This window comes from Schistocerca americana, chromosome 7 (assembly GCF_021461395.2).
Source record: "Schistocerca americana isolate TAMUIC-IGC-003095 chromosome 7, iqSchAmer2.1, whole genome shotgun sequence".
NCBI lineage: Eukaryota > Metazoa > Arthropoda > Insecta > Orthoptera > Acrididae > Schistocerca > Schistocerca americana.
The window spans coordinates 289,093,431-289,165,519 of record NC_060125.1 but is presented as its reverse complement, the minus strand read 5'-3'; positions in this window follow the sequence as shown (position 1 = coordinate 289,165,519).

Sequence of the window (72,089 nt, the reverse complement as noted above, 5' to 3'; positions counted from 1 at the left end):
CACGTTTGGGGTCAGTGATTGGCACGCATAAGGGTAGTACCATGTGTAAGTGAGGGCTACGACATGATCCTAGCAGTAGGTTTCTTGCATAAACATCATGCATAAAGGTAGTACCATGTGTAAGTGAGGGCTACGACATGATCTTAGGAGTAGGTTTCTTGCACAAACATCATGCCGAAATTGACATTGGACAACCAACTGTGGAACTTAGTGCAATGTTATTTCAGCTAGAGGAAACTGTTGTCGATGCAGAGCTGTCGTGAGGGGAATTCAACGTAATGACCAAACTAACTGAACCTCGTACATTAGCATTACGGCTTCATTCGCATGATCGTGTGTCTAGTGGCACCGAAAAGTTGCTTTGGGTAAGTGTGGAGTCGAAGCTACCTGTCGGTACAGTATGTGTTACTGAACCATTGGAGAATAAATAAGTTTTGGGTCAATTAGGTTGTTTTGTAAAACGTAGTAATGTACGTGCACAGGAGGGGAACGACGGGTTAGTAGTTAACGTGAACGTGGATAATTTTAGCGCTGTAGACGCGAATTTGAGAAAAGGACTTTCAGTAGCAAATTTGGATGTTCCAGATGATGAAGACTGGTGTTCGAGAGGTATCAAAGTGATCAACCACTAACTGCCGATAGAACTGCATTGCGTGACAATGTCAAGCATTTGAAAGGAGATGAAAGAGAGCATGTGGAAGAATTACTGTGGGAATTTAAGGATTTATTTTTTCAGCAATGACCATTGCCAGCAACTCCAAAATGTTCAGATGTGTGTGAAATCTTATGGGACTTAACTGCTAAGGTCATCAATCCCTAAGCTTACACATTACTTAATCTAAATTATCCTAAGGACAAACAAACACACCCATGCCCGAGGGAGGACTTGAACCTCCGCCGGGACCAGCCGCACAGTCCACGATTGCAGCGCCCTGGACTGCTCGGCTAATCCCGCGCGGCCCAGCAATTCCATTAGTTCAGCATAGGATACCAACAGGGATTGAAGCACCTGTTTACCGTAAACAATATAGAATACCGAGGTATTTGCAGACGATTGTGGAGGATTTCATTGATCAGTAGCTTGCAGATGGTATTACAGAGCATAGTAATAGTTGCAGGGGAGCAGGCACTGTCATCGTGCCTAAAAAAGGCTGCGGATGGAACTAAGAAATACAGGTCCTGTTGTGACTACCGATACCTCAATAATAAGACAGTAACGGACGCATACCCCATTCCAAACATATCGGAGACTTTTGATCACTTAGGACAGTGCCAGTACTTTTCTATGATGTATCTGACAAGTGGTTATCATCAGTTGGAGGTGGCTCCAGAGGATCGCTCAAAAACTGCTTTCTCTACACCTACAGGCCATTACCAGTACATTAGAATGCTATTCGGTTTGAAAAACGCTCTGGCAACGTTTCAGAGGTTGCTAGACAGTGTCTTGACGGGTACGAAACCACAGGAGTGTCTTGTATATTTCGATGACATCACAGTGTTTTAAAGTAGTATGGCGCAACATAGACAGCTGTTAAGGGAAGTCTTTATGAGCTTAAGAGCAGCTCGTTAGACATTGAGCCTGGAGAAGTGTCATTCTGTATTAGAAGAAGTAAAATATCTGGGTCATATTATCAGTAAGGACGAAGTGCTAACAGATCCAAGGTTGGTACAGACTGTAAGGGATTTTCGGGAACCGAAAACAGTTAAGGAAGTGCAGTCATTCATCGGAATTTGCAATTTCTATCGGAAGTTCGTGAAGAGTTTTGCGGATTTAGTACAGCCGTTGACGCGATTGTTACGGAAGGGTGTGAAATTTGAGTGAACAGAAGAGTGTCAGAAGAGCGTTTGACAAACTGAAAGAAGTGTTACCATCAAGTGTGGTTCTTGTGTTTCCAGATTTTGAAAAGGAGTTTATACTAGCATGCAATGCATCAAATCAAGCATTAGGCAGTGTTCTTAGGAAATTGATGGGAAAGAATATCCTGTAGCCTATGCGTCTACATAGTTGAATGCAGCAGAGACGGTGATGCTTAGCATAGTCTATGAAATCACATATTTTAAATGTTATCTATATGGGAGAAGCTTTCGGGTAGTCACAGATCATGCTCCGTTGGTTGGTGGGGTTGAAGGATCCGTCCACTAGACTCGCTAGATGGGCTGTGAGGCTTACTGAATTCGACTACGAGGTGGTGCACAAGCCTGGGAAGATGCACGGTAGTGCAGATGCACTAAGTAGGAAGGTGGCAAAAGTGGAAGTCACAGGTTATGAGCTAGCGGTATGGCAAGAATTACAGGACGCTTACAACGATTGTAAATTGTATCAGACGCAGCAACAATTTTTTATGTACGACGGTCTTCTGGGCGGGGAAACGAAGTTAGGGCCAAGGGTAGTAGTGCCATCGACACTGAGAGATGATGTTTTGAAGGAAGCACGTGATCACGTTTTCCCTGGTCATGGAGGACGTAGAGCGACGAATAGGAGAGTGGCGGAGAGGTATTGGTGGAGAGGTAGGAAAGTGGATGTGGATCAGTATGTAAAGAATTGTTATCATGAGCGTAGAGAACAGGTTTGAGTCAGGAACAGATACCGCTACAATTGCCGGAAGCGACATGTCGATTATCTATGTTGGGGACTGATGTCTTAGGACCTTTCAGACGAACACCATCGGGGAACAGATTCATTCTGACAATAATAGACCAGTTTTCGAGGTATGTGGAGATGGTGGCTATGCCAAATCAACACGCAGCAATGGTCGTGCAAGTGTCAGTAAACAACTGGATTCTGAAGTTTGATGTAACTGAAACAATAATTACTGACCAAGGGACCAACATCATGTCGGAGTTAATGAAGGAACTGTGTAAATTGTTGAACGTAAAGATGTTGAGGACAAACACGTTGCATCCACAGGCCAATAGGACAGAACGGGTACACAAATCAATCGGGAAGACGCTAAGATTTTAGGTGGATTCTCATCACCGTCAGTGGACGAGTATTTGAAGCATATTTTATGTGCATGCAATGCAGAAGTCCATATCAATACCAGTTTGTCTCCGTATGAGGTAGTGAGCGGGAGAAAGATGCCTCACCGTTTGATTTAGTGAAGTTACAGAGAGAAAGGACCGGTGAATCTGTATGTCAGTTCGCGTGAACAATTCAGGATGTTTGGAAACAGGTACAAAAAGCTCTGGAAAGGCAGGAAAACACAGTGAAGCGGAAAAGAAGTTTACCGCAATATACAGTGGGGCAATGGGTAATGCTGTCCAGCCCCTTTCGCAAAAAGGGAAAATGAAGAAGTTGCTCACGAGGTATCAAGGGCCATACCAAGTTGTTGAAACCACATCTCCCGTTAATGTTAAGCTTCAGCTGCCAACTAGAACTACGATGTACACATTGGGTGGTTACGGCTATTTAAGGGTTGCCCGGACGTGATTCCACGCGGGTGAAGGGAAGGAAAGAGGAAGAAAGAGAGAGTGAATAGAGGTGCTAAGCACAGAGAAAATCAGGAAGATTGAGCACAGCAGGATGCACTGTATGCTTTGCAATCCAGAAAGTAGTGGAGTATTTGTAGCTTTTTGTTTTTTTTATGTGTCATTTGTTTTGCGTAGATTAATTAGGCATTGTATTGTCATATGTTGTATGTGTTTTCGAGTATTGTGAGGATAGTGGGGACAGCAGTCTTTTTGAAGAGGGAGGAAGGGTGATGGTGATCACATTCCTCAGATCACTGAAAAAGGGAGCGTTGAGCAAGTTTGTAGAAATAAAAACTGAGGAGGTATTGCTGTTCTCAGCAGTTAACAGCCAGTACGCCGAGATAACAAGGGAGGAACTATGGAGCTTGCCATAGAGGGAAGGTAATGGTATGTCCAGCGAGGGCGACAAGCACCAATCTGGACACGTGCGCGGGACAGTTATTTTTAGCTAGGGGGAAGGGAATACTGTCCAAGGGCCATCTTGGAGCCACAATTGAGTTTACAAAGGGTCAGGGTGCATTGGATCTTCTCCACCTACGAAAAATTAATAGTAGTAGCAGGTTGTTTTGAGCAGGGAGTATTTGCCGAAGCGAAACGTATAGAGCTCGAGGGGAGCAGAATTTTAATCAATGGAACTAAGTGTAACATAAGAGGACCAACCTGCCATCTGCCAGCGTCAATTTCAAAAGTCATACAATTGAATGTTACATAGCCACAGATGTACTGGCCGGAAGCCACTTTAGAGTTTTGCCAAGGCAGAACCTGACTTTGTTAAATCAAACTCTGGAGCCAGGTCTGTTGAGATCCATAAACCAGTTCATTTCAGAGCAAGAGGGGCGCATATCAGCCGAACAGTTTGTGCAAGATGTCGCTCAGTATAGGGAAAGGCACTTTGAGCACCTCTGTGCCAAGTGTCTTCGCAGCTTTAAATCTGTTATGTGTTGTTTTCATTCTGATCAGGCGGAGAACCAATTTCAAGAGGGAACCAAGGGTAGTTCAAGTCCCAGTGGATTGGATACCGAGGGCATGAGACGAGTAGGTAAGGGGTTGAATCAGAAGTGGTTGTCCATTAAGGAATTTTTACGTTTTGTTTCATGTCATGTGTTTTAAGGGGCACTAGACCACATTTAAGTTTTCTAAAAAAAGGAAATATGTCATAGGTGCCGACTGAAACAAGTTAAAGAGTTAGTTAAAGGTCGAACTGAGGACTGGGTCTTTAAAAAGGGGCGAATAATGTAGCGGCACTACCGTATGGGATAGGAACAGTCAGTTTTGGTGCAATATTTCTGAGTGCGCAAGTTAGAGCCAGGTGCGGGCCTGTTTACAGTGAGTTATGCTCACCAGTAGTTGCGAAGTAAAATAGAGGCCACAGGGGCATAGAACAACCGGCAAAGTACACACAGAGATTTGCATGGCGCAAGTCACAGGCTGAAGGGACCCACTGGCCAACCTAAGTGTTATGAGTACGTAACACAGAGCGGTGCATTCAGCAAAACAGAGGCACACAGCCACATGTAATTAGGTTCTGGTTCACTAACAAGGCATTCAAGTGCGGCAGCTCTCCTGGATAGCAGAGTGTGTCACACCACCAGCTACACACAGCAGCAGATGGGGCGCCAGCAATCCAGTCCAAGGCGGGTCACTGGATTCGACCCTCTCATGCTGATGAGAGGTCCATAGTCAGCCAGCGGCAGGCCACTCTATGGTTCACTACTGTGGGCAGTTGCCTTGGTTCCCACCATGCATCAGAGACATCCAGGGCGAGGGCCGCAGATTCAGCTGCCAGATCGCGGACACTTTTTTCGCCACGACCCAAGCCACGACGGCGAGTACGCACGGCGCAGGCCACCTTGCAGTTTTCAGCAGGTGGCACTAAGTCAGTGCAGGACAAAGGCTGGTGAGTCGGCTGCCAGCGCAGCCCTGACGTCATCATATCACCGCAGCCGTACAAGGCTGACACATTAGCTGAGTGCTTGATGGGGCACCAAGGTGGCGTCCTCATAATTGCTGGACCCGGTGACGCAGACCAATGGGAACACGGCACTGTAGTTGGATATAATAAATCAGTTAGAAAGCTCAGATGAGTCTTAATATGGTGCCTTCTACCTCTTCCCGCTACAACTTGTCTGTGATTAACCCTTCTTTAAACTGTGCAGATAAATTCCTCTCCAGTAAGACAGCGGTTACAAAGCTTTGTGAGATGTTCAAATAATACGTTCGGCCCGGCCTTCAACAACATATATACAGCCTCAGGTCCTATTACTTTGTCATTTTTGAATTGCTTAACCATATCCTATATTGCTGCTGTAGTTATCTCCTGGAGGTCTGTGTCACATTCGTTGTGTGCAAAGGAGCATATACGAGGGTGAGTCAAATGAAAATCTTAAATATTTTTTTAAATTTATTTATTGCGCAGAAGTGGTACAAAGCTGTATCAATTTTCAACATAATCTCCCCCATGCTCAATTCAAGTCCTCCAGCGACTAAAAAGTGGATAAATTCCATTAGAAAAAACTTCTTTTGGTAGTCCGCACAACCACTCATACACTGTGTGGCGTACCTCTTCATCAGAACGAAACTTCATTCCTCCCATTTGAGTGATCCAAACATATGAAAATCACTTGGGGCAAGGTCTGATGAGTTTGGTGTATGACAAAGACACTCAAAATGCAGGTCTGTGATTGTTGCAACCGTTGTACGGGCAGTGTGGGGCTTTGCATTGTCATGTTGCAAAAGGACACCTGCTGACGGCAAACCACGTCGCTTTGATTTGATTGCAGGCCGCAGATGATTTTTTAGTAAATCTGTGTATGATGCACTGGTGACAGTGCTCCCTCCAGGCATGTAATGCTCCAAAAGGACGCCTTTTTCGTCCCAAAAGAGTCAGCATAACCTTCCTTGCTGATGGTTCTGTGCGAAATTTCCTTGGTTTTGGTGGTGAGGAATGGCGCCATTCCTTGCTCGCTCTCTTCGTTTCCGGTTGGTGGAAGTGAGCCCAGGTTTCGTCCCTAGTGACGATTCTTGCAAGGAAACCATCACCTTCTCGTTCAAAGCGCCGAAGAAGTTCTTCACAAACATCAACACGTCGTCGTCGCATTTCAGGAGTCAGCTGCCATGGCACCCATCTTGTAGACACTTTGTGATACTGGAGCACATCATGCACAATGTAGTATGCTGACCCACGACTAATCCGTAAACATGCTGCAATGTAATTCAGTGTCACTCTGCGGTTTTCCTTCACTGTGGCTCCAACTGCTGCAGCGTTCTGTGGAGTCGCAACTCGTTGTGCCTGACCTGGACGAGGAGCATCTTCCACTGAAGTCCCACCATTTGCGAACTTCCTACTCCATTCGTAGACTTGCTGCTGTGACATACTTGCATCACCGTACTGAACCATCATTCGTCGATGAGTTTCAATAGGTTTCACACCTTCACTACGCAAAAACCGAATAACAGAACGCTGTTCTTCCCTGGTGCAAGTCGCAAGTGGGACGGCCATCTTTATACTGATACTGCGACGGCATGTATGCATCTGCATTATGCTGCCACCTACAGGCCATTCTGCACGCTGTTTGTAGCACGCTTACCAAATTACAGGACAACGGCCGAAATTTCGATTTGTTATTACAAATTTAAGGTTTTCATTTGACTCACCCTCGTATCCTGGTATTCAGATCGATCGTCTGTAAACAGTTCTCCATAGTTTGACGTCCATCTATCTACCTTATCATCTGCAAGCTTATACCACTTCTGTCATTTGTTCTTAACCGTTTTGTTACCGTCCATTCATCTTCAGGCTCTGAACTCCCTATGCAGTTATTAATTTCTTCACATTTAAAGTATCACATAGCATTTTTTCCTGTAATTACTGCTTTCTTAGCCTCTCCCCTCAGTCTTACATACCTAGTTGTATCATCAGTCTTATTGCTTATAAAAAGCCTCGGGTGACAAGACTTGGTGTCATCAGTACGAAACTACCACTAAATGACAAAGTGCACAATAGATCTCTGATGGTTTCCAAGACCAATGAAAGTCCAAATACATCAAGAGAGTTGGACACCACCACATAAACGTTCTATATGCTGTACGAAAGTGATGAGACGGAGGGACGGGGTGAGGGAGGGAGGGGCTATGTAAAATACCTGAAGAATTAAATCTTTTCTTTCTTTTTACTAATCCCGTCTCGAAACTTTTTGGATTGACGGGGTTAGAACTAGGAGTAATGTGAGAGTAATGAAGAACAGGAGAAATGATATTAGCGACAAATTTAACGTTGCGCCACGATTTTGTCTGGTGTAACTCTTGTAACCGACTTACTAAAACGTCATAAGGAGCCTATCGTAACCCACTTCAGAATCTAGGTTCCATGACACAAGAACACATATTCAGTTCGTAAGAACGTGAATTCAGTAAGCTGATACTGAAGAAGACGCCGCCCAGCACTGCTGAACGGAGAAGTTACGACAGATTACAGGAGTGAAAGGGCATCTAAATGCTCTCACATTATGGGGAAAACGGGAGCAAATGTCTTGATTGCCCAACGTTTAAGTACGGCACCTCAGACCTCCTACTAATTGGTGCGCAGGACCGCTGCCCCATTAGAAACACTAGCCGACCGAGCTTGTACATACATCACCTAATTTAGGCTTCCTCAGTCACACCGTCATCGCCAGTCACAAGTCGCAAGGAGAGGTCCACATCTGTCTGTCATCACATATGACGCACTGGCGCCTGTAGCTTGTCGGCCACAGTTGCAAATTACTGCCTATGCTAGTGACTTGGTGCCTTTCCGCTGGTACCTACACACTGGGTGACAACCATCTGCTTCTGGCCGCCTTTCTGGCCCTCTGGGGTTCTAACCTGTGTCATCTATCTGTCCACTTACACCACCTGAGCTGGCAAACATTGTCACTAATTGCTATCGCCGGTATGGGCACATGCTACCATCATTGTCCATGCTGATCCTGCCTGGCAGCACATGTCGTGCTGAGCAATGAGGTCAGGCCAACCGACTCACACCACGTGCTGTCCGTCCATTTTGAGCCACCTGGCGCCGTTCCTGAATCAGCATGGCTGGTGCCGTGCTGTTAGCAGCATCTTGTCAGATGCCACCATCACTGGAGGAAACATGCTGCTGTTGATACTGGAAGTTTGCAAGCGACTGCCAACAGCATCGATGTATTTGGGTAAATGCATGGTAAACATTGTCCTATCTTACAATATATTTATTCACAAGCAGATCACTCATCATGTTCAGACTGGTAATATATGACAGCTTCACATGTCATAAACGCTGTTTAACCAGAAAAGATGCCACAGCTGATTTGCAAACATCAGAAAAAGAACTTATACCGTATTATGGCATGAAGTTCTTTTTCTGATCCGTGCAAGTCATCTATGGCATCTTTCCTCGTTAAACAGCAAGTGTGACATGTGACGTCGTCATTTTTCAAAGGACACTGGGACCCTTTGATAGCTATGGTCGCTTACGTTACGGTTTCATTGGCGGCCTTTATAGCTCCGTCTTCGCTGCGGTAGTTGTTATAAAATGAAGGACCTAACTATCCAGTACTGTTTCCCTGAGAACTCGTCACCCAACACCTGCCACCACAGACCTGCGGAGCGCTCAGAGTGGTGAACTAAAGGCATCCTGACCTTTCACGGCCAAACGCACCACCTGCTGCAGCTGTCACTAATTACGTCCACTACAATTCGTAACAGAAGCTCTTGGCTGCTACAAATAGCTGGAACATGGACGTTATCACAAGCTCCAGCTGTCAGCTTCAGTGATTCAGTGTGGCGACTGCACACGCTATTTTTCTCCTCCTGTGTTATTGCCTGTGACACTGTAGTCTCTGTCATTCTCTGTTGTTGTTTCTTTTGTAATTTTGGTGGTTAAATGTGCCAAAATGTCATTCGGAGAAGCAGGGTGTTTCCCCACAAGAGGTGTTTGGAGTTTTGTTAGATCAAATAGATGTTTGGAGAGCAGACAACACGCATTTCACAATGAATTGGCTGAAATGAGGGAAGGAAGAGCTGTGCCCAGTGTAGCCACGCCTTTATTAGACTTAACTGCTGTCAGTCTGATTATTACTTTTCCAGGCAAGACAACGGAGAAAGTATTGGCATTAAGCAGCATCGACTAGGTCACTGGATAAATGAACGGCTGTTGTAAATGATAACACTCGCTGGAGAGGCGAACGGCTATTGTAGATGAAAAAAATGCGCTTAACAGATGAAGCGAAGGCTTAATTTATGTATCACGAGGCTTTGACGAACGCACATATCTTCTTGCAGCTTAAGTATGATCTCATGCAGCGCAATAGGAAACAGGATAGTAAGAGGCTCTTTCGTTAGCAGCTGGTTGAGGTGTCTCTCAGGTGGAATGAATCGGCTGAATATTTTATTGATAGGGTAAGGAAGATAAATACTCAGACCTGTGATATGACGGAAAATAACGTGACAGAGCAATTCTTCAGCGATCAGTACACAAAGCTCTGGATGCTTTCCTAAGGGGGGGGGGGGGCTGTCTCGGTATGTGAAGGAGGGTCCACACAGAGAACCCGAAAGACTTGCCCACTTCCATTAGGGTAGCCATAGATTTAGAAGAAACAGATACACCTACAGGACAAAAGGGGCGTCCTCTATGCAGATGTAAGGTGTAACATGCAGGTCACATCCAGAAGCATTCTCACAAACCACTAGGCCTTGCCTTTCTACCGTATGCAGGCAGTTTCACGTCAAAAATTGGGAACTGCTAAAATAACACAAGACTGACACGGTCTTCCCACCACTGTCCAAGATACGCGCCTTACTGGGGACGGTGAAAAACAGATTTGGCCTCAAGAAAACGGGCGTATTTAATATTCCAGGTGGTTGCGGCAAATGGGGGATGGAAATCAAGTGTCCAAATTGTCAAGATCCTACATAACAAGGAGGACATGATACACCTTTTAACAGAGGAAAATATGGAAGAGGGCTGTAATGGGTCAAAGATCGCATCCTTGAAAGGAAGAAGAAGATACAGCTGAACCTGACTGAACACATCTGAGATGTGACTGAATGTGCGTCAGAGCTAATAGCCCCCCTCCACAGAATTTACAGGTTTAAGTGACTTCTGTGTGATGACTTGGTGCCAACTCCCTCCAGTTACCTACCAAGGCCCCATTGATTCCATGTAATGATGTGTCGCCAGTGTTATCCGTGCCAAATGTGGACATACTGGCTGTTTGGTAGGTGGTCATAATGTTCTTGCTGATCAGTATGTATACTGTAAACTGAGCTTTTTTTAGACTTAGCAATCATTTGTAAGTGCCACAAATATGGACATGGACATGGCCATGTGCAGAAGGTGGGTTTTGATTGTAAAAATTTTGTTTCTGACAAAACTTTGCACAATGTGCTAGATTTTATCCACTAATATTGCAGCTTGGCATGAGGTTCCAACACACAACGAATACTTTTTTTAAAAAAAAAAGAATGTTTGAAGACCGGAAGCCTGTTGAAAACAGTTGTCGAAAATAAATATTTGTGCGATCTTGTCTTTAAAAGTTTCTTTATTAGGTCACCATCCCACAGATTGTTCAGTGAATGGAATCGGTCCTCCCTTAGCCTATGGATGCGATGTAATAATCTTTATCTTTTGGATACATAGCAAAAGACACAGCTGTTTCATTGTCTCTGAAATTAATGCAATGATTTGTGATTATCGTACCAAGGGTGCCGAAATACAACAACTTATTTATCACTGCAAATGTCACTGTGTTCATTAATTTGGAATGGCTGGTTTCGTAACATAACACGAAAAATTGTCAGTATTGGTCAGAACATTGCAGTTTCTTGCTGGCAGCTGGCTAAACGGACCTCAAATGTCCATTACAACCATCTCAAATTGCTTGGTTACCTCTGGTAACCTCTGAAGCGGTAGCTGACGATAATTGAAGTCTGCATGTTGTGTAAATGGAACAATTTCTCGCATACATAAAATCCTGTTGTGAACTGTGAACTGGAGCTATGCTTTGAATAGCTCATAGTGTTCATCAGCAGACGGTGCATGCTGCCACTCCACAACTCCACGGCCAAGCATTTATATTACACCCATCTTCCTCCTCAGGCTATCTGTGTTACGATGCTTTCTGTACAGTCGATGAATCATCTCAAAGTTGAATTCAGTTTATTTCAGCATCCACCAAGTCAGCCTGTTGGGAGGATCATTTAAACGCAACTGTTTTAACGTTGTGTGGCCTGTTACTACTTTTAATCTCTTGCTATATAAACAGCTGAAGTACGTGAAACTGCACATCAGACTTAATATTTCCATTTCTGTGCTTCCGAGAATTATTCAGTTACATTGTCACATACACTCCTGGAAATGGAAAAAAGAACACATTGACACCGGTGTGTCAGACCCACCATACTTACTCCGGACACTGCGAGAGGGCTGTACAAGCAATGATCACACGCACGGCACAGCGGACACACCAGGAACCGCGGTGCTGGCCGTCGAATGGCGCTAGCTGCGCAGCATTTGTGCACCGCCGCCGTCAGTGTCAGCCAGTTTGCCGTGGCATACGGAGCTCCATCGCAGTCTTTAACACTGGTAGCATGCCGCGACAGCGTGGACGTGAACCGTATGTGCAGTTGACGGACTTTGAGCGAGGGCGTATAGTGGGCATGCGGGAGGCCGGGTGGACGTACCACCGAATTGCTCAACACGTGGGGCGTGAGGTCTCCACAGTACATCGATGTTGTCGCCAGTGGTCGGCGGAAGGTGCACGTGCCCGTCGACCTGAGACCGGACCGCAGCGACGCACGGATGCACGCCAAGACCGTAGGATCCTACGCAGTGCCGTAGGGGACCGCACCGCCACTTCCCAGCAAATTAGGGACACTGTTGCTCCTGGGGTATCGGCGAGGACCATTCGCAACCGTCTCCATGAAGCTGGGCTACGGTCCCGCACACCGTTAGGCCGTCTTCCGCTCACGCCCCAATATCGTGCAGCCCGCCTCCAGTGGTGTCGCGACAGGCGTGAATGGAGGGACGAATGGAGACGTGTCGTCTTCAGCGATGAGAGTCGCTTCTGCCTTGGTGCCAATGATGGTCGTATGCGTGTTTGGCGCCGTGCAGGTGAGCGCCACAATCAGGACTGCATACGACCGAGGCACACAGGGCCAACACCCGGCATCATGGTGTGGGGAGCGATCTCCTACACTGGCCGTACACCACTGGTGATCGTCGAGGGGACACTGAATAGTGCACGGTACATCCAAACCGTCATCGAACCCATCGTTCTACCATTCCTAGACCGGCAAGGGAACTTGCTGTTCCAACAGGACAATGCACGTCCGCATGTATCCCGTGCCACCCAACGTGCTCTAGAAGGTGTAAGTCAACTACCCTGGCCAGCAAGATCTCCGGATCTGTCCCCCATTGAGCATGTTTGGGACTGGATGAAGCGTCGTCTCACGCGGTCTGCACGTCCAGCACGAACGCTGGTCCAACTGAGGCGCCAGGTGGAAATGGCATGGCAAGCCGTTCCACAGGACTACATCCAGCATCTCTACGATCGTCTCCATGGGAGAATAGCAGTCTGCATTGCTGCGAAAGGTGGATATACACTGTACTAGTGCCGACATTGTGCATGTTCTGTTGCCTGTGTCTATGTGCCTGTGGTTCTGTCAGTGTGATCATGTGATGTATCTGACCCCAGGAATGTGTCAATAAAGTTTCCCCTTCCTGGGACAATGAATTCACGGTGTTCTTATTTCAATTTCCAGGAGTGTAGGTTACTGGTGTGCTTAATACGATTTGCATCTTTCTTGTGCTTCTTTCTGTGTGCTTCTTAGGTTAGAGCACAACCGATCGCCTACTGGGAAGCATCATATCACAGAATAAACTCCTTTTCATGAGCTAGGAATGCTAACACAGAGCTAGTTGTTAGTGTCTGCTGGAGATTTTCAAATGCAGCTTGATATTCTGCCTTCCATTGAAAGTTCACACACTTCTTCAACAACTGCTTCAGTTACCTTGCAAATAATCACAGATACATCACAAATTTTCTGTAATAATTAATTGATCCTATAAATGACTGTAGCTCTTTACTTGTCTATGGAGCCAGGAAAGTATGTACTGTATGCATCAGTCTCAGATTGATATTCACACTGTTGTGGCTTATCATGTGTCATGGTATTTTATTTATGTGGAGCAAAATTGCGCCTTTCAATACTCAACATCGGGTGTGTGGAACACAACGTCTTAGAAACCTCTGTCAGTCATTGTGCATGTTGTTTCATATTCTTCGAAAATACAATAATGCCATTCAAGTGAACTCTGAATTGACGCTGCCTCAGATTTCTTAATACTCCTTATAGCAATGAATGGAAAGTTCTTAGTGTATTCTTTAAAGCAAAATGCATTGGTGATATTGGTAGTGGCCCCAAGAGACTTTAAACACAGTCTTTGGACAGTACTCTGACACTACATCCAATTGGTGGCAACTACGATTCATGTCCACTGAGGAAAAGTATTGGGAATTACCCAACTGACCAGGGTCCCTCTAATATTTGATATTGGATATGTATTCATAACAATTCTAATGTTCAAATAACAACAAGAACAATAGCAGAAGAACTTGCTTGTATTGTTATGATAATGACACTTTGAATATGATAATGACTTACTTTTCAGGGCTATTATTTTCTTCTACTATGCCATCATTCAGGTGTTAATTAATAAACTCTTCCATTATTGTCTGTAAATGATGGCAGACTCTGTATGATTTCCAATCTATAAGACATGTGTTTCCAGTTGGAATCCTGTGCCGCAAGCTACAGGCAATATTCCACTACGATTCAACAAATTCTCGAACGGTACTAATAGCGTCAACTGCTCAAATTTTGCGTGTAATGGAGACATATTGATGGTTAGCGTAAGAGTAAGGTCCACGGCCGACCTGTCTAAATCATTCTCATGCAGAATGTTCATTGTGGCAACTAATAACTTTTTCGCAAAATTTGTCTCATTGGCGACGGAATTATCCACGCTGGTAGGAGCCAAATGTTCGATAGCAACTTTTTGTATGTGGTCAGAGGCTTTCCCGTCGTGTGTGTTGTTTCCAGGGCCCTCGGGTGTCGAGCCGGATGCGCTCGTTGAAGTCCCACGATATTTCGGCGAATAACCTTTCCGTCATCATCATGTGGTTCTGATGGAATGGTCTGTCTGCTCAGTATCGGTGTAATTTGTGTCTGTCAGATGGGCTTCGATTCCTTGCACCGACGCTCCGATTGCAGCCACCGACAATCCGTATGCGGGCGCCGACCCAGGTCAATGCCGTCCCCGGCTTCGCGCCGGGTGGTGGAAAATGCAAAATACCGTGGAGTGTCCCCGTCGGCCGTCGTGGAAAGATGATGTGTTCTCTTGAGGCGTGACTCCTTGATGGAGCTAAGTAAGGGTTTCCTGGCATTGCCCAGCTGAAAACCTGTGTCTCGGATTATGAGATTGTCCGTTACGCGAACTTCAATGGCCTCCTTGAAGATGCTGTCCCAGCAGAAGCTTGTAGCGGCCAGAATCTTGGTCTCGTCATATTTCGCGTTGTGTCCAGTTTCCAAGCAGTGTTCCGCCAGAGCCAGTTTGTTGGGCTGGGCTAGGCGCGTGTGGCGTTGGTGTTCTTTGCAGCGGTCTTCAACTGTTCGGATAGTTTGATCGATGTAGGATTTGCCGCAACCACCTGGAATATTAAATACGCCCGTTTACACAGATTTTCTTATAGTCGTTTAACCTATCATTCAAGGCAAATATATACAGCACTTGATGAAAAAATATTCATTAATTATTCTGCTTTGTTTTGTACATTCTTGTACTGATTTTTAAAAACTCATTTTTGCTGCTTGAATTTGTCATTGGTCCTTTTTCCCATTACCCATGTCTACCAACCATTTATTACAGGGACTATAAAACTTGTTCTATAAAACTTAATTAAATCACCCTATGAACTTTATTCCTCAGTGTCCTTCATATCATTCCATATAGCAGTCCACACTTACTCACCTTATCTTTCTTCAACGTTTCTCTCATATGATATATCACAGTCCAGATACTTATAATTACTTGTCTGCTCCATCAATTTCCATCAACAACGATCTTACTTCTTATAAGACGTTTTCTCTTAATGCTATTACTTTGGACTTCCGTGTAGAGATCTTCAAATTATGTCTATTGGCAAGTTCATCTTCTGCGTTACCAATGATTACCTGGCCGTCCACAAAAAGAGCGTACTTAGGCTTTTGTCCAATCACAATTTAAAACTGTAATGCTCGTCCATCAAGCCTTATAGGATGTTATAAAATACTAAACAGTCAAGGCGACAGAGTGCAGCCCCAAGTGGGACCTTGTTGATTTTTATTGGTTTGCTCAGTTCTTCATTACTTTCTACTACCATCTTTACATGATTATACACAATTTTAATAACATTAGGTAGCTGCAAGGGATAATCACATTTATCCAGAATCCCCCAAAAATCTCTCCTTATCGTGTAGAAGAGCTTCTAAAACTAATTCTCTATGTCCCCTAATAATTTGATTCACTACGAAAGTCTTATCTTTAATAACTGCAAACCGCTATCTTTTCGAGTCTTAACGCTGAAGGGTACAACATTGTATGGTAGTGAAGTATGGACTGTGGGAAACCGGAATAGAAGAGAATCGAAGCATCTGAAATATGATGCTGTAGAAGAATGTTGAAAATCAGGTAGGCCGATAAGGCACAGATTGAGAGGATTCTCTGGACAATCTATGAAGAATGAAATATATAAGAAACATTGACAAGAAGGAGTGACTGGATGGTAGGACATCTGTTAAGACATAACAGAATGACTTCCATGGTATTAGAGGGAACTGTAGAGGGTAAAAACTGTAGAAGAAGATAGAGACTCAAAAAAACTGCCAAATAACTGACTATGTAGACTACAAGTAATATTACGTGATGAAGAGGTTGACACAGGGGAGCAATTCATAGTACGCTGCATCAAATAAGTCAGAAGACTGAGGACTCTAAAAATGCTGATGACTTGTGTGCTGAAGACGTGGCGCCCTTCCATTGATGGGTCACTCACAGAGCGACTATCATCTGCTTGCCGCTGGCCGCCTTTCTGGTGAAACGGAATTCGATCCTGGACCTTAGCCATCACAACTAGATTGGGCAAACACTTCCACTGTCTGCTACCATCCAGTGTGGGCACCCCCCATCCTCATCAGCGATGCTGTGGATCATGGTTTGATCCTGCCTGGCCCATTATATGTTGCACTGAACAATGGTGTCACGCCAGTTCCCTCGCACCAAGAGTTGTCTGTCGATTCTGCATGACATGAAGGCAGCACTTCCTGAACTACTGCCACTGCATGAGTTAAGACGCACTGTGCCTTCCTCCTAATGGGCTGCTGCTGAATCAGTGTGGTTCACTGGCCACGGCTAACTTCATCAAAATGCGTTGTCCGCCTTTCTTGCTCCATATTATTTGCTATTGATGTTATAAAGTAAAAGATTGTCCTGTAAGTATTATTTCCATGACGGCTAATCACCCAGAAAAGCAGCCACTCAATCCAGCCACTATATTTACGCCAAAAGTCGGGACCATGAAATTGGCAAAGCTAAGGAAATCTGCCAACCTGGAAGCAAAATAACACATGCCAGATGTAGCAAAGAGGAAATTAAAGGCACACAGACAAATTGAGTATTTCCATTAGCAACGCACATCATCCTTAACTTGGAACACAGTGCCATATGGCTGTGGATAACAGATTTTGAGAATAACTGAAAGAAATGAGAATCGAAGAGTTTGAAAGATGGTGCTACAGAAGACGTTGACAATCAGCTGTCCTGATGAGACAAAGAATGAGAAGGCTCTCCGCACAAACAGCGAAGTTGGGAAGCATGCAGAAAACACCATGGTATTAGAGGGAGCTGCAGAGGAAGATAGAAGATAGAATATATCCAATAAGTAACTGACAATGTAGGATGCAAGTGCTACTGTCAGATGAAGATGACACAAGATAGATAAGTTAAGCCTTTTCTGCATTTCGAAAATAGTCCATGAGCTTTCTTCCGTGGCTACCATGTCCCATGAAACATTATCGTTTTAAAGGAAATGTACTTAAATTTCCTCTTAGCTTGTCAACAGATTTCCTTTTGTGAGCTTCATCTCAAATATATCCCTGCATTACGCATTATACATCCCTGCATTATATATTTGCAACTACAGCTTTGAGCTCTCTGATCTCTTAACCATACCGAGAAAACTCCTGTAGTTTCGACGCTACTTGCTAAGTCGGACAAAACTTCAACTGTGTGGCGAAAAATCAAGGCATTATACTACCAATCAAAACTAGTTGTTGTGTCTGTCTCTTCTTTCTACGAGGGAGAATCCTACCGTTAAAACAGACACATGTCAAGTTTCTGGTCCATACACATATTCTTTATGTTCAGAACAGGGGTACAAGAGGTTCAGAAACATGCCTCAAATGAATGCACACACAATTGTAGAATGCATTCTGTGTTTCAGCCAGATATATGCAGATTAGAACTCGCGAATATGACTTCGACATTCACTTGCTGTTGCAACGTTTTTTTAAGAGAACTATCACTATAGTTACAAATCTACGAATTTTAGAAGGTCGACTAACCACGGTAAAAGCTTCCCCATCAACCGCACTAACCCCGCAAAATTCTTCATGAAAACTTTATCACCTACCTGTAGTCTATTAATGTGTCTCCCATTGTTACAGTGTTTAGTTTGCTGCCTATGGGCTCGCTAAATTGTTTCTGTGCATCTCTCCAGGAGATTTATTGGATAGAAATTCTTCAGTACACCATAAATTAGATAGCGGTAGATTTGGTTGAAAAGCGAACATAAACCCTGCTGGAGTGTATGTATGTGCCACATGTTTTTCTGTGTTTGCAGGAATACAGTTATCACTCCAGTGTCTCATCCCAGCTGATATGTTCTTGGCGGTGGTTCACGACTAGTGTAGCATGAAGGTTCCGATCTATCCTCACGATTAAGAAATGGTTTGGATAATAAGGAGAGGTAGTAGAGTATCTCGACCCTAACCATAAACTAAACCACTTGAACGCCCTGGAAGTGAAGGCAGTAACATAATTATACCAGTATCTGACATGGGCATAGGTATAAACAAGCACTGGTGGGGAACAGACAAGAAAAACTTGAAAAGCCATCCAAGGAAACAAATGTGTAGACGTTTCCCTAACATGAGTGAGGAAACTACACCACAAAATCTAAACTGTTTCTGCCCTGTAGTATGGTGTTGTCTCACCAAAGGCTGGGAGAAATCTCGAGTAAGAATTACGCAGTGCTGTGTCCACCACACATGTAAACAGCCCAGGTATATGAAAGAAACGTAAAATATTCTCCTCGATAAATGAAGATAAAGGATGGTTCTTCAATAAGTGGAATAAAGAGGGTGCCACTCCTTCAGTAAATTAGAGTTCGAGAATAACCAAGTAAATAAATAAGTTTCGTGATACTTGAAGGTATTGCACACGTTTCAGTGAACACGTTTTAAAGTCTTAAGAGTTTTGTGTTAAAAACAATGAATTAAATTTCTGTAATCACACGATCATTAATGAACAGTGTGTTGAAGTCCTAACAACTTTAGATTAAAACATAAATATACGTTAGTTGACTCCCAAGATTCGGTGAAGAAGAAATGGAAATGAGCGTAAGGCATCGTTGGCCGGGAGGCCCCATCTGGGGACATTCGGCCACCTAGTCTTATTTCAACTGCTCATCTGTTTGTGAAATCTTATGGGACTTAACTGCTAAGGTCATCAGTCCCTAAGCTTACACACTACTTAACCTAAATTATCCTAAGGACAAACACGCATGCCCGAGGGAGGACTCGAACCTCCGCCGGGACCAGCCGCACAGTCCATGACTTCGCTAATCCCGCCTCGCAGTCTTATTTCAGTCAACGCCACATTGGGCGACTTGCGCCTGTGATGCGGATGAAATGATGATGAGGACAACACAACACCTAGTCTCCGAGCGGAGAAAATCACACACCCGGCCGGTAATCGAACCCAGGCCCAGAATGAGATATTCCCTCTGCAGCGGAGTGTGCGCTGATATGAAACTTCCTGGCAGATTAAAACTGTGTTGCGGACCGAGACTCGAACTAGGGACCTTTGCCTTTCGCGGGCAAGTGCTCTACCAACTGAGCTACCCACGCACGACTCACGCCCCGTCCACACAGCTTTACTTATGCCAGTATCTTGTCTCCTATATTCCAAACTTTACAGAAGCTTTCCTGTGAACCCTGCAGAACTAGCACTCCTGAAAGAAAGGATATTGCGGAGACATGGCTTAGCCACAGACTGGGGGATGTTTCCAGAGTGAGATATTCACTCTGCAGCGGAGTGTGCGCTGGTATGAAACTTCCTGGCAGATTAAAACTGTGCGTCGGACTCCCGAGTTCGAGTCTCGGTCCGGCACACAGTTTTAATCTGCCAGGAAGTTTCGAACCCAGGCCCGCTTGCATGGGAGGAGCACTGCACCACCCAGTTAACCAGGCCGACAGTCAAGAATAACAAATGCTTAACCACTCTTATGGTGCACCTCACTAAATAAGTATTGCGAGCCCACTGCAATGAAACTCCGACAAGTGTAGAAACTTCCCGTCTGACACTATCTTTTCGGGTAGAAGAACAAAGGAACAATTATACGAAATCTCAACGGGCACATCACTGATCAGTTAGTCCCACCTGAGAATACAGCATGCTATCCAGAGGTCGATGGCCCAGTCCTTGGCACACTGTAATGAAGATCTTCAGTTTTCTGACTGCAATGGAACTGCTCTCTGGAGCTCGTGCACCGGCTTAAATAGTCACCTCATAGAAATGTGTTTAGACCTATTTTTGCACATGATCTGCCGGATATATGAAAGGATGCGTTTTGTCAACGACCTCTACTGTCGCCTTGTACTCAGTCTGGTGATATGGTTGGAGTGCTGTTACCGCCCTCTGCTGGTGTGGCTGCAGAATTTCGGGGTTGCGAATTTTCATGACGCACTGTAAGGGCTGAGCTCGCTGCAACCCGCTCGACAGTTAAGTTGTGCATGGTGACTTCAGCGCCTGATACCTCGGACACCATGGCATTCCTGCCCTCTCCCTTCTGAGGGCGATAAATTAGAGCCCCATGTGAAGTCTGCAGGCAGCGGCTGACACCCGCCAGCTGCGTGGCACGCAACGAGCCAGGCGTTGTACGGCAGGTACGCCCCCGCACTTGTGGCAGAAGTGGCAAGGACGTCCAGCGGCCGCAGCCGAGAAGTCGGCAAGGTGGCTCCGCGGTGGCTGTTAAGACCAGCAGCGGCGAATGTGTGAGCTGCCGAAAGCCAATCTGTAAGGTGGCCAGGCCACAAAAGTGACACACTGGGCACAGAGGGCGTAAAAGCGTGGAAAAATAAATGGAAGAAAACACATGAAAATGATGTGATTACTAGTGCTGACACAGTCACGTAGGATAAAATCGTGTAGTGGGGAAGCCCTTGGGGGATGGGGCGGGGGGGGGGGGGGGAGTGCACACCGGAAGCATGTGGGAGGGATAGGTGTGGTGTGGAAACACCAAAAATAAAATAGATCTCGAAAGAAGGATAGAAGTAGATAAAGACGGCAGTGCTGCAGCCAAAGGAAGAGACTGCGATGGTACAGTCCGACAACAGTAGACCCTGGCACAGAGACGGGGATGGTACAGAAAGCCGCCGGCGTCAAGACGGCGTCTCCTGGACCCAAAGGCCAGGAAGAAGAGGCTGCCAGAGATGGTAGTGGTTGGAGGCATTCGGTCCCAGCAGTGCAGTGAGGACGACAGCCGGGAACATCCGGTGTCACGAAGGACTTGCCAGCAGGTCAGATGCTCTGTCAGGAACTCCCAACAGCAGAAAAGTCAGGAGTAAAAAAAAATGGTTCAAATGGCACTGAGCACAATGGAACTTAACATCTGAGGTCATCAGTCCCCTAGACTTAGAACTACTTAAACGTAACTAACGTAAGGACATCACACACATCCATGCCCTAGGCAGGATTCGAACCTGCGACCGTAGCAGCAGCGCGGTTTCGGACTGAAGCACCTAGAACCGCTCGCCCGCAGCAGCCGGCAGTCAGGAGATTAGCCTCGCCAGGCAGTACTCACGTCACGTGATAACAAGCCACCAAATCCACGAGGTGGCATTGCATCTGCAAAAGATGGACGTCTGTTCTGCTGCTGTAAACATATCGGTGCAGACACGTGATGCACACGAACCAACCACAAACACTAGGGTCCGTAAGCAAAGTGGAAGTTAAAAAAGAAAAAGAGTCACACAAGAGATTGTCCACTGTGTGCGACGCAACCACATCGAGAACAGTATGAGATGAGAAATGAACAGATCGTGCACAAACCACAAGACAACAAAGAAAAATACACAAAAAGCATTATAGGCCTGGCGATAAACACTCTGAAGAAGCACAAAACCTTTGGCTTCGTCGTCAAGTTAAGCGTGGTGGCCGAGAACAGAAAAGAAATGACGCGAGAGCCACACAACAACGGGATAAAAAACAAAAAAAGAAAAACTTTATCCTCTTAGACAACGGCCTTGCCGCAGTGGTAACGCCGGTTCCCGTCAGATCACCGAAGTTGAGCGTTGTTGGGCTGGGCTAGCACTTGGATCAGTCACCATCCGGTCTGCCGAGCGCTGGTGACAAGCAGGGTGCACTCAGCCATTGTGAGGTAAACTGAGGAGCCACTTGATTGAGAAGTAGCGGCTCCGGTCTCGGAAACACATACGGCCGGGAGAGCGGTGTGACCACATGCCCCTCCGTATCCGCATCCAGTGATGCCTATGAGCTGAGGATGACACGGCGACCGGTTAGTCCCAGTCAGGCCTTCATGGCCTGTTCGGGAGGAGTTTTTTTTTTTTTTTTTTTTTAAATCCTCGTAACCAGTTGATGTGCCCGCCGCTGCCAGGTACATCTAAACAGCCCAGTCATAGGGAATAGACAAACGTTTATTGAACACAATTCTACAAAAATAGCCGGCCGGTGTGGCCGAGCGGTTCTAGGCGCCTCAGTCTGGAACCGCTGGACCGCTACGGTCCCAGGTTAGAATCCTGCCTCGGGCATGGATGTGTGTGATGTTTAGATTAGTTAGGTTTAAGTAGTTCTAAGCTCTAGGGACTGATGACCTCAGATGTAAAGTCCCATAGTGCTCAGAGCCATTTGAACCATCTACAAAAATTTTCTTCACAATGAAACAAAATAAAGGATATTTCTTCAACAATTGAAACAAAATGGACGCTAGCCCTTCAGACAGTGAAACAAAATAAACGATGTTTCGTAAATAACGGAGCGACTTAGGTTTCCAGAATCACAAAGTAAATAAATAAATTTCGGGACACGTGAAAGAGTTACACATACTTCTCTGAACACAAACCTAGTCTCAAGAGCTTTCCGTTAAAAACAGTGAATTACAGTAGGTTTCAGTAGTCACACGCTCTTTAATGATCACAGTGTTCCGCTAAAACCGAAAAATAAATTTCTCGCTTCTATTGAAAACTAAAATTCAAATTCAATTTTCAATTAAGAAGAAAAAATACTTAACAACTCTTATGGTGTATTTCGATGAAGAAGTATTGAGAGTAAGGGACTGATGACCCCGTAGTTTGGTCCCTTTACTCCCCAAACCAACCAACCAACCAAATATTGACAGCAAACCGTATTAACTGTCTTTCAGATTGTCCACCCCAAGGAGAAAACAATATACAGAATTTTCTCCCTTGCCATGAAAAAAAAATCTTTCAAATATCTTTTGACTTGGACAGTCGTTTGTTTACCAGATTTCAATGCTGTCACAAGGATATTTGGGACTTCACATCGAGGTTCTAGAAATCTTTGTTAATTAATTTCTTCTAAAACTATGAAAAGGTGTGTGGTTAGTATGAAAAAAAAACCTACTGTCACACCCGCGAACAAGAAATTTGTTCCTCTGGTGATCCAAAAGGGCTTGACGACACAGGTAAAGCCGTGGGACGTATACGACTTTCCATCATGTGAGAATATTTTCAGATATAGTTCTGTTGAATGATTATTATGTCGATCTTCACTTGAGAAACAATATAATCAACCTGCAGTCACTAGTATATAAGCAGTTCTCTTCGCTAAGGTTTACCAATGTGCTGAAATATGCCTGAAACAGATCAGGATATTTGGAGGATCACCTGTGACAAACTGAAATCCTGCTGAATTTTGTTTTATATTGTGTTCTCCGCTGTGCATATTAAGTGAAAAAATTTCATCGACTTTATTTGTATGGCGTGAAAATGTTGTGTTTTAAGCATTTCCTTACAGTTTATCATTATTGTAATGATTTTGTGTCATAATAATGAGTTACTTATTATCAATTAACAAATTACACCTATGTGAAACAGTAAATTAATGAACAAATAAAAAAGCCTGACTGTAAAACGTAATATAACAACTTAATAGATAACACAAATATAAATAAAGTACATAATTAGAACAGAGATGAATATTTAGATATTTTAGTTAGGTATGTTGAAAATGCTCCGACAGCGCACTGTTTTTCAGCTTATTTTCCGAAGATGGTATTTCAGAAACCAGCTTTATTACAAATCAGTGTATGTGTTTTGGAAAGGTCTTTAATTTATGTTACAACCTAAATTGACTGATGGTGGTGGACTATTTTGCAACATTTTAGATTTTTACCAAGGATGATTATGCAGGTTTCAAGGACGTTAGGTATCACCTTCTATAAGGAAAATATTTTTTGTGTACCATTGTTTCGAAGATGTTCCCTACAAGCTTAATACGCCAAATTACCTTTTGGGAGGTGTTTTACCCCATAAAAGTGAAACTGGGCACGTGACACTATGACCGGTGACGTGCTGGGTGCTGTATAGTACCATGTGATTCTACCTTTGATCCAGTATGGAAGTTCTTCATGGTACTTTTCCACTTCCGGTGCGTTTTCTGCTCTCTAGGTCTGAATGTTAACTTGCCGAAGCACGTTGAGAAGGAAGTTAGCCTGAACTGATTCAGTCTGGCACATGACATTAAGGGTTATGAATGCGTTACGCCAAGGCATCACAAGAAAATTATGTCGTGAGAACTTTATTTTGAACTAGTTGCTGTCGTCATTTCGGATGGTTCAAATGGCTCTGAGCACTATGGGACTTAGCATCTGAGGTCATCAGTCCCCTAGACTTAGAACTACTTAAACCTAACTAACTTAAGTACGGCACACACATCCATGCCCGAGGCAGGATTCGAACCTGCGACTGTAGCAGTCGCGCGGTTTCAGACTGAAGTTCCTAGAACCGCCCTGGCACACCAGCCGGGCCAGCAGTTTAGAAGTATAACGTTTCAGACTGGTCCTTTGATAGTATTCACATTCTCCCTGCTTGTTCCTTTTTCGATAACATGATGATAACGCTTTCTGGAAATTAGGTGTCGGCTCTTCCCCTTCGTATCTTTTTTATTTAAGGTCGAACAGTCTTCCAAATTCTATGTTTCCCGCAGTAGTTCTGAAGAATGACGTTTACTGAGTTTTTTGGCTTGCCATCATCCGCTGCTCAAACTCTTCCCGTATTGTTTGACGCTTCAATTTCTTGTACACGAAGTAGATCTCCATCTCAGGCATGATTCTGGACAGTACTTATAAATCTAAAAGTCTTCAATTTACTCCTGTCATTTACATGCTCTTCTCATGCCCTTATCAGAGACTTCCATCTGCACCACGAACGTATTGTTGTATGTCGATTTTTCTTACATCATCTTATTCTCAACTGATTTACATTTCTCTGGCCTTACGAATCCTGCTAATTTCATTCAACACCAGTATTTACTATTGGCTTTCTGTCTAGTTCTAAACGTTGTTAATTTTTCTTTGTTGTTGTTGTTGTTGTGGTCTTAAGACCAAAGACTCATTTGATGCAATTTTCCATGTTACTCTATCCTGTGCAAGCCTTGGCTACCACGGGGCCCCAGACTTTGCAACATTTTTACCCTTCTGTGCTACATGTCTGTCCTCTTACTATTCTTTTTTCCCTCCCTTGGGGAACATGTCTGGAAAGTCCACTGGACCTGACGGGATACCAATTCGATTCTACACAGAGTACGCGAAAGAACTTGCCCCCCTTCTAACAGCCGTGTACCGCAAGACTCTAGAGGAACGGAGGGTTCCAAATGATTGGAAAAGAGCACAGATAGTCCCAGTCTTCAAGAAGGGTCGTCGAGCAGATGCGCAAAACTATAGACCTATATCTCTGACGTCGATCTGTTGTAGAATTTTAGAACATGTTTTTTGCTCGCGTATCATGTCATTTCTGGAAACCCAGAATCTACTATGTAGGAATCAACATGGATTCCGGAAACAGCGATCGTGTGAGACCCAACTCGCCTTATTTGTTCATGAGACCCAGAAAATATTAGATACAGGCTCCCAGGTAGATGCTATTTTTCTTGACTTCCGGAAGGCGTTCGATACAGTTCCGCACTGTCGCCTGATAAACAAAGTAAGAGCCTACGGAATATCAGACCAGCTGTGTGGCTCGATTGAAGAGTTTTTAGCAAACAGAACACAGCATGTTGTTATCAATGGAGAGACGTCTACAGACGTTAAAGTAACCTCTGGCGTGCCACAGGGGAGTGTTATGGGACCATTGCTTTTCACAATATATATAAATGACTTAGTAGATAGTGTCGGAAGTTCCATGCGGCTTTTCGCGGATGATGCTGTAGTATACAGAGAAGTTGCTGCATTAGAAAATTGTAGCGAAATACAGGAAGATCTGCAGCGGATAGGCACTTGGTGCAGGGAGTGGCAACTGACCCTTAACATAGACAAATGTAATGTATTGCGAATACATAGAAAGAAGGATCCTTTATTGTATGATTATATGATAGCGGAACAAACACTGGTAGCAGTTACTTCTGTAAAATATCTGGGAGTATGCGTACGGAACGATTTGAAGTGGAATGATCATATAAAACTAATTGTTGGTAAGGCGGGTACCAGGTTGAGATTCATTGGGAGAGTGCTTAGAAAATGTAGTCCATCAACAAAGGAGGTGGCTTACAAAACACTCGTTCGACCTATACTTGAGTATTGCTCATCAGTGTGGGATCCGTACCAGGTCGGGTTGACGGAGGAGATAGAGAAGATCCAAAGAAGAGCGGCGCGTTTCGTCACTGGGTTATTTGGTAACCGTGATAGCGTTACGGAGATGTTTAATAAACTCAAGTGGCAGACTCTGCAAGAGAGGCGCTCTGCATCGCGGTGTAGCTTGCTCGCCAGGTTTCGAGAGGGTGCGTTTCTGGATGAGGTATCGAATATATTGCTTCCCCCTACTTATACTTCCCGAGGAGATCACGAATGTAAAATTAGAGAGATTAGAGCGCGCACGGAGGCTTTCAGACAGTCGTTCTTCCCGCGAACCATACGCGACTGGAACAGGAAAGGGAGGTAATGACAGTGGCACGTAAAGTGCCCTCCGCCACACACCGTTGGGTGGCTTGCGGAGTATCAGTGTAGATGTAGATGTAGGTATTATTGGGAATGTTCTGCAGTCTATCGCTGATGTACGAACAGTCTCACATTTGTTTCTCGCTCCCTTTTTCTCTCTTTGTTTCCCTTCTCCTCTCATTCCTCCCCTTCGGCGTTTCAGGATCCACTTTTTTCTTCTTCCTCCCTGTGCGCTCCTGAATCCGGCCCACACATCTGACGTGTAACAGGTGACTTGGTAGCACGTAATTCCCAGCCCTGGGTCGACAGGTAGGGTTCGCATGAACCCTGTGGTACAGACCAGGCCCAGGGAGGGGTGATTGATTGAGTTGTAACCTTCTCAAATTGCCAACTGGTCCCTCTGTCAGGTGTTCGGGAGCTGTGAACAACCACCTAAGGTGGGTGCATCCACTTGTGAAGGGGTCCCTTGTTGGAAGGAACACACCATCAGAGATGCTGCCAATCATCGAGGATTTCCTTGCAATTAGTCACTCATCTTCCCACTCAACGCCTGCAAAATGTAAACGTAATGAGGCTAATGCTTTAAAGACCTTTCCCGTTGCAACACGGTTCCTCATGGTCTCACATCCTGAAGACGGTCAGTCCTTCACCACAGTAAATCTGTTTATTATTCAGTAAGTTGTAGATGCAATTGCTGGCCTTGTGAAATCCTGCTCTCGTTTACGGAATGGCACTTTGCTTTTGAAGAACGCTTCTGGTTCTCAAGCACATCAACTGCTTCCTGCCTTGCTTCTCCACAGTTACCCTGTTCATATCGAGGCCCATAAAACTTTGAATTCATCCCATGACGTAATTTACACCAGGCTGCTCGACGGTCTAACCAGAGCCAATATCAAATCTTGCCTCTTTGATCAGGATGTCATTGCCATCCATAGCGTAATGAAAAACTTAGATTCCTCCTTAGTGCCCACATGAACTCTTTTACTCACCTTTGGTCGAGTGGTGCTTCCGTCCAAGCTCAAAGGGGCTATGAAATTATCACAGACCGACCGAACGTTACAAACCCGATGGGCTGCTGCTAGTGTCATCATTTCAACCACATAGGAACACATTGTCGACACCCAGCCAAATGTGTCACCTGCGTCGATTGTCCACCTCCTTCTCCCAGCTGTATCAACTACAATGGCGACCATGCTGCCTCCTCTCGGATTGTCCAGTGTATCTTGATGAGCGGGCTGTTCATGAGATCTGGGTAAAGAAAAAGGTGCCTTATCCAGTCTCTCGCAAGTTACTGGCTAGTGGCAAACAGTGCGTTTTCTCGTCTGGTACCTATAGTTCTGTTCTTGTTACCCCTCGCTCCATGAAGGACATGGCTCCGAGCTTGTGAAATTGCCTGGTGTCAAGGTAGCATCGCCATCCTCCCATCCAGCTGTGCAACAAGCCGTCAAACTCTCGCCTCAAGGGGCGAAACCACCAGCTACACAACGGGAAGGACAGGAGTACTCCCATGTAGGCTTCCTCTGTCCTTCCAGCCAACCAACACCCGAGTATTCCTCAAACCAGAAAAGCTCTAACAAGTCCAACAAAGAAAAACGGTCTTCTCCTTCAACTCCTCAAAGGTCCTCTTCGATGGTTTCAGCTCATGATATCAGCCCGGCCGGCCTCCGTATCGCCGGTGTGCACCAACAACCGTTTGTCAGTGTTGGACTCCACAGACTGACCGCACAAGCAAGCTGATGCTTCTGTGGACCCGTTGGAGCAGGATTGTCCTCCTTCTGAGCCCTGTAGTAGCAACTCTTCCCCAGCTGTCACTTGGTAGCCGCAGAGGTGACACCCATACATCCTTTCCTCTTCATGACTCTCCTCCAATGGAACTTTCATGGCCAGTCCCACAAAGAGAATTTACCGCTGATTTTAGCTTCAGAGCGTCCTCTTGTATTCTGCTTCAGGAAACTAAAATGCACTCTCACGACCGGTTTGAGCTTTCATATTTTTACCGATTCATTTTGACCTTCCCGCTGAGGTCGTCATTCCATCTGATGGGGGCGTCATGCTGCTCATACAGGATAACGTTAATAGTCAACCCATCTTCGCGACTACCAATCTTCAAGCTGTTGTAGTTTGCCTTTTCCTTCCACACCTGACTTTTTCCCTCTGTACCATTTACATCCCTCCATCGCTCCCTGTCACTAGAGCAGGCTTCCTTCAACTTATTGAGCAGCTACCTCCCCCATTTTTACTACTTGGTGACTTTAATGCACAACATCCCCTTTGGAGTTCTCCCAGGACCTGTCATAGAGATGTCCTCTTGGCTGACCTTCTTAACCAACTTAATCTCTTCTGCCTTAACACTTGAGCTCCCTCTTTTCTTTCCAACTACTCGCACACCTATTCTCATTTGGACCTCCCCTTGTGCACTGCCTAGCTTGCTCCTCGTCTTGAGTGATCCATCCATTCTGACACCTACTCGAGCCACCATTCCCCGTGTGCTATACATTTTCTCATTCCTACCCTATCTACATCTACATCTACATCAATACTCCGCAAGCCACCTGACGGTGTGTGGCGGAGGGTACCCTGAGTACCTCTATCGGTTTTCCCTTCTATTCCAGTCTCGTATTGTTCGTGGAAAGAAGGATTGTCGGTATGCTTCTGTGTGGGCTCTAATCTCTCTAATTTTATCCTCATGGTCTCTTCGCGAGATATACGTAGGAGGGAGCAATATACTGCTTGACTCTTCGGTGAAGGTATGTTCTCGAAACTTCAACAAAAGCCCGTACCGAGCTACTGAGCGCCTCTCCTGCAGAGTCTTCCACTGGAGTTTATCTATCATCTCCGTAACGCTTTCGCGATTATTAAATGATCCTGTAACGAAGCGCGCTGCTCTCCGTTGGATCTTCTCTATCTCTTCTATCAATCCTATCTGGTACGGATCCCACACTGTTGAGCAGTATTCAAGCAGTGGGCGAACAAGCGTACTGTAACCTACTTCATTTGTTTTCGGATTGCATTTCCTTAGGATTCTTCCAATGAATCTCAGTCTGGCATCTGATTTACCGACGATCAACTTTATATGATCATTCCATTTTAAATCACTCCTAATGCGTACTCCCAGCTAATTTATGGAATTAACTGCTTCCAGTTGCTGACCTGCTATTTTGTAGTTAAATGATAAGGGAACTATCTTTCTATGTATTCGCAGCACGTTACACTTGTCTACATTGAGATTCAATTGCCATTCCCTGCACCATGCGTCTATTCGCTGCAGATCCTAATACGCAGGAAGCCCTGATCCAATAGTCGTGTGGTCAGTTGTCCTACACAAACCAGCCAAAGTAACAGACTGGGTCTCCATTACTACTAAGTATAAGCATTTCGGGAAAAAATTTGTAACTTTAACTATTATCTATATAACTGCTTCATAATACGTACATTCACCTCATTCACCGAAGCATTTGTCAGTTCTCGAGTACACTGACGTGGGTCATTGTGGATTAGTGCGTTTAAACGATCTTCATCAAACCCTGAAGGTCTCCCTGAATGTGGAGGGTCACGAATGTCAAAACAATCCCCCTAAAAACGAGAAAAACATTTTTCTGTCATGCTCTGCCTAACGGCGCTATTTCCACACACCGCGCAAATATTTCTGGCTGCATTCGCTGCTGTCATCCCTCTACTGAACTCAAACAGAAGAATATGTTGATAACGATACGATTTCTTCACTCGGGCCGCACTTCCTGCGTCCAAAGCTCCTCTTACTAGCTAAAAATGACAATATGACAATATGTGAACTCAGATAACAATAGTGAACTACAAATAAGAAATGGCAACGCCAAACTCACGTAGCAGCTAGAATACCAACATGTAAAACATAAATGTTACGAGCTCATGCACCAACCTAACAAATATACAAGGTGCTACAAAAAGGTATGGCCAAACTTTCCGGAAACATTCCTTACACACAAAGAAAGAAAGTATGTTATGTGGACATGTGTCCGGAAACGCTTACTTTCCATGTTAGAGCTCATTTTATTACTTCTCTTCAAATCACATTAATCATGGAATGGAAACACACAGCAACAGAACGTACCAGCGCGACTTCACTTTGTTGCAGGAATTGTTCAAAATGTCCTCCGCTAGCGAGGATACATGCATCCACCCTCCGTCGCATGGAATCCCTGATGCGCTGATGCAGCCCTGGAGAATGGCGTATTGTATCACAGCCGTCCACAATACGAGCACGAAGAGTCTATACATTTGGTACCGGGGTTGCGTAGACAAGAGCTTTCAAATGCCCCCATAAATGAAAGTCAAGAGGGTTTTGGTCAGGAGAGCGTGGAGGCCATGGAATTGGTCCGCCTCTACCAATCCATCGGTCACCGAATCTGTTGTTGAGAAGCGTACGAACACCTCGACTGAAATGTACAGGAGATCCATCGTGCATGAACCACATGTTGTGTCGTACTTGTAAATGCACATGTTCTAGCAGCACAGGTAGAGTATCCCGTATGAAATCATGATAACGTGCTCCAATGAGCGTAGGTGGAAGAACATGAGGCCCAATCAAGACATCACCAGCAATGCCTGCCCAAACGTTCACAGAAAATCTGTCGCATGTCAACACAGGTACCGAAGTCAACATTATCTTCCTTCAATTGGGCCAACTGGCGGTGAATCGAGGAAGTACAGTACATACTGACGAAACTAAAATGAGCTCTGACATGGAAATTAAGCGTTTCCGGACGCATGTCCACATAACATCTTTTCTTTATTTGTGTGTGAGGGATGTTTCCCGAAAGTTTGGCCGTACCTTTTTGTAACACCCTGTAAACGTTTAACTTGTCCTTCGCAGCAACTTCATTTTTCATAAAAAAGAACTGCAGTGGTATCTGCGCTGCATTTAACTCACTGGAACGACTAACAAGTTTGCCAGCAGCATAAAAAACTCAGGTCTGTTCCTTTCTCTCTTGGGCGTTGTACTCGGTAAGTGTAGATACAAGCCACTGTGCGCATATACGTTTCATCTGTCATCTCAAGTACCCTTGGCGAGTGAGTGTTACCCTAAAGCCAACCCGCAATCTATGCAGTAACAAGAATCTTCTAGGTTACCGCCTCTAGTCAGTAACAGGTGTTGTCAGTGTGATGCTTTTGGTCTGTCTGTGTGTGTGTGTGTGTGTGTGTGTGTGTGTGTGTGGTTGAATACACACGCGCGCCAGACTGATAGATGGAATTGGGCACAACTTACTCGAATGAAGAATTGGAATAAAAAAGCGAAAATAGTCTTCAAATATCTCTAGGCACTTTCTAGACATGACGTTGCTGTTACGATGTATTATGTAATATCATAAACTTTTCTATGACTCAAATTCAGCGTTTATTATGAAATAGCAAAGCGCTATGTAACGGTATAGTCGTCTGCCAGTCCGAAGAACTTACTTAGAGTTAGTCCTAAACTACTATTTCTGCCGTCCAGCAGCATTCCTCAATGCATCACTTTTTGTGTAATCTTTCAATACGCTTCCACTAACTTTGTTTTAGGAGTCTCTGATGTCTGTCTGATGTTCGTCATTACCAAACGATAACTTCCTGTTTTGTCCACTCATATTGTAGGGCTCTAACCGGGAGAGAATTCATTGTTATATCGTGACACCCCTATCCGATTTGATTAGCAAAGTCGATACAGTTGAAGAGCATATTGCAGATTAGACTCTGTATCGGCTGATTTCTTGACGTCGCTTACTTAAGCACCGTGTTTGGACATGTTAGTATGGGGAAAGAGGAGACGAAGTACAGGCAAGACAGAGACGGTTGAATTGGGCTACGTCGGGTAACATAACTGCTAAAGCCCTTCGCCTAGGAGGTACATTTATATAACAGTTCAAAAAAATTCAAATGTGTGTGAGTCTTATGGGACTTAACTGCTAACGTCATCAGTCCCTAAGCCTACACACTACTTAACCTAAATCATCCTAACGACAAACACACACACCCATGCCCGAGCGAGGACTCGAACCTCCGCCGGGATCAGCCTCACACTCCATGACTGCAGCGCCTCATACCGCTCGGCTAAACCCGCGCGGCATATAACAGTTGTTACGCTATGGAGTATGTAAACCTGCGCCCAACCTGAAGGTTGGTTCGCCCACTGTAGTGCTGTACTAAACAAGCCACTGTTCTGTGGGAGGAGGTATACCCTAGCCTCCCTCCGACCTGACAAATCCAGCCGGTTATGGGAGCATCTAAAATTTAATATTTTCTGAAACACTCTTACAATTTGACTTTCCGTTTTTCTCTTTGTGAGAGGTGAAAATCACGAGATAGCTGACAGACAAAAATCCTCGAGCCAAAATTAAATGGAACTCCATCGGTTTAACACTGTTTGTAATTTACGCACAGAGCCTGTCTTTCACAGAGCACTACTAAATTATTATCAAAAAGAAACTGCGTTGAGCTTTGGGAATAAACATCGTTAAACTGACAGTGTTCCGTTCGAGAAGTAAGGAAACAAAACGCGGTGGTACTCTACGTCATTCCTTATTTAAGGGACAAAATGTGTGTGAAATCTTATGGGACTTAACTGCTAAGGTCATCAATCCCTAAGCTTACACACTACTTAACCTAAATTATCCTAAGGACAAACGCACACACCCATGCCCGAGGGAGGACTCGAACCTCCGCCGGAACCAGCCGCACCGTCCATGACTGCAGCGCCCTAGACCGCTCGGCTAATCCCGTGCGGTATTCAAGGGATAAATAATAATTAAAAAATAATTCTTTATATCCGCAGACAGGAGTAATCCTTTTACCTGCGGAAAACTTATACACAATTAAAATGATTTGAATGCTATTTGTGTAATTATCGAGATATAAATTTATCCCAACAATGTTTATCTGTAATCTGAAGTAGGATCGTTGGCAGCTCTTAACTCTGTGTTGTAAGGGAAACAATCCACTTACCATATTCAGTGTGTGTCTGTGCTTTTTCAGATTATGACTTCGGTTACAAAGGTCAAGTGGACTGCATACCTTGAGAACACAAGCTATGCCATATGCAATACTCGCCACTGTGAAATAAATCAGATGACGTACTTACCGAACGTGAGACAAAGTAGTACTAATGTGATATAAAAAAATTCGATACATAAGTGGATTTGAGATGCAGTTAATTTTTTGTTAATGGACATTCTATGCGACAGATCGCACATAACTTCTTCTGATTCCCTTGTCAAGGAACGTGGTGGCATACGTGGAAGATCCCCAGTGACAAAGTCACATTTACTGTTTGACAGCGATAGAATATTTTTGGTGTTTAGTTCCGCACATCAAGGAAATAAGGATTTTATTTTTCCTACTTCCTTCCTTAGTCGCCTCTCAGTGTTTCACACCAATTCGATACTCTAAACATTTCAAACCCTGAGAATTCTGCTGTGTCATGTTTTGTTGGACATTTCGGGTCTTATTCCGTAGCCAACTTCTTCTTCGGCCTCTGCATCGGACCTCATCTACGAGAATTTACCATTCAACGGTGAACGAAGTTCGAGTCTCGGCCCGGCAGACAGTTTTAATCTACAAGGAAGTATCATTAGTACTAACTGATTACCAAGGGAGCCATTACGGGCATGGAGGCCAGAGGTTATAGGGAATTGGTTTTCTGAAGTGGCAGCAGTTACTTTATGAACCTGGAGTGCGTCAGCAGGTGACCGACGGTACAGTAGCGGAGTTAGACGCCCGCCTGAGCGCCGCCTTGGATAGACCGTTGAGCCTCATTCCTGACAGCAATGGAGAAACGGAGAGGTAGGTGCTTAGTATTTGTTCAGCAGCTCTTGCGGTGTTACGTCCTAATATAGAATTACTGGAGGCTAGCCAACCTACCCGAAACCAGGCGTATAGGGTTCAGGCTCCACTCACTCATTGGGTTAATAATCTTCTGCATGTTACTGCTGAACAGGATGGTTGAGCGCGCTATGTTCCGTGATGGAGTTATTCGATCTTTCACATCACTGTATGCCTCCCCTATATTTCTTCTCCCTGCGGGACAGGCTGGGGACTGTCAGGCCCTTGTGGACTACAGGGTGTTAAATCAGAGTGTTATTCTCGAATCTATTCTCCTCACTGAGCTCCATAATTATTGTACCAGGTTCGTGGATGTCCGTTTCCTTACTATACTATTATAATGTTGCTCGAAACTAATCATCTTTACAGCTGAACCAAACTTTTCTATGATTCTTCCAATAAACTGAACTCGACCATTCATCTTTTCCCTACTACATGCTCGCTCCATTTCATATCGCTTTGCTACGTTACTGATAGATATTTAACCGACGTCATTGTGCCATGCAAAACAATATTAATGCTGCATTTGAACATTATGGGATTTGTTTTCCCACTCAACTGCCTTAACGTAATTTTTTCTACATTTAGCGGTCATACTCATAGCACTGCGTCAAATAACATTTATTTTTTAATAAAAAATTTGATGTCAGCACATTGTTCGGTTATGTTGGCATTGTAAAACCGCATAACACTCACAGCACTGTCTCCTTTTTTGTCATTAGGAACCAAGAGATCTTTCTGTGTGCACAAATATGTGTGTGTACACGCGCGCGCGCGTGTGTGTGTGTGTGTGTGTGTGTGTGTGTGTGTGTGTGTGTGTCCATGCGAACATGTGCATGTGTGTCTGGGGGGAGGGGTGGAGAAGAGTGCGTACTATTACAGATAAACTGATGGCAGCATTATCAGTAGAAATTTTACCTGAATCGTTTAATATAATTACGAATCAAGCGTCATTTTATTGACAGTGACGTTTTTCGTTTACCTTTTACTTATGAGGTTCATCCATTACAGCCACATACGAAAGTGGCGCAGCAAAGATTAAGTTGACTATTTATAGCATACCACTATGACTGTTGAGATGATTTTATAACATACTGAAATGCTAAAGGCGAAATATTTAACTGAAAGTCTGGCGCATTTCAAACAAGAAAAGTGAGCGTATTTGTAATTATGTGCAACAATAAACTCACAACACGTGTAGTTCCTCTACAAACTTCATGTTGTGGCTTATTTTCTTTGCTCAGCGGCCGATAATTAAGTAGAGAATAATGGCTTGAGATTGACTTTCAGTCGGCTCCGGGGTTATTTAAAATGGAGCTTCACATCAGTAAGAGAAAGATGAACGAAGTGATCTGCATCACCATAGTCTTTAGTCGCCTGCATGGGTGGAGCGTAATTTGAACTCCACCCCTAAACCCCTGCGCTACTCCATTCGAGTAAAAAATGGAAGATGTCCGTTATGGTGATGAGGTTATTAGATACAGAGCACAGTTGTGAATTTTAAGAAGGATGGTGAGGGACTTCGGCCGCTTCTTCCTTAAAGCAATCATAACGGCATTTGCCTGTAGACATTTATGGAAAAGTGGGAAACGTTTGTAAGGCGTAGTACAGATATGAATCCCGCTTTTTCCTAAAGCGAGGCGAGCAGGCGAACCACTGCGCCGTGTCGTTCGGTACCTTGCTCAGTCGTGGTAAATGACAAAAAATACAGACTTTTCCACATTTGAATTTGTGAATGAATTAGAGATATAAGAATAAAGAGCTTTTACAAGGTGAACACGAATTTCATCTTCAAAATTTTGGATGTTTGCCGGGGATATACAGGGAATATTTCGGTATAAGCTCGTTATAAAGCAATAATGTTTTTTTTGTGGTCTTCAGTCCTAAGATTAGTTTGATGCATCCCTCCATGCCACTCTAACCTGTGCAAGCCTCTTCATCTCCGAAAAAACTACTGCACCTAACTTCTTTCTCAATCTGCCCACTATATTCATCTCTTGGTCTCCCTTTACTATTTTTACCATCCACACTTACCTCCAATACTAGCCAGTGCCGTGATGTCTCAGAATGTGTCTTATCAATCGACCCCGTCTTCAGTCTGTTGAACAAATTCCTTTTCTCCCCTTGTTCTATTCAGTGTCTCCTCACTAGTTACGTGATCCGCCCACCTAGTCTTCAGCATTCTAAACTGTTTATCGTCCATGTTTCACTTCCATACATGGCTACAAAACATACATTCAGAATGGACTTCTTAACACTTAAGTCTTATATTCGATGGTAACTAATTTCTCTTCTTAAAAAGGGCTTTTATTGCTATTAGTAGTTTATATTTTTTATCCTCTCTACTTCGGCCATAATCAGTTATTTTACTGCCCAAGTAGCGTTTCCTAATCTAATTCTCTCAGAATCATCTGATTCAATTCGACTACATTACATTATCGTTGGTTTGCTTTTGTTGATGTTCCTCTTATATACACCTTTCAAGACACTGCCCATTCCGTTCAGCTGCTCTTCCAGGTCTTATGCTGCGTCTGACAGAATTACAATTTCAGTGGCGAACCTCAAACGTTTTATTTCTTCTCTCAGAACTTTTAAAGTCTTTCCCCAATTTTTTCCTTGATTTTCTTCATTTCGTGCTCAATGTACAGATTGAATAACATCGATAAGCTACAATTCTGTCTCTCTTCTCAACCACTGCTGCCCTTTCATGCCAATCGACTCTTATAAAAGGCGTCTGGTTTATGTACAATTTGGAAGTAGCCATTAGCTCACTGTATTTTACCCCTGATACCTTCATAATTTCAAATAGAGTATTCCAGTCAACGCTGTCGAAAGCTTTCTCTAAGTCTACAAATGTTATAATCGTAGGTTTTCCTTGACCTATGTTCTAAGATAAGTTGTAGGGTCAGTATCGTCTCGCGTGTGCCTACGTTTTTCCGGAATCCAAACTGACCTTCCCCGAGGTACGTTCTGCCAGTTTCGAAATTTATTCGACTTGCTACCACAGTTGCCTGTGTTACTGTCATACAATAACTTCACAATAGTGAAGAAGACTTTAATGTGCAACCGCAACACGTATAACACAAAACAAATGTAATGTAACAACCATGAAATGAAAAAGTATTGTGTTGTTGTTGCTGTTGTTGCACGACCAGCTCAGCACAACGCCACTGCGGCGTTCTCCCGTTGCATTCGGAGGACTCGTACACGACTTGCATGCCGACCTCTCTTCGTGAGTAAACCTGTCCACGGTACTGCTGTGTATCACTGTTATCGTACAACTAACTAATGCAATACAGAACCGAGCAGCATTAAACGTCAACATGACGGCGAAGAGTAAAATGGGTATTACTCTACTGTTGTGAATAGTAAGCACCTTGAGCGAACGGAACATTCTTGTTTCTACACAAAACCTCCAGCGCATCTCGTCCATGTTTCCATTATTCTGCGGATATTTTTAGTGAAATACAAAGACAAAGGAGGGCAGGAATAGAATGGAATGCCGTTATTCTGGTACGAGTCACCGGAGGCCACGGCCCCTTATATCAAAATACACAGAAAATATCCCTCAATAAACTCTGGACGGTGGAGTTCGGCTTCTGCATGTACAGCGAGCTCAGTCTGCATTCCAAACACCAATATTTTTACACGTATTACAATAAAAAAGTTATTTACGATCGATGCTAAATCATTTAAGAAAGTGACAAACTCTTGGCATACTCCTACGCAGAAATAATGCCTTCCTTTTACAGACGACTTTGATTGAGGAAAAGTTTCAGTGGGCTACAAAGTTAATGAGATAATTTCTTAGAATTATACGAACGTTATCGTTTCGTTTGCCATTGCGTAATTTTCCCTGTGAGATAAGCTAGTTATGTGAGAACCGCGTCGAAAAGTTTTCATACTATGAAAAAGTGCTATATTTACACTGATCTAGTCGCTGACAACATTGTATAGCCGCAACTGCAAGCGCAGGCAATATCGCATGTGCTGTTTGGACATTTAGAGACTACAGAACTGACAAATTTCAAGATCGTCCGTCTCATACTTTAAGTTTTTTATTATGATAAAAGATACATGATCCGATTGTTTACCCATTTCTACAGGCGGGTGAAAAAGTAAATATAAAACTTTTGGTGTCCGCTGATGTCTGTAGGTAAATTCTTCTAAGTTTCCACGATAAACTTTTAAAATCCGGCTCGAAAGCATAGCGACAATAGAAGAAATTCAGGAACATTAGAATTTAACGATCCGTCGACGGTGATGTTATTAGAGACGGAGCCGCGCGGGATTAGCGGAGCGGTCTATGGCGCTGCAGTCATGGACTGTGCGGCTATTCCCGGCGGAGGTTCGAGTCCTCCCTCGGGCATGGGTGTGTGTGTGTGTTTCTCCTTAGGATAATTTAGGTTAAATAATGTGTAAGCTTAGGGACTGATGACCTTAGCAGTTAAGTCCCATAAGATTTCACACACATTTGAACATTTTTTTATTAGAGACGGAGCACGACTTCCGAGTACGGAAGGATAGCTTCAGTCTATGTAAGGAAACTATGGAAAACCTTAAACGTGAATAGACGTAGAGGAAACTGAACCCTGGTCCTCCAGCATGTGAGTCCAGTTTATTAGTGCTACGCCACTTCACCTCGTTTTGTAGAATAGAGGCAGTAAGGCTTGTTAGAATGACCCCAACAACAAAAATGTTCATCTACCACATTGTGTTGTGAGAGTTCTTATGGACAGGAACTGCAGTAAGAAACATAGGCGCTTCAGAAGAGTTCGTAGAACGTTGAATACTCAGTAACACAATAGAACTCGTTAGGGCTAAAAGACGTTGGAGAATAACTGATAATACGGAAACTGCTCATTTGGCAAATAAAGTAATTATGTATCAGCTCTAAGTTTCCACAATTACGGGCGAATACAAAGAACAATGCAATACGACCGAAAGCTTCAGTGGACTGCATTACATGCTGATGTAAACTTCAGTCTTGCGTAAGTGTCTGTGAAAGATCATTTGTCAAATAGAATCACCACCATCATTGCAGAACTGAATTTGGTCATAGCTCATTCCCGTCTCATCGAGACGTAAATCACATTAAAGAAACTCAATAGTGTAAGCGAGATAATATTATGATGACAGAAATTAACGGCCTTGTTGTTACAAAATAAGTAAAACCTTGCAAATGAGAAGCTCATGTAATAAGTAACAATATTAGTCGTTCATTACCCACAAAGTGTTTGCCCAATACTCAGCCACGAAAATCCGAGATTAGATTTACTAAGTGACTTAATATGTCCGTCAACCGACAGTTCTCATTCCTTGCGTCACCTGCGAATGTTGGTATTCATTATTTCAACATTTTATTATGTATTCCAGACTCCTTAGAGATGGAGCAGATTGTACTATTATTATTAGTTTACTATGCCAGCTTAGTGTCGATATTTACTTTGCATCTCCTGTCAGGAATTCCTTTCCCGCGCCAACCTCTTCATCTGAGAGGAGCATTTGCAGCCAGGGTCCTCAATTATTTGCCGTGTGTATTCCAATCTCTGTCTTCCTCTACCGTCTTTACGCTCTACTGTTCCCTCTAGCACCATGAAAGTTGTTCCAAGATGTCTTAACAGATGTCCTACCGTACTGTCCCTTCTTCTTGTCTGCGTTTTCCACATATTCCTTTCCTAGCGGTTTCTGCGTAGAACCTCCTCATTCCTTACCTTATCAGTCCACCTAATTTTCAACATTCTTCTGTAGCATGACACCTCAAATGCTTCGATTCTCTTCTTTTGCGGCTTTTCTGCAGTCCATGTTTCACTACCAAACAATACAGTGCTCCAAATGTACATAATCAGAATTTTCTTCCTCAAATTAAGGGCTATGTTTGATACTAATAGACTTCTCTTCGCCAGGAATGCCCTTTTTAACATTGTTAGTCTGCTTTGATATCCTCCTTGCTCCATCAGTCACTGGTTATTTTACTGCGTAGGTAGCAGAATTCCTTAACCTCGACTACTTCGTGACCATCGATCCTAATGTTAAGTTTCTTGCTGTTCTCATTTCTGCTGCTTGTCATTACTTTCGTCTTTCTTAGATTTATTCTCAGTCCGTGTCCTGTTCTCATTAGACTGTTCATTCCACTCAGCTCATCTTGTAATCTCTCTTCACTTTCACTGAGGAAGCAATGTCGTCAGGGTATCTTATCACACATATCCTTTCACCTTGAATTTTAATTCCACTCCTGAATCTATTTTTTTTAATTTCCATCATTGCTTCTTAGAAATATGGATTGTACAGTAAGGACGAAAGACTACATCCCTGTCTTACATCCATTTTAATCTGAGCATTTCGTTGTTGGTCGTCCAATGGCTCTTGAACGTATTGTATATTACCCGTTTTCTGATTGCACAATAATTCTCGCTCTTGTAAGTTCTTCCAATTTTCAGATTTCTATGGTTGATGTTTTTCCGAAAGTTTGATGGTATATGGCCAGACTTATGTATTCTACCAAGGTGAACAACCGTTTTGTTGCCACTTCTCCGAATGATATTAGAAATTTGTCTACCTCTTCTGCCCTATGTGATTTTTATTCTTTCAAAACTCTTTTAAATTCTGATTTTAAAACTGGATCCCCTATGTCTTCTGTATCAACTCCTGTTTCTTCTTAACGTCATCGGACAAGTTTTCCCCCTCGTAGAGGCCATCCCCCCTATCCGATCTCTCCCTTGCACTTAACAGTGGACTTACTATTGCAATCTTAATGTTACCACACTTGATTTTCATTTCACCCAAGGTTATTTTGCCTTTTCTATATGCTGGGTCAGCCGGCCACTGTGCCGAACGGTTCTAGGCGCTTCAGTCCGGAACCGCGCTGCTGCTACGGTCGCAGGTTCGAATCCTGCCTCGGGCACGTATGTGTGGTGTCCTTAGGTTAGTTAAGTTTAAGTAGTTCTAAGTCTAGGGGACTGATGGCCTCAGATGTTAAGTCCCATAGAGCTTAGAGCCACATGCTGAGTTAGTCCATCCGAAAAATCATTTACTTTCGATTTCTTCACATTTTTCATGCAGCCATTTCGCTTTAGTTCCCTGCACTTCCTATTATTTTATTCTTAAGTGACTTGTATTTCTGTATTCCTGAATTTCCCTGAACATTTTTGTACTTCCTTCTTTCATCGATCAACTGGCGTATTTCCTCTTTAACCTTGGCTTGTTAGCAGTTGTCTTCTTTGTACCTATGTTTTTCTTTCCAGATTCTATTTAGGATGTCCATTCCTCTTCTGCTGAACCGCCTACTGAGCTGTTCCTTATCTTAGTATACAAAGCCCCAGGCAGCCTCAAGAGTGTCTCTTCATTCTTCAGTACTTCTGTATCCCACTTATTTATGCATTGATTCTTCCTGACTAGTACCTTCAACTTCAACCTACTCTTCATCATTATTAAATTGCGATAAGAGTCTGTATCCCCTCCCAATTAGAGTTTGCAACCCAGTATATGATATCGGATTGTCTGCCTGACCATGAAGTAATTTAATTGAAATCTTCCCCTATTTTGCTGCCTTTTCCAAGTGTACGTCATCTTCATGTGATTCTTGAATAGAGTATTCGCTATTACTGGCTGAAATTTATTACAAAACTCATTTAGTCTTTCTCCTCTTTCATTTCTAATACCAAGCCCATATTCTCCCGTAACCCATTCATCTACTCTTTAACCGCAATCCAGTCCCACATAAGTATTAGATTTTCATCCCCCTTTACGTACTGAATTACCCGTTCGACCTCCTTATACGCTTTCTCTATCTCTTCGTCTCCGCTTGCGAAGTCGGCATGCATAATTTAAATATCGGAGTCATTGTTAGTTTGTTGGCAATTCTGACGAGAACAAACGTGTCACTGAACTGTTCGCAGTAACTCACTCTCTATCCTACCTTCCTACTCACAACGAATCCTATTCCCGTTACACCATTTCCTGTTGCTGTTGTTATTTCCCCTTACTCCTCTGACTAGAAATCTTTGTTTTCTTTTCGTTTCGCTTCAATGGCTCCTAACCTATCTAGAGTAAGCCTTAGCATTTCCCTTTTCAAATTTTATACATTCCCTACTACTCGTTGAACCTTCTGACGTTCCACGCCCCGACTCTCTGAAACATATCCTTTTGTTGGTTATTCGCTCTTTTTTCCATGGCCACTTCCCCCTCGGCAGTGCCCTCCCGGAGATCAGAATGGGTGACTATTCCGGAATCTTTTGGCAATGGAGAGATAATCGTGACACACATTTTCAAGTTACATGCCACATGTCCCGTGGATCCCCGTTATGTATCTGCAACGCAGTGGTTTCAATTTCCTTTTGCATCCTTATATCGGTGATCCTTGCAGATTCTTCCGCCTTTACGTACAGTATGCCACCCCATGGGAAATACAGTGTCCTAAATTTCTGCCCGCTCCTCCGCCCTCTTTGACAAAGTCATTGACTGAATGAGGTTGACTTCTTATGCTGCAAGTCTATAGTCACTTGGTGCCGGCCGCTGTGGCCGAGCGGTTCTAGTTGCTTCAGTCCGGAACCGCGCAATTCCTACGGTCGCAGGTTCAAATCCTGCCTCGGGCATGGATGTGTGTGATGTCCTTAGGTTAGTTAGGTTTAAGTATTTCTAAGTTCTAGGGGACTGGACCTCAGATGTTAAGTCCCATAGTGCTCAGAGCCATTTGAACCATTTTATAGTCACTTGCAACTCAAAAGTAATTTAGGACTTACACATCCGACAGTATTTCTTTACTATTTGATTAAATACTTCGAACTCTATATTACTTCCTGCCAGGTCCCTTTTCTATCATTCTTCTGAAATGTATTGAGTATAAACGCATTCTACGTCTCGGTAAATTCTACTGACATACCCGCTTTGTCATTTCTGATATCATATTAGAAGTTTCCGCCTATTATCATCATATATTTTATGTCATTGTTTAATTTCTTTGACTTTCCATTGAAAACTTCTACCTCAACAAAATGTAACCACTGGAATGATTCCCATGGATTATATAACGACTCCTGAGATTGTTCAGGAGTGATTTCTGGGTATTCTGGTATAAGTGATCTGCAGATTCCAGTAGTTCGACACAGAGTAATAATGTAATAACGCTTTTTGCGTTTCTTATCCCGAGTTGGGGACTGAGAGGGAAGAAGTGGTTGAGAAGGGAAAGAGACAGGTTTGTAGCCTACCCCAAATGTTTTTCAATCTGAACATTGAGCGGGCAGTAAAGCAACCAAAGAAAAATTGGGAGTAGAAAATAAAATTCAGAGAGAAAAAAATGAAAAGTTTATGGTTCACCGATGAAATTCTAATTGACTTGTAAGAGCTGTCGAACGGAATGGAAAGTGTCTTTAAAGGAGGATATAATATGTATTCCAACAAAAGCTCAACAACTATGTGGTCGAATTAAATCAGTTGATGCTAAGGGAATTAGATTAGGAAACGAGACACTTAAAGTAGTAGATGTTTTTTGTTATTTGGGCAGTAATATAACAGATTATGGCCAAAGTATAACACGCCTTTTCTTATCCTCGTTCGTTCGAGATTTTCAGTTATATGCCATCCTGTTTTCTCGTGAAATTAGCTTGTTGCCCACACAATGTTTTCCAATGGGAAATGTTTCCGACAAATCCGTAACAGCACAGCAACAATCAATATAACTACCCTTGGAGAAACCAGTTACGTTAATGACAAACATTCCACAGCCAGCTTCGTACGAATCTTCTCAACAATGGTGTTTATGTTGGTACTTTACAGATAAATGCTTAAAAAAAAACTGATAAATGTGGTGCAGTGAAAATAAAAAAAACAATATAAAGTAATCATTATTTACTTACCCTTGAATGATGTATAGGCACAGTGTCGTTTCTGGGTATTTCAGTGAGCCAGTTTCTCGTCTTTAGGAAATCGAAAAAAGTGCACTTTCTAAGACTTCTTGGAATTTATGATTTCCCTGGCAACAGGGAACACAGCACCTGTGCCCTATATTTTAAATAAGAACTACAGGCATAAACTGTAGGAAATATAACACTTTCAGGGTGCACTCCCTTTCAACACAATCACTCGCAAACTGGAGCTTCATATAACAAACATTCAACAGTCAGTGACGTCACGTTCCAATATGGCCAAATTTCGTAGGCCTGCACATCTGGATGGCTTTCTTTGAGGTATGTGTAATAAACACAGGACATATATTAAACTACAGAGATGCAAATTAAAAGATGTGTTACCGGCTCGACATTCGCAACCACCAGTATCACTCATGTTATCACTATCAAATATTCATCAGTTGGTAGAAACGTGATCTGGGTTATGATAAAGTTCGTCAGACAATAGGAGTTATATGTGACAAGCTTTCCAGTCTCATTTTTTGACTCGAAGAAGCCATTTTAGTTTGTAGAGAAACTATAAATAAAAGCGCTGGAAAGTTTGACGCTACAGCAAAATTAGCAAACATAATTAGTGAAAATGTAACAAAAACGATATCTAAAATAACATTTATGGAAAAAATATCTAATTCATTTGAAATAAAAGCCGTGTCAAATAATGGGACGGCTGATAACCTTTACCGTTCAATTTTACTACCGGAAAAAAATGCAAGTATCCCGAAATTAGAGCTAGAAAGGAACAACATTCAGCCAGTAATCCTGGTAAGAAAAAACAATGGAATTGACGTAAACTGCTTGCCTTTTGCAGATGTTCCATAAAATCCATACGAAGTAGTTTCTCAAATAAAACCCGACAGAAGCACTTATTCAGACAAATTTTCTGAAAGATTAGGCAGTAGATCTGGTCTACGTATTTTAGGCACGAAAACAACAACTTAAAAGGTGTACCAAAACAATTAAAAATACAAACGGAGGAGAGCTGGACAACGTGGGCAGGCTAAGGTATTCCTGCATCTTAAGCTGGGTACCAATAGTCAGAGTTGCATAGAAAAGAGTTATTATAATTTGCTACTGTTGATTATCCTACGTTCAAATTAAGTATTTTAAACAATTCATTTTTCACAAAGTGGGAAAATGGCCACTTTCCCGACATGAGCGGAAATAAATACGCAAACTGACCACTTACTTTACATCAGGATAGCTAAAATCCCCAGCTCTAAGAAGCGGCACAGCAAACAGGTTGGACTTCAGTGTGTGTCTGAGCCCTCCAGAGAGAATAAGTTATAGCTTTTCTTGTGTCATGCCAGCATCTTTCATTCCCCAGAACAACAATGGCTACTTTGCCCAGAGATCTTCCACGTAAAACAGAGCGAGCAAGTAAACTGAAATATTTTGGAGAAACAATGCAGCAGAATGCACCGGAAAAATCTGTGGTAGGTATAGGTGTATGCATCACCTTTGTAGACTGACTGCATTTCCCAAGTATTCAGCCAATGAATCTCTGTCCGCCAACTGCTTTACTTACGACTGAGCCTATGTAACAATCCTATTTCACATCCCTACAAAATTTTCAGACAGGTATTTGTGTAAGTTGACCAACTCCAAGTGTGACTCACTGATGTAGCGTTCATAGCATAATTTTTTGTTTTCCAAAGTGAAAAACTTTTCATTTTTGAGTGTTTAAATAAGTTTCTGATCATTTCTCTACTTTGAAACCTTACCAAGATCTGACTGAATATTTGTGCAGACCTCTTTCAGACAGTACTTCGTTGTAGGTAACTATATCAATTGCGAAAAGTCTGAGATTACTATTACTATTGTTTGCAGGGTCACTAACAACACACTATGAGCACAAACTGTCCCAACACTCTACCCCAGGGCGCACCTTAAATTACTTCCTATATCTGTCGCTGCCTCTCTATCCAAGAAAACAGGTGATGCCCCCTCCCTCCACCCACCAAGAAATCTTAAATCCGCTGACTCGCAAAAAAATGGTTCAAATGGCTCTGAGCACTATGGGACTCAACTGCTGTGGTCATTAGTCCCCTAGAACTTAGAACTACTTAAACCTAACTAACCTAAGGACATCACACACATCCATGCCCGAGGCAGGATTCGAACCTGCGACCGCAGCAGTCACACGGTTCCGGACTGCGCGCCTAGAACCGCGAGACCACCGCTAACTCGCAAATTTCACTTGATACTCATATATTAGTACTTTCCATAATAAGCGAACGTGTGGTTCTTAGTCAAATTCATTTTGGAAGGCTAGAAACATGGCATCCTCCTGACTTCCCTGATCCAGGCTTTCAGGATATCATGTGAGAAAAGCGTGAGTTGTCTTTCGCATGATATGTATCCACTGTGGTTGGCATCGAGGAGTTTATTCTGTTCGAAATACTTCAATACATTTGAGCTCAGCTTGTTCTAAAATTGTGCAATGGAAGGATGTCAGAGCTACTGCAATATAGCTCTGTGATTCGCTTCTGCTAACCTTCTTGTAGGTTGGCGTGACCTGAACTTTCTTCTAACCACTGGGCACGCCTTTTTTTAGAGGGATCTTCGATATATCATTGTCAAAAGAGGGGCTAACTGAGCCTCTAATTCCGTGTAGAATCTGATAAGGATTCCATCAACAACTTGAGCTCTGTTCAGTGTTAACAATTTCAGTTGTTCTCAACTCCACTGGCACTAATATCTATTTCATTCTTCTCTGCTGTGGTACGAAAGTCGCAGTTTCAACAAAAAAAGTTCAGATTGCAGTAAGCTAAACGAGTTTCATTCAGGATATCTCTGTCTACAGTCCTATGTCTTGTTTTACACCTTTTACGCAATTGTCTCTATTTCTCTAGAAGTTTCTCTATAAGTTTCTGTATGCCATGGAGAGTCCCTTCCATCATGAACTATTCTACTACGTACATACTTACGCAGGGCATGGTCAACTATTCTTTTAAAACTGAGCCATCGTTCGACTACATGCTCCTTTCCTGAGCTAAAAGTTTCAAGTTCCTCCTTCAGGTATCACACTACTGCCTCTTTGTCTAGTTTACCGAGAGTAAATCATTTTGCTTGTTTTAGTTGGCCTTTGTGCTCTGGTAATCTTTGTTGCTACAACGCCTCAAGGTCGTTGATACCAGTATCAATGTGAACATACCCAAAGATCTCAGGTCTATTTGTGCCATTACATTCAGTATATTTCCATCATGAATGGGGTTTCGAACAACCTGTTCTAGATAGTTCTCGGAGAAGTCATTTTCTAATGTTTCTCATTATATCTTGTCACGTTCATCACTAAGAAAACTGTAATCATCCCAACTGACTGCTGGATGATTAGAGGCTCCGATGATTACAGTATGATTATCTATAACGATAGCTTTAATTTCTTGTCCACTGCGGCAATTACACCACCTCTCTTCTACATCACCCTCTTTTTTCAATATATACTTCAATCTACCCCAAAAACCTGCTTCAACAAAGAATGTTTAGAACGAAAAATAAGATGGTACACTGAACCACATTGATTAAATGAGAATGTTGATAGGCATGCGAACGCTTTATGATGAACTATAATCAGACAGAATATAGGTATTTTGGAGATGGAGTGCTAAAAAAAGTAATGGATTCAATAAAGAATCTACAGAGAAAGAGAGGAGTAGTGAGGGGATTTAGCAAAACATACATAAAATATCGGAAGCAGCTGCGAATCAAGTTCAGCTTTCTTGGACACCTCTACCAAATTAACGAGGACAGACTAACGAAACAAATATCCCAGTATTTCTGGAATAAGAAGTGAACAATAGCATGGATTACATAAATAAGAAAAAAATTAGATAGAGACAACATCAAAGAATCGTAAATAACAGAAATAAACTATTTTTGAGAATAAAGTACTACATTAAAAGGGCTTTCGAGGCAGAACAAACGAGAATTCAGGAACTATATGGTCAAAAGAAAGGAAAGGGCGAAAATTTAGGGGTATTGGAAGAGTGGGAAATAACAAAGAAACAATGGAAATCTAAGTTATTACGTTACATTAGTTGGTCAATACGATGGTTCAAAAATAAACAGGGATGTACACCAATTAAATCAGATGTTGCTGATAGAATTAGATAAGGAGATGAAGCACTATAGGTGGTAGACAAAAGTTGCTATTTAGGCAGCATAAAAACTGACAATATCCGAATTGGAGTGTATGAAACGGAGATTTCGAATAGCAAAGCAAGCTTTTCTAAAAAACTGTGCATCTTTATACTGAATACAAATCTAAGAAAACAGAAAAGAAACAGGAAAGACACAAGCCCAATACCAGTAGCCAAGGAAAGGGCTACAGATGATGTTAATGTAGCTGAGTAGAGTGTGCAGATGTTACTGCTCAATGCCAGGATGCCACTATTGACTGAAAGACATTGTAATCCATGCTAAACGTTACACACCCAGGGAAACGGAAGTGACTGTGGTAAAATTACTTAGATTACTATTTCTACACATCATAAAGTCTGCCCTGTTAAAGAGACGTTAATATTTGTACGTTACAAAGCAGGTCTAAGAGATTAATTAAATCGTGAGTTATATTTATTTATTTATTTATTTATTTAACCTGGCAAGATTAGGGCCATCAGGCCCTCTCTTACATCTAACCAGGCATTCTACTTATTTTACATTCATATGTTTTAGTAGGCATGTTAAACTACATCTAGTACAAAAAGTGAAATAAACAATTTGAAAGGTACACCTGGAAAAATACATACATATAGAGTTTATATTCTTAGGTCACAAGTACTGTTATAATTAGACATTATTGAAGAGACAGATTTTAGATAGGAGTGCCGGCAGCAGGGAGTATGAGGGAGACTCATGGTGAAGGGAGGAGAAGAATAGAGACATGATGAAACATAATTAAGGAAATATAAGGAAAAGAAGATTGCGTGGCTAATAGAGAAAGATGAAGAGGAAGGCATCTCAGGAGCAAGATAGGAGACGCTAGCTTTGCTATTTGACAGATGAGGGGATTGTCCTTGTACATTGATTTTGTGGAGAACTTTGTGAGGATGATAGTAGGAAATGCTTCAACTTCTTCTTAAAAGCAGCAGGAGATCGAATTTTGCGCAAGGTAAGGGGCAGTTTGTTCCAGAGGCGGACAGCGGCAACTGATAAGGAGTTTGCAAAAGTTTTTGTTTTGTGAGTGGGCACAGTTAGGATACCAAATAAGAGTGACCTCGTGTTTCGATTATGATGACATGACAGGTTTTTAATCTCTTAAGCAAGGTACTGGGGTGCTTGCGCGATGAGGAGTCGGTGGAGTAGACATAGAGTGTGGTAGTCACGCAATTTGTCCGGCCGCAGCCACCCTAGCTCGGAGTATGAAGCACTAACATGATCATATCGGCGAATGTTGCAGGTGTAACGCTCACAGGCATTCATGGTTAGCTCTAGCCGTCTTTTGTTTTCACTACTAATGCGTTGTTGAATCACATCACAATAGTGGAGGTTCGGTAGAACGAGTGCTTGCACGAGCTGGCGTTTCAAGTCCTGTGGAAATATGTTCCGAAACTTTTTGAGAGCATAGAGACAAGCAGACGTCTTTCGGCATACTGCGACTGTATTCTCCGCCCAGTTGAGATGCTCATCCAAAGTTACACCCAAGTTCTTCACTGTTTTCTGATATGGTATTGGAGTACCGTCGAGCAGAATAGGAGGTAGCCGTTCGCGGAAATCTGAACTTATTAATTTCTGATGGGCTATTAAGATTACTTGCGTCTTTTTTGCATTTAGTTTAAGCCCCAGGTTTTTCGCCCATCTCACTACTGAAGACAGATCATCATTCATCTGAGCGATTGCAGTGTTTACATCTTCAGGTCTGACGCGTTTGGAAAGTGTAAAATTGCACGACACTTAATTGTAAACGATGATTTAGTAGCAATACAAACTGCATTACATATCTGAACAATGTTCTAAAACGTTGAATGTTATGTGCAATGGAATATGATGATTTTATGCTTTTATGGATCACAAAACTAGGAAATTAATTATTGATAGGGCTTTATATTTTAGATTATCATATTTACTGTCTGAATCTTTCAATAGAAGAAGAAAACGTATCAGACACCTCTAAGCGTCTCTTTGGATTGCCTCTGGTACTCTGATAAAAGAGCATCGCTTTCATCACTTTCAGTAATAATTACTGAAAGTGATTGGTTGGTTTTGTGGTTCGATGGGGGCTAAACATCGAGGTCATCAGTCACCAGTTCCAAACAGACATACTTGTAAAAGGCCTATACAGTAAAAGCGTGACCTCTGCACCCAGAGGGAGCGAACACCAAGGGGTACAGAGCTAAAATGAACACCGCAGTAACACAAAATAGAGGACACTTAAAAGGAGCAGAGCAAATATTTGAATGGAGTAAAACAGACTACAGTGGTCGATGAATCAGGTAAAAGGTCAACTACTCAACTACAAACGAAGTACCTCCAGCTGTAAAGTGTTGATAGAGGTATCAACTCAACTTGTTACCATAAAAGACACTATTTTGGCATCCACGTCAGAATTAAAAGTCCCTGCAGTAGGTGTAGCCTGAGAAATCATGCGAGAGCGCCCACACTAGAGCAAGTGATAAAACCCAGCTGCACGGATAAAACGTAAAACTGAGTCAGCTATAGAGGTATCATCATCGAGAATTAAAGGAAGTGCAGCTGGTAAATTAAAGGACTGCCGCAAGGGGGCTAAAAGGGGGCAGTCCATCAGAAGATGGACCACTGTCAGCCCTGCATCACAGCGACACTTGGGCGGATTCTCACGGCGAAGGAGACAGCTGTGTGTCAACCGCGTACGTCCAATTCGGAGACGGCAGAGAACAACTGAGTCCCTACGAATGCCCCTCAAGGATGTGTTCCATCCGGCCGTGGACGACTTGACCATGCGGACCTTATTTGGCGTGTTCAAGACAGACCATTCAGAGCTCCAGACATCGCGGACCTTGCGATGTAGGGCTGACCAGAGGTCTTGTTCCACGAGACCAAGCTCCAGGGGTGGCGAAGTGGTGTCCTGCTTGGCCAACTGATCGACACGTTCGTTTCCTGGAATGCCGATGTGCCCCGGAGTCCACACAAACGTCGCTCAACGACGACACTCGGCGAGAGCAGAAACAGCATCTTGAATACCGTGCACCAAAGGGTCACAAGAAAAACACTGGTCGAGTACTTGCAATCCACTCAGGGAGTCACTCCCCAGGGCAGGAGGAAAGGTTAACGAGTGCACGATAAAGAGAAACCAGCTCCGCAGTGAAAACACTGCTCCCACAAGGCAGGGAATGCTGCTCAACGTAGTCGTCGTGGATGAAAGCAAACCCAGTGCGTCCATGGACCACAGAACCATCGATGTAGACTACATGTGCATCGCGAAACGGGACAAAAAGAGCCAGGAATTGCTGACGAAGACTGGCAGGTGGAACGGAGGAATTGGAGTCGCAGGACAAATCCAAGCAAAGCCACAAGCGAGGGAGGGACTAAGGAGGGGTAGAAGAAGAGGGCCGGAAGGATGGAGGAAGGGGAAAGGACTCGAGTGACGAGAGCAGGGAACGAACGCGGACCGCGATCGGGAGACACGACCTAGGCCGCCGTCGTGGAGAGGGGAGTGCAGAAGATGGAAAAAGGAGCCTGCGGTTCGGGTGGTCAGGCGAGGCATGGACGCGGGCGATGTATGACACAAGCAACTGTTGTCAGCGGAATTGTAGGGGAGGAATTCCAGCTTATACAAGAAGGCTAGTCACTGGACTAGTGTGGAAGACACGTGTCACTAGTCTGACACCACAATGAAAAATCGGGTCCACGATCTGCAACATTGAAGGTGCTGCTGAGTTCTACACCACGCTCCCGTAGTCGAGACGGGACTGGACTAAAGCCTTATAGAGCTGTAGGAGGGTTGTTCGTGCAGCCACCCAAACGGTGTGGCTGAGGCAGCGAAGGATGTTGAGTTCCCGCCAGCACAGTTGTTTAAGCTCGCGAAGGTGAGCATGCCAAGGAAGCGATGCGTCTCCTTAATACGACGGAGTTCATTGGCAAGGTAGAGGCCTGGATGAAGGTGGACCGTTCGACGAGGACAGAAATGCATCACTCGGATCTTAGAGGCTGAGAACTGAAAAGCGTGGTTGCATGCCCAAAAATGTGCCTTAACGATATTTCCCTGCAGCCGCCGTTCAGCAACACTGATGCTTTAGGAACTGTAATAAAGACGAAAGTCATCGGCATATAGAGAGGAACAGACTGATGAGCCCACCGCAGCCTCAAGACCATTAGTCACCACCAAAAAGAGGGGAACACTGAGAACCGAGCCCTGTGGGACACCGTTCTCCTGAATATGAGCAGAGCTAAAATTTGTGCCAACTCTAACCTGAAAGGAGCGATTGGAGAGGAAATTCCGTAGAAAAATCGGAAGTGGACCCTGTAATCCCCATTCATGCAGCATGGCAAGGATATGATGGCGCCGGATGGTATTGTACACCTTCTGAAGATCAAAGAATACAGCAACTAGATGTTCTCGCTGAGTAAAAGCTGTGCGAATAGCCGACTAAATTGTCGATCGCTGAGCGGCCCTGAAGGAAGCCCCCCTGTTGCTGGGCTAGGAGGCCCTCAGCTTCGAGGATCCACATGAGCTGCCGACTCACCATCCATTCCAGGAGTTTGCACATAACGTTGGTAAGGCTGATAGGGCGACAGCTATCAACCACCAGCGGATCTGCACCAGGTTTTAGCACCAGGATGGTAACGCTATCCTGCCAACGAGTTGGGAAAGCGTCCTCCATCCAGATGTGGTTGAACAGGGCGAGTAATTCACTCTGACAGTGCGCCGAGAGATGGCGAAGAAACTGGTTGTGAATTCGGTCTGGACCTGGAGAGGTATTGGGGCAAGCTGTAAGGGCACTTTGGAACTCCCATTCACTAAATGGGGCGTTGTATCATTCCCAACAGTGCGTGCGAAACAACTACATACACTCAGCCTGCTCTTTAATGGCGCGGAATTCTGCGCTATAGCCTGCTGTCGCGGAAATACGAGCGAAGTACTCTGCCAGATGTTCGGCGATGGCGATTGGGTCAGTACAAATGCACCCCAAAGAGGAAGGCAAGGGACATATGCATGAGGGTGAAAGCCAAAAACGCGCCGAACCCATGACCACACCTGAGATGGGGAGGTGCGAGAACCTATGGTGGCAACATATCATTCCCAGCAGTCCTCTTTGCTCTGCTGGATTAACCGCTGAGCCCGGGTCCACAGCCGTTTACAGGCAACCAGATTCTAAATGAAAGGATGACGCCGGTGTCGTTGCAGGGCTCGCCAGTGGTCCCAGATAGCTTCTGCAATCTCTGGTGTCCACCAAGGGACTGACTTACGCCTTAGGGTACTTCAAGAGCAGGGGACAGTTCCCTTGGCAGCAGAAACAATGGCCATAGTGACCTCGTCCACTGCCAAATCAATGTCACCAGGAAGCAGGGCAATGGTCATAGTAGCTGAGGTGTAGGCTGCCCAATCAGCCCCATGAAGAGACCATCATGGCAGCTGGTCAGGGAGTTGGGATTGAAGAAGAGAAACCAGGATAGGAAAGTGGTCGCTACCACAGAGGTCATCGTGGACCCTCCAGCTGAGGTATGGAAGAAGACCTGGGCTACTAAGAGAGAGGTCCATGGCCGAGTATGTGCCATGAGTCAAGCTAAAATATGTGGGAGCACCAGTGTTAAGGAGGCAAATGTCCTGCTGTGCTGAGAGAGCCTCAACGTTCCTACCCTGGGCCGAGATCTGGGCCCCACCCCATTAAGGGCGGTGGGCATTAAAGTGCCCCAAAAGGAGGAATGGCGGGGGGAGCTGGGCGAACAAGGCAGCTAGATTTTCAAGAGGGACAACCGCATCTGGGGAAAGGTAGAGAGAACAGATGGTAAGCTCCATTCCTGTCCGGACTGTAACAGCCACAGCCTCGAGAGCTGTGTGAAAAGTGGCACTGGGGCACTAGGAACAGTGGCAAGAACATAAACACAGACACCGCCAGACACCCTGTCATATTCTATGCTGTTCTTACAGTAACCCCGGTAGCCACGGAGAGAGGGGTCCGCCGAACAGTAAACCAGGTTTCCTGTAGGTCCAGACAAGTGGCAGGGAGGCGGCACAAAAGCTGTTTCAACTCAGAAAGGTGGTGGATAAAACCACGGAAATTCCATTGAAGGATAATGGTATCCGACTGTGAAGACATGAAAGAACCTGGGGGGGGGGGGGGGGTGATAGGTTACACCTTAGAAGCGCTCACCGCCACTGATTGTGAAGTAGCCTGATCAACTTCCATAGGAGCTGTGGGGTCAAGCAACATCTAGCTCCTGAGGGGACGCTAGATGCTCCACATCATCTTCAGGTGCAGTGATGATCTCCTTTTCTGTCTCTATGTCCTTCTCCTTTTGCTTTTTCTTCTTTTTGGTAGGATCCCGTTTGTCCTTCGGTTTATCAGGCTGGATGGGCTTTTCTGACCCACTCTCATGGACAGAGGAAGACCTGGAAGACCTACAGCCCTCAGGTGGTGGTTTTTTCAGCCACTGGCTGACATCTGAAGGGGCAGTAACCTTGGAAGGGAGGGAACCAAGCTATCCCTTCTGCATGAGGGGAGCTGGAGGAGGTGGGCACTTCTCCGGCTCAGAGGTGGGGACTGAAGTCCCCAAAGAAGGAGGGGTTGTTACTCCCGATATTTACAACAGGGGAGCAATGGAAGAGGGTGTTCCCCCAACTACCTGGGGGTCAGGAATAGATGGTCAGGCTGGGGGGCCCACAAAAAGCGGCTGAGCTTGGGGGCTCGTCGCCAGGGATGGCGACATCGAAGCTGCTGCAGCAAACATCAATGAAATGCGCACAGGGTGAAGTCGGTCGTACTTGCGTTTAGCCTCTGTGTAAGTGAGCCTGTCCAAGGTCTTATAATCCATAATCTTCCGTTCTTTTTGATAAACCACGCAGTCTGACGAGCAAGGTGAATGTTTCTGTCTGCAGTTGACACAAACAGGGAGCGGCAACACGGGACGTTGGGGTGGGAGGCACTTCCACAATCCCAACAAGTAGGGTTGGCATCACATCTCGATGACATATGCCCAAACCTCCAGCACTTAAAGCAGCGCATGGGAGGAGTGATGTAAGGCATAACATCACATCGATATATCATCACCTTGACCTTCTCGGGCAGGGTGTCTCCGAGAGCCAAGATGAAGGCGCCAGTGGCGACCCTACTATCTTTAGGTCCCCTGAAGACACGCCGTACAAAGTGGACACCGCGGCGTTCCAGATTTGCACGGAGCTCGTCGTCGGACTGCAACAATAGGTCACGATGAAAATAAGTCCCTGAACCATATTGAGGCTCTTATGAGGCGTAATGAAGACTGCAACATCACTGAGCTTGTCACAAGCAAGCAATGCTCGTGACTGTGCTGGGGATGCTGCCTGTATGAGGACTGCTCCAGACCTCATTTTAGATATGCCCTCAACTTCTCCAAACTTGTCCTCTAAATTTTCCACAAAAAATTGAGGCGCTGTGGTCAGAAATGAGTCCCCATCTGTTCGGCTGCAAACCAGAAAGCGAGGAGAATACGTCTCACTAGGTAATTTAGATCGCCGTTCCTCCCCTGGTGTGGACAGGGAAGGGAACGATTGTGGGTCATACTGTAAAGCATTGGAATTTCATTTCTTAGAGACTCGTGCTTGTGCACTATTCGTATTTCGCTTCATGGTAGTCCCACGAGCAGCTAGGGGAAGGAATGTCCACCCAGACAGAGCCCCACTTGCCTGGATAAGCCTAATACAACACGGGGGGCGGCAGGTTCCCCAGAGGTCGCCCGCTAGAACTGTTCTACCTCAACAGCCGTGCGTCTCCTCGGCGCGCAGCACACTTTGAGATTGAGGTTTTTTTTTATAGAAATTTAAACCATCCTCGCAACCCAGGCGGTTAAGCCAGGATCCCCGGGCTCTGTACCGTACAACGTTCCACCGTCGCGCCGTACGGTGGTCGTTGAAGTGCGCTCAGAGCTTACGGTATTGAGGACTGGTAGCGCTTCCCAGTCCCCAGCTCAGAGACCCCGGGGTCGCCAAGCCCGTACCCAGCAACTAAATGCTGAGACCCCTGAGGCGTGCTGAAAATGGCAGAACCGTATTTGCATTTGTGCCTCGGTGTTCATCACTCACATTTTACTTGGTGGATAGGAACTGAGGTGTAACTGGAAAGAGAGCATTTTTAGTAAGCTGTTGAATTGCACCTGCGGTTTTCTTTTCATCACGGAAAACCATTTTAAAACGAGAAATTCCAGAAACGTCTGTCATTAGTATGGTTGGTCGGCAACTTCGAGATCATCGGCAGTCGAAATGACGTACGTCATTTCCGCTTCATCAACATACGGTTGTTAGATGAGCACATCAATGTATGCTGCCCAAATTTTCATCCTGGTCCCCTATCCTACAGAAAGAAACAGCAAATATGCATATTTAATATATGGTACAATCGAACGCTTCTCCTAAGTAAATGTTGCTACACCGCAAACGGAAAAGAAGAGGCAAAATGATAGTGCTACCGTAGGTATTTCCCGCCATAAACTGTAAGCAAGCTGAAGATGCAGATTATCAAATGGGAGTATATCACAACACTTTATGCCCGAAAGTGCTTGGGGAAGCATCAAATAAAGACCTCTTCATTATAATAATTTTTAATAATAACCGTATTTAGTCATATTGCCACTGATGATACCATGATGTGAGAATTAGGACAACTTCACTTAGTGCTGGAAACTGCTAATACTTAGAGTGCTACAGCGAGTTTAAAAAGCCATAATTGCAAGTAGTGAAGGCAATTCGAAAACTAGAGCTAATATGCAAATTTTAACGTCAGTTTCAAATGCAGTGATAGCAAGTTGACGAAATTTAGCTCAATTCATTTACATAAAATTTTATTTGTTGAACAGTCTTGAGTCTTTCTAAGACACTGATGTTTACAACCAATATTTGCTCTTTGTGACCCAGAGTAGTAGTAGCGATTGTAGTGATTAACAGGAACAAACTTTGGAGTTGTATTCTTCGCGTGACTGTCTGTAGAAGTACTACCGCGTGTTTTGAACATACGCAAATGGAAAAGAATCAGACCATCAAAAAAGAATTAACGTAAAGAAATTTCGGGAGTACATTTGCTGGCTATCATCTGTAAGTGGTTAACATTGCAAGATCACAGAAATGAGCGATTGCAGATGTGAAATCCTGGTACACTAATAACCAGTATAACCGCTAGAATGTTGAATGAAAGCGTGCAAAAGTGCATGCATTGTGCTGTACAGATGCCGCATGCCCATTTGAGAGACGGAGTTCCTTGCCTGTTGCACTTTGTCGGTCAATACAGGGACCTTTAATGGTGTTTGTGGAGGACGCTATGGCTATCAGCAGGCCAACGTAACGTGTCAACACTCTGCAGAGCATGTTGGGCTAACACAGCGGTATGTGGGCGAGTGTGTTAAAAGACACTCTGACCATAACTCCAGGTGTAGGTCCAGAGTGTCTAGTGCACAGACAAGATGGTTCCAGGCCCTCAACGGGACTCCTTCTAGCCAACACACGACCATCATTGACACCGAGGCAGAACCGGCCTTCATCAGAAAACTCCAAAGTCCTCCACCCGTCCCTCTCGTGTGACACCACTGAAGTCGGAAAAGGGCGGTGGTTTGGGGTCAGTGGAATACACACTACAGCGCGTCTGGCTGGAAACTGTCCTTGAAACAACCGATTTGTAACATTTCGTCGTGTCACTGTGGTGACAAACTGCTGCTCAAATCGCTGCTGCAGATGCAGTACGATGCGACAGAGGCACTCACCGAACATAATGGTCTTCTCTCTCGGTAATGCCACGTGACCATTCGGAGCCTGGTCTTCTTGCGACCGTACATTATCGTGATCACCGCTGTCGTTTACTGTGGCTACATACCTGCCAAGTCTTTTTGCATCATCGCAAAAGGAACATCCAGTTTCTCGTAGTCCTATTGTATGACATCGTTCAAACTCAGTGTGGTGCTGATATTGACCTCTTTGTCGCTTTAAAGGCATTCTTGACTAACATCCACTCGCTACATCCAGTCTCAAAGGCAACTAACGGTCACGATCGTTACATAAAATTATTTAAAGTAAGCTTGATTTTCATCCTCATAGTGGCGCTACTACCGCCACACTCATGCGACTGGAGCGAAAGTGGAATAGATACCATCTCTCTGATGCAGGTACAGGCCTATCAACTTTTGTCTACATTCTTCTTGGTCTTGCGATTTTTTCCCGACACTGTGTATTTTTACTCTGTATTTCTCCTGATCCATTATTATCCTTACCTTTAGTGGTTTTACTTGTAAATAAATGCGAGTTATGGCTGTACGGTCTGGATTATATGAAACTGGCCACAAAAATTTTGCTTGTAGGCAACACTGTCAATCAACAGCATATACAGCAGGAAATCGATGCAGAAGCCTTCTATTGCACAAGGAAACGGCGATATGAAGATTCACATCTCTCTGGTGGTGAAGGGAACTGACTCTCATAGACTTGGAGATGACAGCGAGAGCATTCCTTCTTGGACATTTGGTTTTGTCATAATTGAATCGGATATAGAATTAAACAGTGACACTGTTGAGCTTGAAGAAACTAATCGCATAGCACGTCTAATGACAAAACTGAGAGCCAGGGAAAGAAAAATTCAGAGGAACGGCAATATTTGTGTAGTGCGATGAGAAAGAAGACGTGCCAATTTGACTGGGCGGGTAGAACACTAGCATCAAACTGGCAATGCTTTTTATAAGCACCATCTTGTATTCTGTAAAAATAAAAATAAAATTTAGAATATGTCATATAACATTGTTTTTATCTATATACAAAATGAAAATATCGAGCTAAATAATTTTTCATGTAGATACTGTACTTTCGGATCTGCCAAATATTTTTCTCAAAAATGGCATCACATCCAAAATTTTGTTGATGGCTCCTGTAATTTTTCTTGTGGGCTTAATGCTAGCATCCGTCGACGCGTCCACTACAGTAAGCAACGAAAGTTTACTACAGGAAAGACAGAACTCGGACGCTACATAATCCTGACAGACAACAGATTTCAAAATAGCCACTCCTATATTTACCATAATATCGATATCGTGCTTTAACTAGAGAGATGGTAATGTCAATTAATTTGTCTTTACTTCATGTACATTTTCTCAGTTTAAGTCGATTGCAGAAGAAGCGCTCCAAGGCATTAATCTCACTGTTCAACAGATAAATGGTTCTGCTGTATCTCTGTTTGCACATCTCTTACGTGTACCTCCACGTCTTGTCTCCCTCGAGGCTGGCGCTCTTTCTATCAGTAGATAATCATGGAGAAGTTTTGCTAAACATGGGTATATCTATAAGAGTGTTCTTTTTATGGTTTCTAAATCCCATCCAAGCCACAGACACTCGTTAGTTTGACCTTCGCGGAGCAGAGAAACGTCGATAGGGGTGAGAATTATTCGGACGACAAAACAGATTCAGGGTTGGCAATATTCATTAGTGCTTATCTCTTACAGCTTAAAGAATAGGCCCACCAGTAACCTAGCAGAGTAGGTAGTGTGAACCTAAGAACGAAAGTAACTTTCGCCTGATGTGTCACTGCTTGATGAAACTTGGATCATACATGGAAAGAACTGCTACAGTACCGTGTAGAAGTAGAGTGATGCGCCGGCCGGTGTGGCCGAGCGGTTCTAGGCGCTTCAGTCTGGAACCGCGCGACCGCTACGGTCGCAGGTTCGAATCCTGCCTCGGGTATGGATGTGTGTGATGTCCTTAGGTTAGTTAGGTTTAAGTAGTTCTAAGTTCTAGAGGACTGATGACCTCACAAGTTAAGTCCCATGGTGCTCAGAGCCATTTGAACCATTTGAAGTAGAGTGCTGCAACGCTCAATGTTTGACCGGTCACGGATCGCCTGTTGATGGGGGTACCGAGCCGCTCGTGTCCGGCCCCACACGACTCGGCTCGGTCACGTACTCGCCCCATGTCTGTTGTCCGGACTCCGGACACGCGGATAACCGAGCATGACCGGTCACCGCTGACGTCTCACCTCGCCCCGCCCCGGCTAACTGCACTGTACTGCACAAATCCAACACCTCTCTGTCTGTCTCTATCTCTCTCTCTCTCTCTCTCTCTCTCTCTCTCTCTCTCTCTCTCTCACACACACACACACACACACACACACACACACACATTGTTTTTATCTCTCTCTTTTAATACAGAAGTAATGCTTCCAAGAACGGGTGCGTGACACAGCACTTCGAAAGTAAAATGATATTTCAATACAATCGCGGACAGAAGACGAGTCTCATTTTCAAACAGAAGATGTATTTTTCCTGTCATTAATGGGAAACATTAAATAAGTGCTGTCCCTGTAATCTAGAAGACAACCATCTTCATAAAGAAAGCACACAAAGAACATTAAACGTTTACAGACGTAACTTGTCATACTTTTCACTTGCTTGCAACAGAAACAAAATTATAGTTATTGCTGATCAGCAGTAAATCACTAACGCGTTCCGGATATAATTGGCTGCGGCGATTTTTTAGTAACATGCCGACTTTACTAAAGCATCTTTCACTAGGTGCGCTTGTTGCTGGGATACATAAAATACGTCTTGCAACTGCAGCCAAACCTGGCAGATCTGTTTCATGTCTGCTCCACCACTTTAAGATGTCATCATCATCTCCGGGGTGCATTAAAATGTAGAGATCCACTTCATCTGCTGCCGATAATCTATTGTTCCCCCATTCCTTGAAACGATCTCTCTTTCTGGGCGGTGATGACACAGTACTTGAAGGATCTATGATAATAAACGAAAGAGACAAGTAACACAGAACTGATGTGAAAATCATCGAACGTTCCTGTAAAAATGAAGTGTTTTACATTAATGAAATATTACGCGAACTACAGCATTCCAGTTTTTCTGTAATACACTATCCACTAACTATGTAAAAACGATTATGTTAACGATTGCATGTTGTACCTAAGTAAGTAGAAAACATCTGTCGCACATTGCTAAGAATTTCCTGTTTTCCATTTATTTCAAGCTTATTAAGATCAGAGAAAGACGGCCAAAGAAACGTAGCAATTTTATGTCTGGAAGTGATCACAATCTTCTGACAAACGAAAGTCAAGGCTCGAGTTTTAATCCTTCATACCTCCTGTTAAAAATACATGTCTGTTATTACACATCAATTACGCTACTTAATTCTAAATCTATCGCGTATGATAATGAAACAGTGCTTTTACCTGCAGTAATTACTCATCTGACAGTCAGTATCATTGACATCGCAAATTTGTTGCAGTTTGTGAAACCAAAGAAGAACTAACTCGATTATCGGTTCTTTTTCGCCTTCTAATTGATCTGTGGCCTCTTTAAATGGTCTCAGAAAATGGACAATTTTTCCTGCCAGCTCATTATCATATCCTTGCACTCTGTAAGCAGAGTCCTTTTCCGTCAGCAAAGCAGCAACTTAGTTATACTGAGTGTGTAAGGATTCCAGCATTGTCTACAAGCTGTTCCAGCGTGTACAGACCTCTTCTTTCAACGATGATTACAAAGACGAGCAGAGGCCACTTTTCTTAATGTACCTTACAATGCATTTTGCAGTATTTATTGTTGATGCGATGATCGGGGCATGATTTAACAAGATCTTCATCGAAATTATGGCTGAGTGCTTTGTCTATACAATGAACAGCACAAGGAATCCTTTCGTGATTTTCCAAAGCCTTTATTACATTGACACCCTGGTGGGAGACAAAAACAAAACGGTGCAACATGTCCGGCGAAATGTCCCAATTAGCCATCCCCTCTTCAATTTCTTTCATAATATTTACTCCTGTCTTCTTAACGTCCGGGAATTTTGTTGTAAATAAAACATTGTTCACAAGAGACCAATCTGTGTTAATGTAATGTGCTGTAAGCGTCAAATAGTGCACCTGAATATGCTAATCAGTCCACATAACAACTGTCACTGCATATGTTTTAGTAGTAACTTCCGCAATAACAGAAGGTTCAAATGGTTCAAATGACTCTGGGCACTATGGACTTAACTTCTAAGGTCATCAGTCTCCTAGAACTTAGAACTACTTTAACCTAACTACTAAGGACATCACACACATCCATGCCCGAGGCAGGATTCGAACCCGCGACCGTAGCGGTCGCGCGGTTCCAGACTGTAGCGCCTAGAACCTCTCGGCCACCCCGGCCGGCTAGTAACAGAAGGCATTATGCTGTTTCGTATTGCAGTAGAGGGATGTGGCACATCATCTGTCACGTTAACTTCTGTAATACTATTTTCTATTACTGCCGGTATCCCTGAAGGAGCTGTATCTTTGTGAGGTTTCTTGCAACTGTGTTTTTTAAATGAGTGGTTCCCGACTGGAAACACAATAATGTGGAGCAGTTTATGCACGATACGTACCCAGTAGACGCACTGTTTTCGTCTACAACCAACAGAAATGTGCTTCATAATTGGCTTTTTAGACCTTCCTGTTTCTTCATTGTGTAAACATTGGTTTCAATCTTACGTCTTACTGCACTGGCTTCCTCGCACTGCATGATTACAGTGAGAGACACACCACAAATGAGACTGGCTGTGGTCTCACACGGATTATGACACGTGTGCCGCACGGGATTAGCCGAGCGGCCTGGGGCGCTGCAGTCATGGACTGTACGGCTAGTCCCGGCGGAGGTTCGAGTCCTCCCTCGGGGATGGGTGTGTGTGTTTGTCCTTAGGATAATTTAGGTTAAGTTGTGTGTAAGATTAGGGACTGATGACCTTAGCAGTTAAGTCCCATAAGATTTCACACAGATTTGAACATTTTTGACACGTGTAATGTGATTGAAGTAACGTGCTACATATTCGGTCACGGCTTCTATGCTCGGTCACTAGGACTAGTGCGGGCAGCCTATCGAGTTAAGGTCTGCTCGCCCCTTCTCGTATTTTGTGCTCGCTTACTCGGTAATGCAGGGCTCCAGTAGAAGGTACCTAAAAGCAATACACCATGAGACGAACAGAAATTACACTTTTATCTAGAGACAAAAATTACACTTAAATTGAAAATACTGCAGTACAACAGTGAACACTTTCACCTGCATAATAGTAATTCATCGTATTTACTTTTTTCATCACATTTAAGTATGTTGTATGAAGATTAAATCTAAATATGTCGTATTATAAACAGTGCGATAAAGTATGTTGTAAAAATTAATAATTAATTAAACAGAAAATTGTACAAAATGAATTGTGCCATCCATTTTGACATAGTGTGCCTTATTAATCCGTTTCCTCGTAATCACATAGTACACAAAGTATTAAGCAGATAACCTGCAGAATTCCACAAGGTGCTCGTCATACTTCCATTTCATTTATGTGAAGTACACCGAATCAATGCGATTTCACTGTACCTGAAAATTTTCAAGTCTGATATGGACCTCCAGATTCTCCCTCAGTAATAATATTTCAACCATGTACCACGTTCATCTCCGCTACTGCCAACTAGCTCTTCTGTGATTGTTACTTTTTCCCTATAGTAGCACTTCAAGACTGTTAGTTACCAAATCACTTCTAATACCTTTATTCGCTGTATAATCATGCACGTCGGGTAACATTTTCTCCGAGACGATGCTGTCTCATTTCATTTAAGTAATATACCTACAGTAGCCATGAAAGGCAGCGACTCGCGAGATATTTGGCACCATAACTGTTTGGGCTTACACACTTTGAGTTTTGTAGAACAACGCGTAATGCCTTAGTTCCTCCACTGCAAACTCGTCAGATTGTTCTCATAAAATGGCGAATAATCTCAGCAGCACTAACAATGAGAAAAGCATAAAGCAAATTTCAAGGTAGTGTTGAAGTAAGTGTCTTCCAAAATACTATCACATGTGCACTGGTATGTAGCAATTCGCTTACATATGTATATACAGTATAAGAACACAACGGTCATTTCGAGAGTACGAGAACATAACAAACATATCCAGCTTAGAGGTTGATTCTCTCGTACATACGGAAGTTACAATGCCAAGAAAGTATAGTGAAATGCAACACGGCGTGCAGAGTATCCATTCCTCATGCAACGATAGAAACGAGACCCTCAATACAAATAAACGCACAGCATTTTGCTTAAATAGGCGGAAAGCTCTCCTATTTCACAATGCACTACAGGTGATAAGCCACAGGAGACAGTAATATCCGTGGAATATATGGGAGTAACCATCTGTTGAGAAATAACTGGAATGACCACGTGGAACTAGTTACAGGAATAGAAGATGTCATATGGACATTCTAACAAGAAACGTAAGCAAATGCAGTTAATCTGCCAAAGAGGTAACCTAGAAAATCCTCCATCGAATGTTTCTTGGCTACTGTTCGTCTATCTGGCATCTTTACGACGCAGTATTTATTATGAAAGAGTCAAAGAAGATCCATAAACAAGTAGTGCGTTACGCCACGGAACCGTTTAGAAAACTCGAGAGCGATATGGTGAAGTTTAGCAAATTTCACAGGCTCACGCTACAAGAGGGGCGTTGTACATCATGAAGAGGTTTACTGTAGAAACGGTGAGAACGTAGGTATCTTGACGAGTCAGTCAACATATATCAACCTCCAAAATACACATAGCAAAATGCGCACGCAGGAAAAAGTTACAGAATTCTTAAATCATAAGGAAGATTATTGACAGTCGTTCTTCCAGGACAACACTCACGAAAGGGGGCTGACCAAAGTAGTACAAGAAGTACTGTCGGCCACACATTGCAAGATGGCTTCCGCTTTATAGAAGTATATGTATAATACCATCGAGGCAGAGCTAAAAAAAAATATAAAAAATAAGAAGTTATTCCAGCAAGAAACGTGTTCAGTCCCTAGCGCTGTGAAGTCTGAAAACTAAGCCGGTCGCGGTGGTCTAGCGGTTCTGGCGCTGCAGTCCGGAACCGCGGGACTGCTACGGTCGCAGGTTCGAATCCTGCCTCGGGCATGGGTGTGTGTGATGTCCTTAGGTTAGTTAGGTTAAAGTAGTTCTAAGTTCTAGGGGACTTATGACCTAAGATGTTGAGTCCCATAGTGCTCGGAGCCATTTGAACCATTTTTTTTCTGAAAACTAAATTTCAGTTATCAGACAAATAACCGCTGTAACAACGGTACAAGAACACGACATGTAGATGAACATTCACGAAATCTGTCGCTGTAGATGCCTCGCAAAGAATACAGGCGAAAAGCGTATTACATACAAATTGTGTTTCATTCAGCTGTGGTTAGACAGTCGCAAAGTAATGATCATCAACAATCCGTAATAATATAGCAACTGAGAAGGACACGACTGAAAAACTGGAAGATAATTTTAAGAAACTCGAATACGGAACCGAAGTTAGTAGGGGTCCTAATCTTGAATTATGAATGAATAAATTTAATCCAGTAAAGGTCTATCAAAGATTAGAACAGTGCGATCCATCAAATCTGTGAGATTCCGGTTCATACATTTATTACGCAACAAAACCCTTGCTTTAAATGGTGCATCACTCCAACCAGATGATTTAAGCCAAATATATGCCGAATGAAATAAGCCAAAAAAAATTATGTAATCCAAATGAAATAGGTGCTTGAAATGAAATGGTAGCGTTCATTACAGTTCACATATTCCATATTAAATGAAATTCATTTAACGTGAGGCTAGCTTTCCAAGAGAATACTAAGCAATAAAATGTCTGTACTTTGTTTCCATGGCCCTCGGGTGTCCAGCCGGATGCGATCGTTCAAGTCCTACGATATTGTGGTGAATAACCTTTCCGCCATCATCAGATGGTTCTGATGGAATGGTCTGTCTGCTCATTGTTGGTGTTATTTCTGTCCGTCAGTCGGACTTCGATTCCCTGTGCCGACGGTCCGACTGCAGCCGCCGTCATTCCAATTGCGAGTGCCGACGCTCCGATTGGGGCCGATGACAATCCGTTTGCGGGCGCCGACCCAGGTCCGCGCCGTCCCCGGCGTCGGGTCGGGTGGTGGAAGATGCAAAGTCCCGTGGAGTGTCCCCGGCGGCCGTCGTGGAAAGATCTTGTGTTCGCTTGAGGCGTGACTCCTTGATGGAGCTAAGTAGGGGTTTCGATGCCTTGCTCAGTTTAAAACCTGTGTCTCGGTTTATGAGATTGTCCGTTACGCGAATTTCAATGGCCTCCTTGAAGATGCTGTCCCAGTAGAAGCTGGTAGGGGTCAGAATCTTGGTCTCTTCCAGTTTCCAAGCAGTGTTCTACCAGAGCTGATTTGTTGGGCTGGCCTAGGCGCGTGTGGCGTTGGTGTTCCTTGCAGGTAGGCAGCTGATGCACAGTCTTCGTAATGCGCTGGCCAGCCAGCCCCGCGCAGTACAGAAGAAGGACACTGACACAAAGACTGACGCTTCAGTGGGGCCTGTAGCAAAACAGGAAGCCACGGGGGTGGTAACACAATACGCCGCTGTACCGACAGCCGTCGCGGTGAAGACCAAGGCAACCCAGGTCATCACGAAGGAGGCTCCTTGACCCAAGACGCAGCTGCAGGAGATAGTGTGCGTCCATTTGGACACTCTCAGCTCTTACAACGCCCGCCCTCTTCATTCCTGCTGACTGGGAAGATCTCATTGCCTCGATATAACAGGCCGAGAACGCGAGGAAAGAGCAAGTGTCGAGGACTTCTGAAGACGCCGAAACCGCCAGCTGGGAGGACATGCCACATCCCGAAGTGGCTTAAGCAGATACATCCAAGAAGAAGGACAAGAAGAAGCACCAAGATGCCAGGAGGACCTACAAGACTCTCCTCCTTACCGAAGCAGCCAGCTGGGAGGACATGCCAGATCCCGAAGGTGCACAAGCAGACACATCCAGGAAGAAGAAGAAGACAAGAAGAAGCACCCAGACGCCAGGAGGGCCTAGAAGGCTTTCCTCCTTACCGCGCCAATCATCATCATCATCATCATCATCATCATCAACCACTCTCCCTGTGAGTCGTTGACTGGCAGTCCTAGGCATCAACAGGGCCAGTCAGGTAAACCCTTAGCTGACGCATCGCTATTATCCAGTCAACCTACCGCCTGACTCTGACCGGCAATAATCAGTCTACCTAACCACGCACAATCATCCCAGTTATTCCTAAACGTCCGAGCATGCTTTCAATCCATCCGAAGTGGAGTAAATGTCTAATGACAACAGACTGCTCCTTACCTTCCTCAAGAAGAGGAATTCAGGTGCGAAGAGACAGAAGGCAGACCATTACATCAGAACAACTTGATGATGGCAGAAAGGTTATTCTCCGAAATATCGTAGGACTTCAACGACCGCATCCATCTGGACACCCGAGAGTTCTGGCAACAACACATACGCCGTGAAAGCCTCCGATCGCATGTCTTGGCTTATGCAGCACGTATGAGGACGTGATACAAAGGTACTTCTGTATATTCTTCACATTGCTAATAAACTGGGCAGACAGAAGTACCGTAATGTCTACCCTTGAGCAGCATACTTGAAATAATGTGGTGTAATGTTTGAAACACGTGTTAATATCGAGGAAAACTCTTCCATCCATAGCAATGATTTAAGAGAGATGACTCATTTGCAAAAGCGCTAGTTATAACTTCTTGCTATCAGTTACACCAAAGTTAGCACAAATACTCATTGTCTCGCAGACTGCACCACAACATGGCCTACCACGACCACTGTTAGCAGGCTCCTCTCCATGGACCAGCCATTCTGCTGTTACGTTGATGATGATGATGATGATTGGTTTGTGTGGCGCTCAACTGCGCCGTCATCAGCGCTAGTACAAAGTCCAAATTTTTACACAGTCCAATCTATCCACTGTCACGAATTATGAGGATGATGATGAAATAATGAGGACAACACAAGCACCCAGTTTCCAAGCAGAGAAAATCCAAAATCCCCAACTCGGACGGGAATCGAATCCGGAATCCCGTGATCCAGAGGTAGCAACGCTAGCCACTAGACCACTAGCTGCGGACTCGTTACGTGGAGCTGGCGTGTGTGTGTGTGTGGGGGGGGGGGGTGTATGTGTGGGTGGGTGGGTGGGTGTGGGTGGGTGGGTAAAAGAATGATGTGACTGTGCCGAGTGCTCCCGAAGAAAACACACTCCAGCTTCCCTGCGAGGTACACTCTAAGGCAAAGAAAACGATGCACCACTGAGAAATTGTCCGAATGGAACAGAAATCGGTAGATGTGATGTGTTGCTTTGTATTGAACCGAGGACCTAGAACCGGCGGAGAGGGTTCGCCCCGCCGTAGCCCTCAGTGGTTCACAACCCACAACAAGCTACAACAGTTCACTCACCCCACCGCCGCCCTACACACTGCCTCCCCCCCCCCCTCTCCCCCCTTCCCACCCCCTCCTGCCCCACGCCCGGGAACATCGTCTCACACCAGACGAGTGCCAACCCAATATTTGCGTGGTAGAGTAATGGTGCTGTGTGTGTACATATACGTGGAGACAGTGTTTGCGCCCACAAATGAGTAGCGCAATTGAGACGGAATAAGGAGGAGCCAGCCCGCATTCGCCGAGGCAGAAGGAAAACCGCCTTAAAAACCATCCACAGACTGGCCGGCACACCGGACCTCGACACTAATCCACCGTGCGGATCCGTGCCGGGGGAACGGCACGCCTTCCCGCCCGAAAAGCAGTGCGTTAGACCGCAAGGCTAAGCGGGCGGGCTAGATGTGATGTACATCTACAGACAAACAAATGAATACAATTATGAGCAGTTTTTGTGAGGGCGTGCGGGCGATCCTATTGGAGCCACTTGTGCGCACGTTCCATCGATTCTGGCCTTCGTAGTATCATCTTTGCCTCGTTTTGTGTTCCTTTTGGGGCTGTGTGGTAGGGAGTGGTGTGTGGGACACGGAGCTGGACGGGTGTGCCAGAGTACTCGGCGTCCTGTCGATTGCAGCGAGTTGAAACTGTTGACTGGCGGGAGCGGCTCTCGTCGCGTGCAACCTGGTTACTAAGTGCATAAGTCAATACGCCGAGATGTATTGAATATCTGGTTACCAACTACGAGCAGGAGGGCAGTATTATTCGTTGCCTACATGGAGTCCTGAAGCTATTGGCCTCTTTGGCATTTATTTGAAATTACCTGTGAAGACTGTTCCGTAAGTACTTTACCTAAGGATTGTTAATCCTGCCCGATGTGAGATGGGCACAATGCGGTTCCTCTATGACTTTCAGTGACTCCTTTTGGGGTTGTGTGTGTCAATCCCGAGGTTTCTGTAAGCGCCAAGCAAGTATTTTACAATTTTAAAGTGGTATCTGAAATCGCTGTTGTTATTAAATATTTGATACTAGTGATTATAATTTTTATTTTCTGCCGACCTTATGGCCCTTCCTGGGGCGAGTTATTGGATTTGGGGTGTAACTAAAGTTGTATGTTCTCAGCTTAAAGCCACTCACGTGTGGGTCACGTGCTTGTATGTGCGAGTTTTGTATTTGCACACTTACGCCGTGTTGAGGAGCCCTTCGGCTTACAGGTGTACATTTTAACCGGCCATCTGCCACTTGTTGGGTATCCAAATTACTGTGTCTGTTCGTCCCTAAGAGGCCCCATTAGAGGTATACCTTGACTTATTTAATCTTGTTTGAATTGTTGTGGTTCATGGTGTGGGTTCCTGTAGTCATGTCCTAGTTCATGAACCACGGGCGACGTATGAGTGGCCAAGTAAGTGGTCCCGACAGTCGGGATATCAGATACTTTGGAATAAGGCTGGGCATCTCGGACATATTCTGAGTCGTGGTCACCTTTGTGCTCATACGGCAAAGACTACCAAATCCACCGGTTAGTCCCTCAGCCGTTAGGGGTAAAACCCAATGGGACTCGGGGCAAGTAAGGCTAGCAACCTGCTTCCCTGGTACTTTAAATATGATGCTGGCAACAATCAGAGCAAAATGCCTCGGACCTTTGGAGGTGACGGAGTCCCACCTCTAACTGACAAACCAGGGACTCCTAAGATACGAATTGGCAAACAAATGGTAATGAGATGGGGAGCTATTAATATCAATGGGGGCTACTCTTGGAAGAAGGTAGAGCTGGCAGAGGCTGCAAGTAAGATGGGGCTGAACGTTTTAGCTGTTAGTGACATTCGGGTAAGGGGTGAGAAAGAAGAAGAAGTGGGAGAATACAAGGTCTACTTGTCAGGAGTCAAAGCAGGAATAGCACAATGGGGTGTAGGGCTTTACATCAGGAAAGAAATGGAACCCAGCGTAGTTGCAATAAGGTATGTAAGCGAACGACTGATGTGGATAGATTTGACAGTGTCTAGCAAGAAAATTAGGATTGTGTCAGTATATTCGCATTGTGAAGGGACTATTCAAGATAAGATGGATAGTTTTTATGAGGCACTCAGTGATGTAGTTGTTAGAGTAAAGGACAAGGACAGTGTTCTGCTCATGGGTGATTTTAACGCCAGGATTGGAAATCGAACAGAAGGGTATGAAAAGGTTATGGGTAAATTTGGAGAGGATATGGAGAGCAACAGTAACGGGCAGCAACTCTTGGATTTCTGTGCGAGTATGGGCTTAGTAATCACAAACTCCTTTTTTAAACATAAGAACATTTACCGGTATACTTGGGAAGGCAGGGAAACCAGATCTGTCATTGACTATATAATAACAGATCAGGAATTCAGGAAGGTTGTGAGGGACACACGTGTATTCAGGGGATTCTTTGATGACACTGATCATTATTTAATCTGCAGTGAAATTGGGATTGCGAGGCCGAAAGTGCAGGAGGTCAGGTCCATTTGTAGGAGGATAAGAGCGGAGAAACTTCAGGATAAGGAAATCAGGCACAAGTACATAACAGCGATCTCAGAAAGGTACCAGTTAGTTGAATGTAATCAATTACAGTCATTGGAAAAGGAATGGACAAGGTACAGGGACACAGTGCTAGAAGTGGCTAAAGAATGTCTTGGAACAGTAGTGTGTAAAAGTAGGAGGAAGCAAACAGCTTGGTGGAATGACACAGTCAAGGCAGCCTGTAAAAGGAAAAAGAAGGCGTATAAAAAATGGCTACATACTAGAACTCAGGTAGACAGAGAAAGTTATGTTGAAGAAAGAAACAAAGCCAAACAGATAATTGCAGCATCCAAGAAGAAATCTTGGGAAGACTTTGGAAACAGGTTGGAGACATTGGGTCAAGCTGCTGGAAAACCATTCTGGAGTGTAATTAGCAGTCTTCGAAAGGGAGGTAAGAAGGAAATGACAAGTATTTTGGACAGGTCAGGAAAACTGCTGGTGAATCCTGTGGATGCCTTGG